Source organism: Gopherus flavomarginatus, chromosome 1 (assembly GCF_025201925.1).
Source record: "Gopherus flavomarginatus isolate rGopFla2 chromosome 1, rGopFla2.mat.asm, whole genome shotgun sequence".
Taxonomy (NCBI): Eukaryota; Metazoa; Chordata; order Testudines; family Testudinidae; genus Gopherus; species Gopherus flavomarginatus.
Genome location: NC_066617.1, coordinates 370,306,404 through 370,378,218, shown reverse-complemented (window position 1 = coordinate 370,378,218; position 71,815 = coordinate 370,306,404). Strand labels below are relative to the sequence as shown.

The 71,815-nt window shown below is 46.0% G+C and overlaps 2 protein-coding genes and 4 pseudogenes across 2 annotated transcripts; all 6 read right to left on the bottom strand.

Moving 5' to 3' along the window:
• Window positions 1-6,332: 6,332 nt before the first annotated feature.
• On the bottom strand, window positions 6,333-7,273 carry LOC127055750 (olfactory receptor 52P1-like; annotated as a pseudogene).
• A 16,669-nt stretch (window positions 7,274-23,942) lies between these two features.
• Window positions 23,943-24,908, bottom strand: LOC127037582 (olfactory receptor 51G2-like). Its single transcript, XM_050929532.1, has one exon. The coding sequence runs from the start codon at window positions 24,876-24,878 to the stop codon at window positions 23,943-23,945; it is 936 nt and encodes a 311-aa protein (XP_050785489.1). The 5' UTR covers window positions 24,879-24,908.
• Window positions 24,909-32,047: 7,139 nt separating this feature from the next.
• On the bottom strand, window positions 32,048-36,396 carry LOC127032802 (olfactory receptor 51G2-like). The gene is made up of 2 exons (XM_050920436.1): window positions 35,585-36,396; window positions 32,048-32,171 (listed from the first exon to the last, which is right to left on the bottom strand). The coding sequence occupies exons 1-2, from the start codon at window positions 36,394-36,396 to the stop codon at window positions 32,048-32,050; spliced, it is 936 nt and encodes a 311-aa protein (XP_050776393.1).
• A 21,095-nt stretch (window positions 36,397-57,491) lies between these two features.
• LOC127031091 (olfactory receptor 51G2-like) lies at window positions 57,492-58,419 on the bottom strand (annotated as a pseudogene).
• Window positions 58,420-62,386: 3,967 nt separating this feature from the next.
• Window positions 62,387-63,312, bottom strand: LOC127031262 (olfactory receptor 51G2-like; annotated as a pseudogene).
• A 3,966-nt stretch (window positions 63,313-67,278) lies between these two features.
• LOC127038575 (olfactory receptor 51G2-like) lies at window positions 67,279-68,235 on the bottom strand (annotated as a pseudogene).
• Window positions 68,236-71,815: the final 3,580 nt, after the last annotated feature.

The following is a 71,815-nucleotide window of genomic DNA, read 5'->3' as shown; positions in this document are numbered from 1 at the left end:
TGCTTTGTAGGTTGCTTAAAAAGTCCAGAATGTTAGTTCCTGGAGAAGGCGTAAACCCCTCCCATTGCTGCTTCACCAACTGTAATGGCCCCTCAACCTCGTGACCATACAGAAGTTCAAACGGTGAAAACCCTAAACTGGGATGTGGTACAGCCCTGTAGGCAAACAGCAACTGCTGCAACACTAGGTCCCAATTATTGGAGTATTCGTTGACGAATTTACATATAACGGCCCCCATAATTCCATTAAACCTTTCCACCAGGCCATTGGTTTGATGGTGGTACGGGGTGGCAACCAAGTGGTTCACCCCATGCGTTTCCCACAGGTTTTGCATGGTCCCTGCCAGGAAATTAGATCCTGAATCTGTAAGGATGTCGGAGGGCCAACCTACCCTGGCAAAAATGTCTGTTAGGGCCAGGCACACAGTGTTAGCCCTGGTGTTGCCTAGAGCTACAGCTTCCGGCCATCGGGTAGCAAAGTCCACGAAAGTCAGTACGTACTGCTTTCCTCTGGGCGTCTTTTTTCGGAAAGGACCCAGAATATCCACAGCTACTCACTGAAATGGGACCTCAATTATGGGGAGTGGCTGGAGAGGGGCCTTGACCTGGTCTTGGGATTTTCCCACTCTTTGGCATACTTCACAAGACCGAACATACTTGGCAACTTCCTTGCCCATCCCCTCCCAGTGGAAGGACTTCCCCAACCGGTCCTTGGTTCTGTTCACCCCAGCATGGCCACTGGGATGATCATGGGCTAAGCTTAAGAGCTTCCCCCAGTACTTAGTTGGAACCACCAACTGTTTTTGCGGCTGCCATTCTTCCCGGTGTCCACCAGAAAGAATCTCCTTGTATAAAAGTCCTTGGTCTATAACAAACCGGGATCGATTAGAAGAGCTGAGAGGTGATGGGGTGCTTCGTGCTGCTGCCCAAGCTTTCTGAAGGTTGTCATCTGCTTCCTGCTCAGTCTGGAACTGTTCCTTTGAGGCTGGGGTCACCAGTTCTTCCTCAGACTGTGGACTTGGGCTTGGTCCCTCTGGAAGCGATGTAGGTGATGGGGTTGTTTACGTTGCTGGTGAACCGCTCTCCGCTGGTGCACCTGAGGGTATTTCAGGCTCTGGCTGAGCCTTTTGGGTATGGCTGTCTGTTGCTTGTGCCAGTTTTGGCTCGCTGGCGCCCTCTGGCGTTGAGTTTGAAGATGTGGTTACACTTGCTGGTGCTGGTTGCTGTTCCAGTTCCGGGCCTGGGACTGGAGGTGCTGTGGCTGCTTCAGTGGTTGGCATGGAATTCGGGTCCACTACCTCTGTCTGGGTCTCTGGTAACACAGAGGGGGCGTCTGTGGATGGCTCAGGAACAGGAATGGGTCTGGAAGCTTGCCTGGTTTGGCTACGTGTAACCATTCCCACTCGCTTGGCCCGCTTCACCTGGTTGACCAAGTCTTCCCCCAGTAGCATGGGGATAGTATAATTGTCATAGACTGCAAAAGTCCACATTCCTGACCAGCCTTTGTACTGGAGAGGCAGTTGAGCTGTAGGCAAGTCTACAGCTTGTGACATGAAGGGGTAAATTGTCACTTGGGCCTTTGGTTTGATGAATTTGGGGTCTACGAAGGATTGGTGGATAGCTGACACTTGTGCCCCCGTGTCTCTCCACGCAGTAACCTTCTTTCCGCCCACTCTCAAATTTTCCCTTCGCTCCAAGGGTATTTGAGAGGCATCTGGGCCTGGGGATCTTTGGTGTGATGGTGGTGTAATGAACTGCACTCGGATGGCGTTCTTTGGACAGTTGGCCTTGATATGTCCCAGTTCATTACACTTAAAGCATCTTCCATCTGATGGGTCACTGGGTCGAGGTGAGTTACTGGAGACTGGTGAGGTGGAAGAATAGCGCATCTGTGGCTTTACTTGGGTTGTATGTGGGGTCTTTGGCTGTCCTCGGTTGTAGGGTTTATGGTCGGTGTGCCCCCTGGGGTATTCGTTCCCCTCGACCGTAGCTTTCTTGCTTTCTGCCACTTCCATCCATCTGGCTCTAATCTCCCCTGCCTCGGCGAGATTTTTGGGTTTTCCATCTTGTATGTACCATGTGATGTCCTCAGGAACACCATCCAAGAACTGCTCCATTTGTATGAGGAGGTGCAGTTCTTCCAAGGATTTAACATTGTGTCCCGATATCCAGGCCTCATAATTTTTCCCAACGTAGTAGGCGTGTTTGGGAAAGGACACATCTGGTTTCCACTTTTGGGTTCTGAAACGCCGATGGGCATGATCCGGGATTATCCCCATTCTGTATCTGGCCTTGGTTTGAAAAACTTTATAGTCGTTCATTTGCTGCTTAGGCATTTCAGCTGCCACCTCTGCTAAAGGTCCACTGAGCTGTGGCCTCAATTCTACCATGTACTGGTCTTCAGGGATGCTGTACCCAAGACAGGCTCTTTCAAAATTTTCCAAGAAGGCCTCGGTGTCATCACCTGCCTTGTAGGTGGGAAATTTTCTGTGATGTGGAACCATAATTGGTGAAGGGTTGTTAGGATTGGCTGGTGCATGCAGCCCAGCTTGCGCTAAGTCCAGTTCATGTTTTCTCTGTTTTTCCTTCTCTTCACTTTCTTTTTGTTGTTTTTCCATTTCTTTTTGTTGTTTTTCCATTTCTCGGCGGTAGGCTACCTCTTCTTCCGCTTGTTTCATTTTGTGAGCCACTTCTTCTTCTTGTAGTTTTCTGTGGTGGGCTGCATTTTTGGCTTCTTCTTGGTTTTGTAGCCTTTCCATCTCTTGTTTGTGAGTTACCTCATCTCTGGCCATCTGTGTTCTGAGCAGTTCTATCTGTTTTTCCATTGCTTCGAGCTGTATTGCATCTGGTTTTTGTGACATCCTGTTTTCTTGTGTTGGGGTGCCCTCCGGTGTTTGTTGTCTGAATTGCAGGTTCTCTGTTGCCTCCTGGGGTCTGCCTAGCAACAGTGCTTTTTTCCCTTTCTTCCTCTAGCTAATTTTTTCAATGTAAAGTAAACCAGAAAAACCACTTTATTTGCATGTGTATAGTGCTGGTATTTGCCTCCTAATGGGAGTGCTATTCATAGACTTATAGACTCTAGGACTGGAAGGGACCTCGAGAGGTCATCGAGTCCAGTCTCCTGCCCTCATGGCAGGACCAAATACTGTCTAGACCATCCCCAATAGACATTTATCTAACCTACTCTTAAATATCTCCAGAGATGGAGATTCCACAACTTCCCTAGGCAATCTATTCCACTGTTTAACTACCCTGACAGTTAGGAACTTTTTCCTAATGTCCAACCTAAATCTCCCTTGCTGCAGTTTAAGCCCATTGCTTCTTGTTCTATCATTGGAGGCTAAGGTGAACAAGTTTTCTCCCTCCTCCTGATGACACCCTTTTAGATACCTGAAAACTGCTATCATGTCCCCTCTCAGTCTTCTCTTTTCCAAACTAAACAAACCCAATTCCTTCAGCCTTCCTTCATAGGTCATGTTCTCAAGACCTTTAATCATTCTTGTTGCTCTTCTCTGGACCCTCTCCAATTTCTCCACATCTTTCTTGAAATGCGGTGCCCAGAACTGGACACAACACTCCAGTTGAGGCCTAACCAGCGCAGAGTAAAGCGGAAGAATGACTTCTCGTGTCTTGTTTACAACACACCTGTTAATGCATCCCAGAATCATGTTTGCTTTTTTTGCAACAGTATCACACTGTTGACTCATATTAAGCTTGTGGTCTACTATGACCCCTAGATCTCTTTCTGCCATACTCCTTCGTAGACAGTCTCTTCCCATTCTGTATGTGTGAAACGGATTGTTCCTTCCTAGGTGGAGCACTTTGCATTTATCTTTATTGAACTTCATCCTGTTTACCTCAGACCATTTCTCCAATTTGTCCAGATCATTTTGAATTTTGACCCTGTCCTCCAAAGCAGTTGCAATCCCTCCCAGTTTGGTATCGTCAGCAAACTTAATAAGCGTACTTTCTATGCCAACATCTAAATCGTTGATGAAGTTATTGAACAGAACCGGTCCCAAAACAGACCCCTGCGGAACCCCACTTGTTATACCTTTCCAGCAGGATTGGGAGCCATTAAAAACTACTCTCTGAGTACGGTTATCCAGCCAGTTATGCATCCACCATATAGTAGCCCCATCTAAATTGTACTTTCCTAGTTTATCTATAGGAATATCATGCGACAAAAGACCCTTAATAGTCTCTTAATGGTTCCTTGCTTAATATGCAAGCCAAAAACTGCCAGAGAGAGCAGAAAAAAATATCTCTGGTTCCTTTTAAAACCAAACTGTTCCTCTCTGCTAAAAAGCCCCTAGCAGAGAAAAGAAAAATATAATATTCCTACTGGCTTTTGGATTCTATCTTTCCCACAACACTGCACACCATATCATAAACCTAGTCCCAGATTTGGACCTTAGCGTCCAAAATATGGGGGTTAGCATGAAAACCTCCAAGCTTAATTACCAGCTTGGACCTGGTAAAGCTGCCACCACCCAAAAAATTAGAGTGTTTTGGGGCACTCTGGTCCCCCAAAAAACCTTCCCTGGGGACCTCAAGACCCAAATCCCTTGAGTCTCACAACAAAGGGAAATAAACCTTTTCCCTTCCCCCCTCCAGGTGTTCCTGGAGAGAAACACAGAAGTAAGCTCCGTGAATCTAAACAGAGGGACTCCACCCTCCCTGTTCCCAGTCCTGGAAAACAGAATTACTTCCCTCTTCACCCAGAGGGAATGCAAAGTCAGGCTAGTAAATCTAACACACACAGATTTCCCCCTGACTTCTTCCTCCCACCAATTCCCTGGTGAGCTGCAGACTCAATTCCCTGGAGTTCCTCACTAAAGAAAAACTCCAACAGGTCTTAAAAGAAAGCTTTATATAAAAAGAAAGAAAAAATACATAAAAATGGTCTCTCTGTATTAAGGTGACAAATACAAGGTCAATTGCTTAAAAGAATATTGAATAAACAGCCTTATTCAAAAAGAATACAATTCAAAGCACTCCAGCAACTATAGACATGTAAATACAAAACAACAAACCATCTTTGTAATCACAACTTGGAAACAGAAGATTAGAAAACAGGAAATAGAAAAATTCACTCCTCATAGCCGAGAGAGCACAGGCAGAAGACCCAAGAACAAAGGACTCACACACAAAAAACCCTCCACCCAGATTTGAAACAGTCTTGTTTCCTGATTGGTCCTCTGGTCAGGTGTTTCAGATTACTTCTTTCCAGGTGTAAGAGACATTAACCCTTAGCTATCTGTTTATGACAAACCCCTCACAAGAACAATGAACAAAAAAATGGGAAAGGTTCACGAAAATAAGAAACCCTGCTTTGTGGACACAGGGACATCACAAAGAGCCCTCTCTGGGACACAAGGAAAGTTCATAGTCTGTTCCACTCCAAAATCAACTGTGCAAAGCAGTAAGTTATTTTTACTCAAAAATGCCGTAGTAGTTAAATATCGCAGTCCAGTTATCAAAAACACACGGTTTCACAACTCTCACCAGTAAGCTCTAGTAGAATGTCTTCAATTCCTACAGCAGTTTTCCTGTATAAGGACTTTCCAGTAGAAACATTAGGTTTATCCTCCAGGTTTTGTGACAGATTCAACATAGAAAAATCAGGTACATTTTGCTCACCGAATCATTGTACATATGACAAAGAACTTCGGCGTTGCTGATTCTTTCTTTTTCTCTTTGGTTATCTGAAAGTGTAGCTTCTGTGTGTAAAATTGAAAACAACCATGACCACACAGGGACTAATGGAAAACTACTGTGCCTCAAAATGTTTCAGTTTCTAATGGTAGACTCTGGTCAGGTCTACACTCAGCTGGGATCGATGTTCTGAGATCGATCCACCGGTGGTCGATTTAGTGGGTCTAGTAAAGAGAAGAGTAAGATAAGTCAATGGGAGATTTTCTCCTGTCAACCCTCCCTCCCCCTCCCACAATGTAGACCCTGCAGTAACTTTACCCAAGGTACATCGACTCCAGCTACCTTATTCCTGTAGCTGGAATTGTTTAGAGTACGTTCACTTACCGTGTTAGTGTAGACATAGTCTAAGCGTCACGGAAAGGCTGAGTAACAGGGTGTGTGGGGATGGAGGCTGATGGGTGACAATGAAAGAGGCCAAGTGATGCTCAGAGAGAGGTAACTCAGCTATGGAAAAAGCTGTGCTGAGTGATAATACATTGTGTGGGAGGAACTTCTCAGACTGTGAACTTCCACAATGCGGAGCTCAACCAAATTGGGACAGGGCACTCTTGATTAACGAGGAGATATGCTTTCCCCCTCTTGTAATAGAGGTTTCAAGTGAGTTGCTCCAGGCAATCACCTTCTGCAGCAGGTGTATTTGCTAATTTTGTCACGAAACTCTTTGGTTCTGATTCCATAAATGATCGGGTTGAGCATGGGAAGGATGAGGAGTTAGAGGTCAGCCAAGATGATGTGAACATGGGGAGCAATGCCTTGACCAAGCCGGTATGTGAAAATGGAGAAAAGGCCAGGGGTATAATATGTCAGCATCACACAGATGTGGGTTGTGCAAGTGTTGAAAGCTTTCTGTTGGGTATTCTTAGAGGAGATTCTGAGGACGGCCCTGATGATCAGACCGTAGGACAGGGCAATGAGCGTCAGGTCAAACCCCATAACTACAAACATTAGCATCAAGCTATATATCCTTATGACTGTAATGTCCCCACATGCAATCTTGACCACAGCTATGTACTCGCATTGCGTGTGGAGGATAATGTGGTTGGTACAGAATGGCTGCCTGCTCAGGACCAGGGGCAGAGGCAGAATGAAGAAAACAGCTCTTATCAGACCTACAAGCCCGAGCTTAGCTATTCGTGCATTGCTGAGGATGGTGGCGTATCTCAGAGGGTTACATATGGCAACATAGCGATCAAAAGCCATTGTCACGAGGGTGGCTGAGTGCATAACAGAAACTGTGTGAAGGAAGAACATCTGAGTGAGGCAGCCAGCCATAGTAATGCCTTTCAGATTGAACCAGAATATGCTCATTGCCTTTGGCATGATGAAGGTAGGTGTGGCGATGTCTGTGAGCGCCAGCATGCAGAGCAGCAGGTACATTGGCTTGTGCAGAGTCTGCTCCTTACGTACAACACACAGAAGAGTGAAATTTCCCAACAGGCTTATAATGTAGAATGTAGAGAAAGGGATAGAAATCCAGATGTGGGCAGCTCCAGGCTGGAGATGCCCATTAGGATGAACGTTGAAGGGTCAGAGGGGGTGAAGTTGAAAGCTGCCATGAAGTGGTTGATGTGTTGATATGACTCAGAAATACTCAATATGCCTATCAAGGGAGAGAAGTACAGCGAGGGGTTTACACACTTTATAACAAATAGTACAGTAAATATTTTATAGCTATTAACATCTAGGAGTCTTCTTGAGTGGGGAGGGAAGAACCACCAATGATGTCACTCCCTGCTTCATATAACTTAAGCATCTGGTGGGAACCATGTGTTTCACAACTTGTTTTCCAGATTAGTTTGTGGGAAAATTACAGATGGAGCCCAGAGTTCTTTGGCCTGGTGACATGCCCTTGTAAAGTCATAGCATTCGTTATGTATAGGCTGTCTGAAGCATTCTCAGACAGCCTCATCTGGTGGGAGATAAGTTTCTCTTAATGCGTATTGTTTCTTCCAATGACTCATTGCTCTGAATAGGCCCTTTCCAACCGGTTATCTAGACTGAAATCATACTGCCTAGTGGTCCTTACCCAGTTGTAACTGCATTTGAAATACAGATAAGTAGTCAATATTCATAAGTGCAGACAAAAATCATACATGCATACGAATCAGATAATGACCCCTCTTGCATAAAATGTGTCATAATTATACTATAATTATGCTATAATCATGTAATCATATTATAATATCACTATGATCAATATGGGGTACATTGTCACAAAATATCAGTGGTTATTTCTAGCAATGAAATGCCTGAAGCTACATGACAACAACAATTGGGAACAAATCTGAGTAAAGGTTCTGTCACCCAGGCTGCAGTTTTGTGGCTTGCCAGAGCAAAGAGACTCTGAAGCTCCCCAAACACACTCTGTACCAGGAAAAGTCCCAAACCTGGCCTTGGATCAACAATCCTACAGAAAAAAAATTATTTCAGCAGCACTACCCACCTGTCCATCAACATGCCGCTCTGCAACCCTGTGACGTTCCCCTCTGGCGTCATCTGGACCGGTGATCTGCTAGGTCACTCCAAGCCTTGACTCTTGGAGCCAGACTGACCCTGCTCTGCAGCGAGAACCCCCCACTCCTGGGCTGTTCACGCACAGCCTGTGCCATGTAAACTGTCCCTTGGATCGTGCAAGTGAATGACATTAGCCAATATCTTCAGTCTCAGACACAGCCCTAGGAATCTTTGTCTTGCAGTGTCCAGTTATGCCCACAGGATACTGCAAGCTTATATGAGTTCATCAATTTAACAAAGAAATTGATATGCACCAGGCTTGTTATCCCCAGGGGAGTCTCTTACACACTTCAAACCAAACACACTGCTTCAGGTAGAATAAACAGCACATTTGTTAACTACAAAGACAGATGTTAAGTGATGTTAAGTGACAGGCAAAATGTCAGAGTGGTTACCGAAATTAAAAAAAAATATGCAGTCTAAACTCTCAACCCTATTAGACTGGGCAACATCGAGATGAAGCTGTTTTTCTCACCCCACTGGATATTGCAGTCCTTAATATACAGGTTGGTTTCTTAAACCTGGGCCAATCTCCCTGTTGGAGTCTTGTTTTCTTCTCAATGTCTTCAGTGCTAGCAGCGAAGTTTGGGGCAGGAGAAGGGCCCAGTATGTGTCCACTCTGTCTGTTTTATACCCTCAGTCCATGTGCTTCAGGAGCACACTTCGAGGCATGTCTGGGGGGCATTGCTGATTCTCTCCAAGCAAAGTTTAGCAATTCCCTTTGTGGTGCCTCAGGCAGGTGAGTCATTGCATTGGAGCTCCCTTGCTGGACAATGACTGTTGATGGGTTGTTTGACACCCTGCCTGGGTGTTGGTTCCTTTCCCTGCTGTTGCCTCAGGGTGGGGGCTAGTATCTAGCTGATTCCCCAACTTACAGCATGTTTTAGTGACCACCGTACAACAGAATTCTCATTGCCCCATATACATTAATGATACATATATGGATAAAGACATGACTTTCAGCAGATCATAACGTTTCCCTTGATACTGTACAAGGCATGCTTTATATGTAAGATCTTGATTATCTGAAAATAAGGAATATGGGGGTTACAGTACACTCCCCCAAGCTGTAGACTGTCACAGCACTCAAAAAGCCTCAGTGCTACTCAGCTGTCACTGCACATCCCCTGCCTGCCTCCACAACCCTCAGCAGTGCCTAATTTTCTGTGTAAACCCTCCACCTGCCCCCACAGCCTCCAGCACGGCCAGCCTGTCTCTGTACACCCCTCTTCTTTCCACACAACCCTTGGTGCTGGTCACCTGTCCATGTAGATCCCCCACCTCCAGAACTTCTATCCCAGTCACACAGTGATACTCCTCACCCAGGACCAAAAGCAGGTGCCACGCACCACAGCAACAGCTCACAGAACTATCTCCTCAGACGAGGTTAAATTCAGTGTCTGCCTGCACCAGGGAAAAGGGGGAGATGAGACTAAACTGCCTTTCTGGGGGGCAAAGGGAACCCTGGCTGCAGCTCAGCCTGTGCAGGGAAGGAGAGATGGACAGACCTAGCAGGAGTGGGAGAAGAGGTGGGATTAAAAGGACCCAGTCTGAGCAACTTTTCTTCAAAAAGACACAAAGCTTTAACGTACTGCGGCCAGTTAGAAACCCTGATACCCCTTCCTGAGGCTGCTTTTCTGTGTTGGCAATTGCTGATGTTGCCACAAAACTGTAGTGGGCTTTCTCATGGACGGTAGTATGGGCTGGATGGGAGATGGTGTCAGAGACCATCAGTTAGAGCAGGGGTTGGCAACCTTTCAGAAGTGCTGTGCCGTGTCTTCATTATTCACTCTGATTTAAGATTTTGCTTGCCAGTAATAATTTTAACATTTTTAGAGGTTCTCTTTCTATAAGTCTATAATATATAACTAAACTATTGCTGTATGTAAAGTAAATAGGTTTTTAAAATATTTGAGAAGCTTCATTTAAAATTAAATTAAAAGGCAGAGCCCCCGGACAGGTAGCCAGGACCTGGGCAGTGTAAGTGCCACTGAAAATCAGCTCGCGTGCTTCCTTCAGCACCCGTGCCATAGGTTGCCTACCCCTGTGCTAGAGTGTTGCCCACTTTTCATTGCATTTTCAGACACCCCCTAGACCCAGGAGGCCTCATGATGCCTCTTTGGAGGACGTCCGTTCCCCATGCTGCATAGTTTCATGACTCCGTGCCACTGTGATCTGAATACTGCATGTTCCGCAGTCCTGCCTGCACTCACCGCACACACTGTGTGTTCCTGGACCTCCCCAGGTAACATTTGCAACACAACCTTTAATGCTTCTCATCCTCTCCAGAAATGGAGATGAAGAGTTTCTCTCCCTCTACCCCTCCTTGAAAAAAATGGTTATCCTAATTGTTTTGAAGCTTTAAGTCTGTGAATTTGAGATTTAAGCAACTGTACTGTCAGTTCTTCTTGGGTCTGAACAAGCTCATCCGTCCTTAGAGGCCTCCGGGGTGACTCCAGATGAAGTCACTGGAGGCTCATGACCGATGTAAATCAGGGCATTGATTTAAGTCACTACATGTGGATTTAGAGCAAACTTCTGGCTCACTTAGGAATTTTTCCTTGGATCTCATGGGGATCAGATTCACCCTGAATGTTTAACTTTTGCCTCCTGGCTGTGAAATTCACGGCTTCGGGTCCTCCTGCAGAGAGCGCTGTTCTGTTAGGGTGCTGAGAGAGTCTGAGGGAACCCCCAGTTCATGTGACATTCTGAGACTGGGAATGAAAATTGGGAGTTTCAAAACACAGGGGCCTTGATTTTGCTCTCAGGGAGGTCAATCTGAAGTGACCCAGTGAAGGCAGAATCAGAGAGTAGAATCTACCCAGTGTGTGGCCTATTCTTGTTGTGAACCCTCTGGTAACACAGATACCCACTGCAGAAGCTTTAGCTGCACTTCCAAAAAGGGCACTGAGGTTGCTGAATTGGAAAACTTGAGCAAACCACAAGAAAAAACATACAGCTCAAAAAAAAAAAGTTACTGAGAAAGATAGAAGGACACAGTAGGAGAAAACAAATTAAACTTAAATGCAAATATTTGTCTAAACTATTTCCAATCTATTTGTAGTTCCAATTTTTCCAGGAAAATCCCTTGTTTTTTCTGACAGTACTAAACAATTCAAGTCACCGTGCTGGTGAATTCCTGCCCAGCTGGTTCTTGATTTGAACTCTGGAAAACTTCCTCAGCACTTATCACTCACTTTAATGCAGAAACAGGCAACTCACCAAAATCCCACGCAGCAGAGAGAGGAAATCTTTTTACTGCAACAGCAAGGTAGAGTCTTGAGAATCAGTGTATGAATGTCACATGTCTGACACTCGGCATGCTGCACAGCGACCTTTATGATTCCCCGGTACAATCCCTGTGGATTTTCAAATTGGCCAGGACTCCTGTACAATTCCCTGGACTCTGTGTGAGCAGCTGGAAGAGCAGAAAATGGACCCTGGAGAACTTCAGCCTGAGAATCACTCCCGGGAGAAAATAAATGATTTGCCGAGAACAGGGGCTTAGGTTTTCAGAGCAAACTGTGTGTTGCAGACTGTTCAGTGTAGCAAATGATGATGGCTGTTTGTTCTGTGTGTAATGTACTGCCATCTGCACAATGTGTGAGAATGCTCCCACAAAAGCAGGGACCAAAAACCATTTTCAGTTTTTCGTAGCAGTGTACTGTTTCATACTGCCTATGCAGTTGTAATATCCAGTCCATTAGCCTCTGAAAAATGAGTGTCACCCCGTAGAGGCCAAATTACCTGATTCTGCATTTATTCAAGACAAAGAGAGTGTAAAAGGCTTTCTTGTCCCAGGATTCTGGCATCAATTTTATTTGTCAGGGAGCCTTTGTGAGGTTTCAAGCTGAATATATGTCTGACAGCTACCACGTGTTCTAATAATAATCTACTCTGTGTGCTGATCTTTTGCAAATGGATGCAGAAACGCGTTATGATATCCTGGGTCAGAGCTAGAACAATGAGACTTCTCCACTCACTGTGCGATTCCTCCACCTCTCTCAGGGCTAAACTAACCTTGAGTTCATCTCACAAGACATCCCACAATTTACGAGGGAACAGTCATGCTATTTACCTGATCTGTTGCCCTGGGGCTATTGCAGGGTGCTGCTCAGGTGAGAAGATATTGGTAAATAAACCAAACCACTTCTACAACTGTATCTCCTATTTAGGCTACAGTCCCTACCCCCTTACTTGCATCATAGGTGCGTTGCAGACACATTTGGGCTCCAGAGGGTATGAGTCTGATGGGTTCTCACCCCTGGTGTGTGTCTGTTACAGCTATCCCCTATTCCATTTTGTTTCTTACAGCTGTCCCCAGACTCCATTTTGTTTTCTGTTCTCCTGTGGCCGCCCTTCCCTGGCTGTTAAGTTGTTTACCAGGGCCACTGCCCTTCTCAAAGGGAGGGCCCCTTAAGTTGTTTAACAAGAGCCATTGCCCTTCTCAAAGGGATGGCCACTTGTGCTGCGTGCTAAGTGGGACCACTGCCCTGTTCAAAGGGTTAGTCCTGTTATCACCTCGTTGAGCCTGGGCTTGGTGTAGGGCAGGCAATGTCCAGAGCTGCAAGACCTAATGTGTTTTTAAGATCCTGGGCATGAGTCATAGGCCTCATGTGCTCTTGAGTCACTTATCATATCTCCGGGCTTACCTTCAGTTTTTCCCTGTGCCCCCTCCCCTGTGACAGAGGGAGCCTATCAGGATTACTGGCGGGAAACTGCCCAAGTTTGCCTTTAAAACCAGACATTTTTGAAACACACCTCAGAAAAGTTCCTGCATTGCTGCCTGGTCTGATCAGCCAGGGGTTCTGGGGGGTCCTTTCTCCGCTCTCGTTTTATTTTTGAGCGTACTCTCGTTTTTTGAACACCCCTCCCACGAAGAACGAATTGCTACCTGAGAAATCTCCTGATTATTGAGACTGTACCGAGCCCTCCTTGCCTCTTCTGATGTTGATGCTGCTTCTGCCTTTGCTGCTGCCTTGGAGACTGGTAAGAATCCCTCTGTGAAACTTTCCATACTTTTATTTTATTATTTTAGCTGCTGGCTCTGTTTCCCCAGCACACAGACTCAAGCTAAACCTTGGTCTGTGTCTTAAAACCTCTCTTAAACTCCAGGGCACTTTGCTGCTAAAAATAAGTTTGTGCCGCTGCTAAGCGCTGCTCCTGTGGGCTTTGCCTTGGGGCTCCCTGCTTTCAGCTGTATCCCTTGGCTTCCGCCACCATCCCTTGTCTTGTTTTTTTTAGTTTAATAAGTCATAGTTTGTTAAGATTGTAGAGTTTGTAAGTTTCAACTGCCTTGTTATAGTTACTGTTTTGTCGCTCCATATAGTTGCCTGTTATAGCTTTGCTTAGAATTGTGATATTTGTCATTTTGCCTAGTCGTTGGTTAAGATAGATAAGGATTTTTGCTGCTTAAATTCGCCTTCCTGCTGTCCCGATCTCTCCCTGAACTTTTCCGTGTCTGTTTTTCCCCCGCTCCTATCTCCCCCTCTGTGTGCTCCTCCGTGTCTCCCTGTTATAACCCTTTGCTGCTTTTCCCCCGCATCTGCACTCTCCGAACTTCCCAACCCCTTGCCGCTTCCCCCCCCTGCGTCTGCATCACCCTCCGAACGTCCCAAACCCCTTGCTGCTTCTCCCCCTGTGAAACGTCCCAAACCCTTTGCAGCTTTTTTTTACCTTTGTTTTTGGTGTCCGCTTGTTGCTTAAACCTCTCTCCAGCTCTTCTTTACACTTCTCCGCTGCCCCTCCCCTACCGAAGATCACCATCACACTGCTCCGTTGTCCTCACCCTGCAGGGCTTCAGAGTCTCTCGCTGCTTCCAGCCGCTCGTCTGCATACCACTAATCAGTCACTCCCCCCCTCCTGTTTCTTGACCCAGCCTTTATATTGATATTGTATTGTTGTACTGTAACTCACATTTTACTTGTAATTATAACACCCCATTGGTTGCCTCCACTTTTCTGATATACTTTGTATTTACATTGATGCCACTGTGTTACATTGTGTATCTAGCTATTAACTCATATAGAAGCTACCAGTTTATTTTGCATTTCTTTTGGGTACGCTTTGCATTTCCACACTGTATCTAGAGTTGTTTATTGACTGTACTGTATCCCATTGTGCTGAACCCCACTTGCTGTAGCCCACTATTAGAACTCCCTACACTGTTCAATAAGAAGAACCCCCCCATCGTTGTCTATTGTAAACACCCTATACACCCCATCCCATCGTATTTCATTATTAAATTCCCACCACTTCCTTTTTTTTTCCTTTAATAAAGAAATTAATTGGAACCCCAGCTGTGTGGTAATTGCTCCCCAAGATCCCATATACCTGCAGGCAGGGACACTAATGACAGGCCTCATCACCAAGGGGTGTTGGGAAGAGTTCAGGTTCTGCACCCAGAGACCCAAATCGCCCTTATGAGGGATACAGAGCTGATATCTCCTTAAGGCACTTAGCTATGGCCTCAGTTACAGTAGCATCTCAGCGCCTCTCAATCTGTAACGTATTTGTCAGTACAACATCCTGTGAAATGAGGCACTGCTATTAACACCACTGAGTCAAAGACACCTGTCAGGGTTCCCTCCCCACTCTTAACTCTGGGGTACAGATATGGGGACCTGCATGAAATACCCTCTAAGCTTATTTCTATCAGCTTAGGTTAAAAACTTCCTCAAGGGACAAATTCCTTTCCTTGTCCTTGGACAGTATTGCTGCCACCACTAACTGATTTAGACAAAGATTAAGGAAAAGGGTCACTTGGAGTCCCTGTGTCCCCAAAATATTTCCCCAAGCCCCTTCACCCCCTTTCCTGGGGAGGATTGAGAATAATATCCTCACCAATTGGTACAATTTGAGCACAGATCAAACCCCCGGGTTTTTAGGACACTGAAAATCAATCAGGTTCTTAAAAGAATAATTTTATTTTTTTTAAAGAAAAGTAAAAGAGTCACACCTGCAAAATCAGGATGGAAGATAACTTTACAGGGTAAATAACATATTTAAAACATAGAGGATTCCTTTCTAGGCTTAGCTTCAAAGTCACAAAAACCACAAATAAACCTCCCTCTCAGCATAGGGAAAATTCATAAGCCAAAACGAAAGATAATCTAACACATTTCCTTGCCTTTACTTACAATTTTTATAATCTTAGATGGTCATTTCAGGTAGTTTTTTAAGAGATGTTTTTTCCCCACCTTGTCCCTTTCTCATCCAAGGAGAAAACAAAGAAAGAAAGCACATACAAAACCTCCCCCCACCACACAGATTTTAAAGTATCTTCTTTTCTTATTGTTTCTTTAGGTTTTTTAAGCTCGTTAACCCCTTACAGGTAAAGGAGGGATTTTATGCTACTCTTAGCTATATGTTTATGACATCTGCCACCTAGGTTTTATAACTGATCAATTACAAGTAAAAGTCACCAGGACCAGATGATATTCACCTAAGAGTTGTTAAGGAACTCAAATATCATATTGCAGAACTACTAACTGTTCTATGTTACCTATCACTTAAATCAGCCTCTGTACCAGATGACTGGCAGATAGCTAATATGATGCTGAATTTTTAATAAGATTCCAGAGGTCACATGCCATTGCATGCCCTGATGAATCACATGTTTCAGTGCATTTGGCTCTGGTGGCTGTCATTTTGAGTTTAACAGTGTTACCTCTGTTTGTTTTAGATCTAGAGTTCATAGGAACACATGAAACCACAGGCAAATAACATCTACAATTATAACAGCATCTATCTTTTTGTAGTTTTATTAAAGTTACCAACAAAGTATTAAATGTTACAGCATACACAATTTCTATAGATAAATATAATGAACACCTCCAGTTATACCTACAGACATACTTGCATCTTCCTAGATGGTGTTAGAATCTGCTGGCCCTCTCACGGTTTGTCACTTAGAGAAAATTAACAGAACAGGAATATGCATGAATTTTACTTGGTTGATTAATACCCCTGCCATAGGTGTGGCAGTGAGACCAATAACAGGGTCTTTCTGCAATTCTGGACATTCCACTGAGTTATGTAAATCATGGTTATTTTTCACTATCCTTGCCTATGCCTCTACTTTTAAATATTTATTAATAACTTTGACTTTATCTAAAACCTTAATTTGGATAAGGCCTTTATATTTTTCCTTATTCTTATGCTTTAGATTGTATTTGATTATTGTTTCAGTTCTTACTGACCTTTGACATTTAGTTCTGTTTTCCCAGGATCCATTTGGAATTTCATTACTGATTGGAAAAGTGTGAACTTCCCCTGGAATATATGTTTTACATCCTTCTCCCCCAGATTCGTCCAATAAGGGAGAGATTTTCCCCCCAATTTACATAAGACGTGCTCATTTTTTTACATATCATATACAAGAATAATATGTTTCCGTACTATTCCTTTAAAGTGTTGGTAAAAATTGTTATGAGTGACTGGGTGAAGTATTTAGCTGCCTGATTTCTTTGGAAAATAGTGTACATAACTTTCTTCATGTTTCTGAACCTTCAGTGGGAAATCCTTCCACAATAGCAATTTTTGCCTATCTTTCAATCCTAGTCTGTACAAACCTGGCATATGATTTTGAACCTTATGAATTGCTACAGTTGTACTATTAGTTCATGCAGTAAACAAAGCTTTATTCCAAGTCTTAGATATAAATTGTTTTTGGTTTGGTTGATAATTCCATTTAAAGAAGATTTTAGTTGACAGGCCTGGTATTCCAAATTGGTTTTGGTCTGGGTTCCTTCTTTCTTGGACCCAAGATACTATTATTTGCCAATTTTTAGCTTTAATAGGCAAATTTGAGTTCAGTTCCAACACAACTGTCAAGGCTGATTCCCCACTCTGGCATTTCGAGTGCAGAAGGTGGGGACCTGCAAGGACTCTGAAAACTAATACTGGCCACTCCAGACTTGTACTAAACTCTCAAGGTTACAGCTTCTCTCTGACCATAGATGGGTACATGCTGCCAACACCAAAGTGCAAACCTTTTGGATTCAGGAATACCAGATACCTCTAGATGATATGGTTTGCTGGGATCTGTTGCTTGGGTCTGGGCAGACCAGAATGTAAATGCATTCATCAAGTTAAAGCAAGCAGTAATGCAGGCAACTTCATTTTTCAAGAGATTGTAGCGTGGACGTCCAATGTGAGCAAAGTTAGGGACGAATTCCCAATGGTCTCCTGCTAAGCCTAAAAAAGAAAGTAAAGAATTTATGTTAGAGGACACAGACAATTCCCAAATTGCATTCATCTTCTGTTGGGCAGGTGTCAGACTTCCTTGAGACAATGTGATGCCTAAAAAATACACTTTGGGGTCTATTAGTTGCACCTTTGCTGGGTAACTCTTTAGTCCTGCTTCCTTAACGATTTGTAGAAGTTCATCCAGGCACTCCAGATGTTCCTCCTGAGTCTCTGCAAATAAAAAAATGTTATCTACATACTGAAAAAAGCAGATGGTCTGGAAAACTAGACAGAATTCATTTCATTTGTCCATTGAAGATAGCTGAACTGTGGGGGAAAATCTTCTCCTGAAATGTTAACAGTCGTATTCATCTTTCCAAATGTATGCTTACGTTTAGCAAAAGCATCAACATGCTTAGTTACCAATGCCTGCACATCCGTTTTCCCTTCTGCAATATTTTCTAGGGTATATATTTCCGGTTTTGTTACAGTTGAAACAATGTTACAAATGGAAATGACAACAGATTGATTGTTTAATGCCTGTACTATAGTTATGCAGAGCAAGTGACTGGTTAAATCTATAATGCCTCCATGTTTCCTCAGAAAATTTATTCCAATAAATTGCAGGGTTTGTTTAAATTTGCTGGTGCAAATACATTTTTGTTTCATGTTTCCTATTTTTATCACTACTGGGTTTGATAACACAGCTGTGATTTGGTTACTTGCAAATGCTGTTAACACTCTGGATTGTCCTGATGATAAAGGGGATGATTTTAAATTTTGATCATTAATTATTCAGATTGAGGTGCCAGAATTAATAATAAACAAAAAATGGAGGCTCCTCACCATTGAGGATATGGTGGGTCCCTTGCTTACATCTCTTCTTAAAGAGACAACAACTCTGCAGGGGACCTTTTGGCATTTCGCATTCTGTTCCTCTGAGTCTACATTTTTCCTCACTTCCTGATTCTCACACTCCATGTGTGGATTTGAAATCCAGGATTCCAGTTCCATTGCTACTGGAATGGGTTGAGTTGGTTGGTTGTTGATTGTTTAATATTATGGAATGAATTTGCTGCTGTATTTCTTGTATTTCCCACTTGTGAGAATCTAATGTTTCCCCCATGTGACGGAGTTCTTTAATAATCATCTCCATTACAGGACTAGGGGATCGACAGATCGGGCTTCTCTGGTGAGAGCGGTAACAGTTCATATCAGACATGAATTGTTTCCTGCTTGTAGTTGGTGAAGATGGTATAGAACATGTCGCTATCCCTTCATTCATGTTTCTAGGGTTATAGTATCTGGGATTTTCAATTTGGGGATGTGGTGGTATGGCCCCCCTTGGGTTTGAATTGATCTTAATATTATTATCCAACCCTTTTGGATCAAGTGATTGTTCTTGTCTAACAGTTTGTGGGCCTTATACTTTAATTACTGATTTACCTGAAGCTCCTTGAGCAACTGCTATAGGAGGGTGAGTTCTTTTGGTGTGAGTTTGAATATAGCTATAGGCTTTAGACAATAAGTCTAGCACTTTGCAAGAGTGCTCCCGGGGTTCACATGCACTATTCCTTTACCCCAAGCTGCTGGTAAAGAATGGTTAATGAGCAAATTAATATATTGTGATTCTGTTTCCTTTCCAGGCATTTTCTTAGATATCCGGGCTGCAGAAAGTCTGTTATGAAATTAATGTAGTGATTTGCCTTCCCGTTGCTTCATGTTAGCTACCAAAGTAAGTCCTGCCTGGCCTGGATGCATATTTTTTTCTAAAAGCAGCAGTGTCTCTGAATGACTTTTCTCCTTTTAAAAATACTGGTGGCAACATATTCCATAAGGCTTTGTTTACAGTTAATGGTAAAAGTTTAATTAAATTCTCTTTATCTATCTGGAAGAATTTCACTACCGTTTCCAAGTGTGCTCCACTGGAAGCCACTGGATCTCCCTTTTTCATTGGCCCTACAATTTTTGCAATTGCTTCTAAGGTTTTTACAGTTGTTACCATGGTTATTGGAGAGTCATGACTACTGGATTCTACTGGTTCCACATTAGACATTGATTCCCAAACCTGGGATGCCACTTGTGCAGGCAAAACCCCTGGTGGGTTGGGCCGGTTTGTTTACTTGCCCTGTCTGCAGGTCCGGCTGATCGTCGCTCCCGCTGGCCGCAGATCACTGCTTCAGGCCAATGGGAGCTGCTGAACTTACAAACGCAGAATTATGTACAAAAACCTGCATTCACAAATAGAACAAAATGCATGACTCAGTTTTTACAGGCAGAAGCCATTGTTTACATGCTACCCTGAACGTCTTCAGGTAGACTTCTTATGTGGATTGGAGCCTTCCAAGATTCATTGTCCTTTAAGTGTTTTCTTGATTGAACACTTAATTTACACATTCCATTCTCAGGAAGCTGAGCAAAATGCTTTACTAAGGTTACTTAGCAAGTACACAGGCAATATTCATAACTTCGAATACAACAATGACACATGCATACAAATAGGATGGAGAGATTCAGTAGATCATAACCTTTACAGAGATAGGATACATGGCATATGTAGCATAAAACATATTCCAGTTATGTCGTATATACATTCATAAGCATATTTCCATAGATCCTTATGGGGTGCACCATCACAGGACCTTTGGTCTAACAGTATTGCCATTCTTATGTTCTTATATTCTTAATTGTCCCATTGTTCCAACCGGGAACAACGCCCCATCTATGCTAAACGCTTATCACCGAGCAGGTCTGACTGGACACCTCCGTCTCTTCCCTTCGGGTGCTTGTGACCAGAACGATACAGTCACACGCAGCCTGCTTAAACGTAGTATCTTTATTAACAAACAGCACAAAGCATTAGAGAAAATGATTTTAAAATACCAGGCAGCTGTCATACATCTACACTCATCTATCTCACATGTCACTACAGGCTAAGTTACTTGGGCTTTGCTCTAGAGACAGAGGAACAGAACTGGCCCAACTTACATTCTTTTGGGAAGCCAAGGGTCTCCAGTGGTGCAGCTAAACAGGAAAACTAGCTGAGCCTAGCTTTCAGGTGGGCAGGCAATGACAGGGGGTGAGGGGGGGCTGCCTCCCCACACAGAGGCAGATTAGGATTTGTGGGGCCCTGACTGGGCCAGGTCAACTGAGGCTTCCTCCTCACCCCTACCGCAGTCCCTACTCCCACCAGACAGTGGGTTTGGGTTACGGGGGCTTGCCTCGCCCAGTGCTCCTGCAGGTTAGTGGGGTCCAGGCAGGGGGATTGCCCTGCTTCCCCTGCCCGGCACTCCTGCCTGTGAGTGGGCCAGGAGCTGGGTCTTGTCCTCTCCCCTTCTTCCTGTACCCTGACCCACACCCCAGCAGGAGTGCTGGGAGGGGGGGAAGGGCAAGCCCCCGTGCTCGGACCCTGTTTCTCTGCAGGAGCGCTGGGCAGGTGGAGCAGATTGGGGTGGCCCCGTAGGCCCAGACCCAGTGGTTAATCTGCTATTGGGCCAGACAGGCACCCACGAGGCACATCCCATTTGGGCAGGGCATCATCGCATGGGACTGGCAGGAGAGAGACACGGCTGGACATCTGGACACTGATCTGCGGTCAGGATTTGCAGCCACTGGATTGGGGGAGGCTCTGCTCGATTTGGGCCCACCCATGAATATGCCCTTCCTTTGGACACAGCCTCATTTCCCTGTGTCTCTGAGAGCATCTTCCCATCTGTTTGCTCATTTCCTGAGGAAGCAGCCTGTGCTGAAACCTGTGTGAGCCTGGGCCCAGTCACCATAGTGCTCAGCCGTGTCCATGTTACCGGGCCAAGGTGTGGAGCTGACCTTTGCCCTCAGACTGCTTTCTCCCAGCAAGACAGTCTAAGGTGAGGCCTCTGTGGATGTTGCTCCATTATTTGGAAGTTAGACCCATTCAGCCTCAATGGCTGCACACACCAGTCTGGTGACTGTGCTGAAAGGCTCGGTACCCTTGTGACACTCCAACACTCCCCTCAGAATTCTACTACCTACCCCTCACTGTACCTTGTATGTATTTATCCTATCGCCACTTCTGTGAGGCAGGGCAGGGCTATTATCCACCTGTGCAGAGGCTCAGAAACAGCCAATGGCTTGCCCATGGTCAAATCTGGCAATGGAATCAAACCCAGCTGTCCTGAATGACAGAGCAGTGCCCAGACGACAGGGCCAGACTTACAGCCATCTGAGTGGTGAGAAGTATGGGTGGATTCTCTGCTGCATCAGCAGAGATCCCTGCTACCATGTAGAGAGCAGGGATGGCTAAGAGCCAGTTACAGGGGTTTGATTCACTGGCCTGTTCTCCCCCTGTCTCAGTGGGGTCTAGAGCAGCCTGGGGGCTGAGCTAAACTCTGCCCAGTGGTAACAGTTTTCAAGTTCACAGCTCACTCTTGCTAACTCCCTGTGGATGGGGTCACCCCAGAGTGCCCCTTTGTGGACTGCGGTAGCCCTTCATGCACCCTGCCCTTCCCTCTAAGGACCATTCAAGACATACCCTCCGCCTGGGATATTTAATACAAGAGCCCAATTTGAGGGTTGACCTTGATTCAGTCTTCTCTAAAACACAAGGTCTCTTACTCTTTGTCCCCATCCTCCTCCTTTACTCAAGAGCCCCCCACCAAACTCCTTTTCGGGGTGAACATTGGAGCAGTCTTGCTACAACCCCTGTTCCTTTTCCAAGGAGTCCCCACCCCCTGTCCCATCTCTTCCCACTAAGCCCTTTCCCCTACTCCTCCACTTCCTCTGAGGCTCTTACCCCCAGCCAGGCCACCAGCCGGGCCGTGGAAAGAGTAACCCCAGGACCTCAGGCTGCTGTGGGGAGCCTCAGACTCTCCAACAACCCTGGGATGCACCCTGGGGGACAGGGACACAGGCAGGGGGCTTCTCTTGGGCCCCTCAGCCTCCTGTCCAGGGCAGCTGGAAGATCTTGTTCTCCTCAAAGTGACTCTAGCTCCCCAGACACATTTCACCATGGCCCACATAGAGCTTCTGGCCTGGAGAGGGGGTGGAGGCTTGGGGGAAGAAGGAGAGCAGAGGGTGGGGCCTCACGGGGGAAGAAGAGGGGTGAGGCAGTGTCACAGAGGGGGCAGGGCTCCTGCCTCTATCCCTCTTCTGATTTTGAAAGGGTGGTCACCCTGCAGTGAATGGGATGCGCTGGGATTGGAGCTGGTTGTGCCTCTGTTGGGGAGATGAGGACTATTTCCACCCCTTTTCATTGCTGGGGCAGCACAAATGGAGGGAGGGAGGAGGGAACCTGGGCCTGAGTCTCTTCCCAGGACTCCTGTGTGTCATATCCTCACTCACAAAAGCAGCTCTGCTCTGCCTCGGTGGGGAGTGGGATCAGAGGTGTGCTGTGTGCAGAGCCATGAATGGGGGTAGAGAGGTTGCCTTTTTTGTCTTCTGTCTGCCTGAATCTCTCTCAGCTATGAGAAGGATTTTTCTATTTCCTGCTTTCTAATCTTCTGTTTCCAAGTTGTGAGTACAAAGTTGGTTTTTTGTTTTGTATTTACATGTCTATAGTTGCTGGAGAGCTTTGAACTGTATTCTTTTTGAATAAGGCTGTTTATTTACTATTCTTTTAAGCAATTGACCCTGTATTTGTCATCTTAATACAGAGAGACCATTTTTATGTATTTTTCTTTCTTTTTATATAAGCTTTCTTTTTAAAGACCTGTTGGAGTTTTTCTTTACTGGGGAACTCCAGGGAACTGAGTCTGTACTCACCAGGGAATTGGTGGGAGGAAGAAGTCAGGGGGAAACCTGGGTGTGTTAGATGTACTAGCTTGACTTTGCATTCCCTCTGGGTGAGGGGGAAGAGAGATTGACTCTCGGTAATTCTGTTCTCCCAGGCTGGGAACGGGGAGGGTGGAATCCCTCTGTTTAGCTTCACATGGCTTCTTCTGGGGCTCCTGTGTTAATCATGTGTCTGACATGACTCAGTCAGAAACACCTGGCTGAGGGTGTGGGGGAAAGGTGGGTGTCCGTGTCCCTCGAATAGCCCCTATCCACAGCTGATGCAGCCCCCATGGATCACACAGCACCCAGAGAGCTCAGGAAGGGCCAGGATTGCACCAGAAGAACAGCTCTGCAGCTTTTTTCATAGCCTGTAAATGTTGAATCACAGACGGGACAGTGACAGGCCAGGTGTAATGGGAAACAACATCCACATGCCTTCTCTTTATTGTCTGTATCGAGAGGAATTCTGAGGTTGGGGCAGCCACTGATGTAGCTCTTTAGGTGCCAACATCCCACCTGTCCCCTGGCTCTCCACAAAGTCACTTTTTAAACTCTGCTGCCTGCCTTGGTCTCCTTCCCCGAGTGCATTGTCATCCCTCACCAGCTGCTCTCCAGTTGCTCCAGGCCTTAGACCCCGTCTGAACCTGTCTCTACATATTGGAGATCAGTAGCTCATGTCATTTTTGATTTAAGCGTCCATGATAGAATAGGTGGCTTGTATTTTTTGTCTCCCTTGTTGTCAGCTCTGGAGCTGGATGATGAATTGACCTTTCACTTGATGAACACCCTAATTATCCTCGCACGAAGGTGTTTGCTCTTCATGCTGTACACAATTGGATTCATCACGGGTGGGACGAGAACATAGATATAGCCCAGGGGAATCTGAAGCAAAGGAGAAGACCCCTCCCAAAATCTGTACATCACAGAGAGGCCGATCATTGGCGTGTAGAAGAGCAGGACAGCGCAGAGGTGAGAGACGCAGATGCTCAGAGCCCTAAGACACTCTGCATGGGACGCGATGCTCAGTACTGTCTTGAGGATCATCACATAAGAGAGAAAGATGAGCAGTGAGTCCACCCACACTGTAAAGATTGCAACTGACAAGCCATAGATGCTGTTCACTCTGATATCCGAACAAGCCATCTTCATGACCTCCTGGTTTAGGCAGCAGCAATGTGAGAGGACATTGGCTCGACAGTATTGAAACCGTTGAAGGAGAAAAGGGATTGGGAGTATTAGAGCCACCCCTCTTAGCACACACACCAGTCCCATCTTGGCTATTCTCGGCAGGGTTAAGATGGAAGCATATCTCAGTGGGTCATGGATCGCGATATAGCGGTCAAAGGCCATCAACAAGAGCACAGAGGATTCAGTGCCTTTAAGCACGTGGATGAAGAACAGCTGGGCAAAACAGGCATTGAGGCTGATCTCTCTAGAGTTAAACAAGAATATACCCAGTGTCGTCGGCATGCTGGATATCGATAAGCCAAGGTCTGTGACAGCCAACATGGAGAGGAAAATGTACATGGGCTCATGGAGGCTTGGATCTGTTTTTACAATGAACAGAATGACTGAATTTCCTACTATCGAAATAACATACATTAAGCAGAAGGGGACAGAGATCCAGAGATGGACATCTTCCTGCCCAGGTATCCCAGTGAGAAGGAACACTGCAGAGTTCAATTTGGTGTCATTTGCAGCTGACATTATGGACTGCGCATGTCTGAGGAGTTCTGAACTTTCCTTCCTAAAAGGAAAAAGAACAGGAGACTAGATGATATTTAATGAAACATCTCTTCTGTCTCAGTGCAGATACAGGGTCAATTCTTAGAAAGCAATTGAATAGTCAGCATGACTTCTTGGTGAACACTGATGTTAAATCACTCCCTCAACTTCAGAATGATTCCTTGAGGAAAAACCATGACTTTTTCCACAATTGAGGTGAGGATTAGAAAGCAGGAAATAGAAAAATCCTTCTCTAGCTGAGAGAGATGCAGGCAGAAGACAAAGAACTCAGACACAAACTTTCCTCCACCCAGAGTTGAAAAAATCTGGTTTCCTGATTGGTCCTCTGGTCAGGTGCTTCAGGTTACTTTTTTTTTCAGGTGAAAGAGACATTAACCCTTAGCTATCTGTTCATGACAGTCCCAGACCACTTCTTTCTCCACAGAGGGCTGGTCACCTCCTCCCCATACTCTGCTGCCCAATGCAGCAGTCTGGGAGCTGACCTCGTTTGCTAAGACAGAGGCAAAAAAATCATTGAATACTTTAGCTTTTTCCACATCCTTTGTCACTAGGTTGCCTCCCTCATTCTGTAAGGGGCTCACACTTTCCTTGACTTTCTTCTTGTTGCTAACATACCTGAAGAAACCCTTCTTGTTACTCTGAACATCTCTTGTTAGCTGCAACTCCAAGTGTGATTGGGCCTTCCTGATTTCACCCTGCAGCCTGAGCAATATTTTTATCTAGCCTAGTATCCAGTGACCTGTTCCTGGTGCTTCAGAGGAACTGGAAGACGCTCTGCAATAAGGAGCTTGGAAATAACCTGTACCCACTTATTAGACAAACGTTGTGGTGCAAATCAGGAAGGTTTGGTGCTCATCGAAGAGTTTTTGAAACTATCCCCTCTACTCTAACTGGATTTTATGGTTATCTATATAAACATCCAGTCCTTCTTTGAATCCTGCGAAACTCTTGTCCTCACTGATCTCTTGTGGCTGGGAGTCCCACAGTGTACTTGAGCACTGTGTGATTTTACAATTGTAACTTTCCCACAGACATTCTTTCTAGCCCTCCACTTCTGAGTGTGGTCCGTTATATCATGAGATGTTTGTAAACACATTGGAAGTCCACTGGGGAAAATTGTAATTCTATTTATCTGTCCTGCTGTGAAGCGATTGATAAAAGTGTTTCATTGGGTTAACTACTGGGATGGTTCTGTTATGCTATATTGGGTGAAAGCAGTATGGCTCTTTTTAATATCATAACAGGCTGCTGGAAAACACAAAGGATGGGAAGCAACAGCTGAAGAAAAAACAATCTCTCAGTAAACAACTCAAGGAGGTTGAGAGACAACACTGGAGCTACAAACTGGGAAGAACCTATTTACTGTTTCTAGCCACAATACCCAGCTTGTTATCCCAGTTCTGGGAGTCTGTACAGAGGTGGGGCAGCTGTTGTTGAGAAACTTTTCTGACTGACAGGCACAGACACCACTGGGGAAGTCTGAAGGCCCTCGGCCTGCCTGGGTCCCCGTTAAAGTAGTTGGGTTTGGAGTCAGACGCATTCAGACTGATTTTTGAAAACCCTCTTATTCTCCCATGTTACGCTTTATTCCTAAAGCTCACATTATACACCACTTTGGTTCAAGAAGGCTGGCTGGTCATTAATTTCACCACTGTTCACAGCCTCACAAAGGGAAGAAACACAGGTGCTGAAGTCATTCGGACCTGCAGGGTAAGCACAGTTGAACCACAATGTGCTGTACACCAGGGGCCACTCAGAGGGTAGGAGAATCGGGGATCCCATGAGAGAGAAGGGTACAAGGCCTGATATGTGGCATTCAGAGATCAGAGAGGGAGAAGAGATGCCGGTAGTCCAGGAACTCTAAGGGTTATCTACAGGAGAGAGATTCTAGAGAACCTCAGCCAGTCAGGAAATAGAAAAATGCCTCATCAGACCTTTGAAAATGTTTTTGCTGATTAAATTTCCAGCAGCAAATACACCTGAAGCGATCTGGGGACTAGTCACTGATATTGCATGCAGCCTCCTCGCGCTCAGCCCCTGGGACGATCGGATCCAATACCTCCCGTAACTCTAGAAATGGGACCCTGTGAGAAATCTTGACTCAGGGCTTTGGAGTTTTAACACATTTTGAATGTCAGATTTCTGTGTAGCTTCAACAACCCACTGAGGACTATGGACAGATGTAGGGGAGGGGTTTCCAAGCTACCTAGTGCTGCCCGCCCTCCAGCCAATGTCACTGAGACATTACGACAGCCAAACTGAATCCTTTGCTGCTGCACAGAACATCTGCCAAGATAAAGAGCTTGCAGTCTTTACCCTTAACTTCACACTTTAAAGATAGTGAAACCTGCCAACGTACCCAATTCCTGCAAGAAGGGGAGCCGCTGATACCAGAGGTCTTCACCGTAAAGGACAAGGAGTCATCGGAGAGGCTGCACAGGTAGCATGCAGCATCTGTTCAGACAGGGAGGGAACTGTCTTTATGAAGCAAGTTTGCACATTCCCTTGGGGCCATTTGTCCATCAGAGAATCTCTGCTGCTTAGCTTCTTGTGCTCCAGCTTTAACCCTCGTCATGCCAATGGTAAACTCCAGGAGGTCAAATCACAGGGGATGCCTGGTGATGCCACCTAACTGCTCTGCAGTGCCAGCCCTGCTACAGAATTTATTCCTGTAATACAGGCTTGTCATCACCGTTTGTACGGTTCCAATTTGTCACATGGCTCACTTGAGGGTGGCTGAGTGGTAACAATGATTCTATCACAGCTGTGATCTTGCTGAAATTAAAAAAAATAAAATATAATAAAATCATAATCCTAATAATATACAGCCAGATTTTTCCCCAGTAGCCCTTTTCCTGTATTACAAACCCAGAGTGCAGATTCCACAAGGCTTCTACATGGAAATAAACCTCAAATCATTTCAATAGAAAAGGTCCCTTCCCTTCTCCCTGAAGAATGAAAAGGGACCCAGGAATTCCCAAAGTTATGCACAGATCTCAGTGATCCACTGGTAGCTAGACCCACCCACAATCTCTGGGCCTCCACAACTGCTCTAGGAACCTCTCCAGGTCTCTTGTAGCACAGATTCATTACAGATGTTCTACAAGGGCTTGCAACAGTAATTACTGCCCACAGGATCTGCATAAAGGGTCATTATATAGGGTACAGGGGGCTGTACAGACATGAGAAGGCTGGTTAGAGTAGCTGATGGGCACAATAGTCCAGCCATGGACTGGTCGGGAGGTTTACATCATACCCAGAGGGCCGTCACAGACTCAGTCAGTGAAAACTTTGTTTATGTTACAAGGGAAAAGGACATGAGAAACTTCCAATTTCTCTTGGGGATCCAAAATGTCAGCTCTGTAAACAAAGGCTGTTGCGTATTTATCCTATGATGAGGGGAAAATGACCTATATTAACGGGTTTGCATTGTACACATCCACGCGCAGTGCAAGATGGCATAATTCTGCTTTTATTCTCCAGAAAGGGAGCAAAGCTGAGAAGCTGGGAAATTGGCTGTTGTCTCCTATTTGTCCTTGAGTGGCTTAGGCAGAGCACTCAGGTAGCTCAGCTGGGCTTGTGGCGCCACCTGCTGCCATGTTGGGTGATAACAGGGCCTGGAGAGCCTGGCTGTGTCACCAGCAGAGCAGTGTGAGAGAGGCCAGCCGAGCTGAAGTGTTAGGGGCTCAGCAGTTCCACCGGCTCCCAGAGTGTAGCCCAGGGGTGACAACCCATTCCAGAGAATTTAAAACAAATGAATACATTAAACAATATAAGTCACCAGGACCAGATGATATTCACTCAAGATTTCTGAAGGAACTCAAATACCAAATTGCAGAACTACTAAATGTGCTATATGACCTATGGATTAAATCAGCCTCTCTACCTGATGACTGGCAAATAGCTAATATGATGCTGAATTTTTAAGAAGGGTCCAGAGGTGATCCCAGAAATTGCAGGCAAGTAATTCTAACTTCAGTATCAGACAAATTGTTTGAAACCCGTGTGAGCCTGGGCCCAGTCACCACAGTGCTCAGCCGTGCCCATGTTACTGGGCCAAGCTGTGGAGCTGATCTTTGACCTCAGACTGCTTTCTCCCAACAAAGCTGTCTAAGATGAGGCCCCTGTGGCTGTTACTCCATTGTTTGGAAGTTACATCCATTCAGCCTCAATGGCTGCAAACACCGGTCTGGTGACTGTGCTGAAAGGCTCCAAATCATCATGACACCCCAACTCCACCCTCACACTTCAACTACATACCCTCACTATCACTCTTGGGGACCCCTAATTTGCCACAGACACCAAGGTGCTGTAGTCATGGGGCTTCCCAGAAGCAGCTGTCACAGGAGGCTGATGTAAGAAGACTTTTATAGACAAATGTCAGAGGTGTTGCTCTGTGGAACCCTGACACAGCCCTGATCTTAGGGTCCCAGAGTATCTGGTCACCTGGAATGTATTTATCCTCCTGACACCGCTGTGAGGCAGGGCAGGGCTATTATCCACCTGTGCAGGGGCTCAGAGACACCCAATAGCTCCCCCACGGTCACACATGGCAAAGGAATCAAACCCAGCTGTCTTGAGTCATAGAGAAATGCCCACAACACAGGGCCAGCCTTCCAGCCATCCGAGCAGTGAGAAGTATGGTCGGAATCTCTGCTGCACCAGCAGAGCTCCCCGCTTCACTGCAGACAGCAGGGATGGCAAAGAGCCAGTTGCAGGGGTTTGATTTGCTGGCCTGTTCTTCTCCTGCATCAGTGGGGTTCAGAGCAGTCCAGGGACTGAGCGAAACTCAGCCCACTGGTAACAGCTCTCAAGTGCACAGTTCATTCTTGCTAAGGCCGTGGGGATGGGGGCCACCCCAGAGTGCCCCCTAGTGGCCTGAGGTAGGCCTGCAGACATCTTTCCCTTACCTCCAAGGTAATAATAAGAACAATAATTTATTCTCAGACAGAAGTACTTAAAACAATAGCCTCCTTTGCAGGGTCACATTAATCCAGTCTTTTCTAAAACACAAGATTTCCTACCCTTTGGCCACATAGGCTCATAGACTCATAGACTCTAGGACTAGAAGGGACCTCGAGAGGTCATCGAGTCCAGTCCCCTGCCCTCATGGCAGGACCAAATACTGTCTAGACCATCCCTAATAGACATTTATCTAACCTACTCTTAAATATCTCCAGAGATGGAGATTCCACAACTTTCCTAGGCAATCTATTCCAGTGTTTAACTACCCTGACAGTTAGGAACTTTTTCCTAATGTCCAACCTAAATCTCCCTTGCTGCAGTTTAAGCCCATTGCTTCTTGTTCTAACATTGGAGGCTAAGGTGAACAAGTTTTCTCCCTCCTCCTGATGACACCCTTTTAGATACCTGAAAACTGCTATCATGTCCCCTCTCAGTCTTCTCTTTTCCAAACTAAACAAACCCAATTCCGTCAGCCTTCCTTCATAGGTCATGTTCTCAAGACCTTTAATCATTCTTGTTGCTCTTCTCTGGACCCTCTCCAATTTCTCCACATCTTTCTTGAAATGCGGTGCCCAGAACTGGACACAATACTCCAGTTGAGGCCTGACCAGCGCAGAGTAAAGTGGAAGAATGACTTCTCATGACTTCTCGTGTCTTGTCTGGGATGTTAATGCATCCCAGAATCACGTTTGCTTTTTTTGCAACAGTATCACACTGTTGACTCATATTAAGTTTGTGGTCCACTATGACCCCTAGATCATCCTTCTCCTTTCCTCAGGAACCCCCCCACCAAGCTATTTTTTGGGGTGGGAATCAGTTTAGGTTTGCTGCAACCCATGCTCCTTTTCTGCAGAGGCCCTGCCACGTGCCCCAACTCTTCCCACTAGGCTCCTCCCCCTACTCCTCCACTTCCCATGAGGCTCCGCCCTCCTGGCCAGGCCACCAGCTGGACCATGGTAAGAGCTATCCTGGGAGCCAAGGCTGGGGTGGGGAGCCCCAGATTCTCCATCTCCCCTAGGGTGCATCCTGTGAGGCAGGGACACAGGCTGGAGGCTTCTGTTGAGCTTTCCAGCCCTCTGTCCAGGGCAGGTGGAGGATCTGGTGGTCCTCACAGTGGCTCTAGTTCCCCAGAAACATTTCACCATGGCCCAGCTATAGCTTTTGGCCTGGAGAGGGGGTGGAGCCTTGCGGGAAGAAGGGGAGCAGAGGGTGGGGTCTCACGGGGGAAGAAGAGGGGTGGGACAGTGTCACAGAGGGGGCAGGGCTCCTGCCTCTGTCCCTCTTCTGATTTTAAAAAGGTGGTCACCCCACAGTGAATGGGAAGGGCAGGTAGGCGCTAGCTGTGACTCTGTGGGGGAGATGAGGACCATTTCCACCCCCTTTCATTGCTGGGGCAGCACAAATAGGGGGAGGAGGAAGGAACCTGGGCCTGAGTCTCTTGCCAGGACTCCTGTGTGTCATATCCTCACTCACACACGCCACTCTGCTCTGTCCTCAGATGTGTGTTGTGTGCAAAGCCATGAATGGGGGTAGGGGGTTGCCTGAATGGCTTCCTCTGGGGCTCCTGTGTTAATCATGTGTCTGAGATGACACTGTCACAAAGACCTGGCTGAGGGCATAGGGGAAGGGTGAGTGTCTGTGCCCCTTCAGTAGCCCCTGGCCACAGCTGCTGCAGTTCTCATAGATCACACAGCACCCAGAGTGCTTGGGAAGGGACAAGGGTGTGACTGCAGAACAGCTCTGCAGTTTTTTCATGGCCTGTGACTGTTTAACCACAGATGGGACAGTGACAGGCCAGGTGTAATGGGAAACAACATCCACATCTCTTCTCTTTATTGACTGTATCGAGAGGAATTATGAGGTTGAAGCAGCCACTGATGTGGCTCTTTATGGGCCAAGATCCCACTGGTCCCCTGGCTCTCCATGAACAAAGTCACTTTTAAAACGCTGCTGCCTGCCTTGGCTTCCTTCTTCCATTGCACTGTCCTCCCTCACCAGCCCCTCTCCCATTGCTCCAGGTCTTAGACTCTCTCTGAAGCTGTCTCTACATAGCACAGATCAGTAGCTCATGTTGTCTCAGATTTAAAAGTCCAGGATGGATTAGGTGGCCCATATTTTTCGTATCCTGTGTCATTAGTTTTGGATCTGGATGATGAACTGACTCTTCACTTGATGAACACCCTGATTATCCTCTCACGAAGGTGTTTGCTTTTCACACTATACACAATTGGGTTCATCAGGGGTGGGATGAGCAGGTAGACATAGCTCAGGAGAATCTGAAGTTGGGGGAGATGGTTGGGAGATCTCCATGCCGGAATATAACCTGGAGAGGGAAGTAAACAAAGTGAGCGGGGATACCCTTGCGGTCCCAAGAATTGATCCAAGGAGGAATAGTGGAGTAGAAACCAGAGTAACGGGTGATGCTGGTGGTAGAAGGTCTCTGTACGACAGGGGAAAGAATGTCACTGACGCCAAACGCCAAAAATTAAAATGTCTGTACACTAATGCGAGGAGCCTAGGTAACAAGATGGAGGAACTGGAGTTACTGGTGCAGGAAGTGAAACCGGATATTATAGGGATAACCGAAACCTGGTGGAATAGTACTCATGACTGGAGCACGGGTATTGAAGGCTATGTGCTGTTTAGAAAAGACAGGAAGAAAGGCAAAGGTGGTGGAGTAGCCTTGTACATCAATGATGACATTAACTGTAGCGAAATAAGAAGCGATCGAACGGATAAGACAGAGTCTGTCTGGGCAAAAATCACACTGGGTAAAAAAGCAACTAGAGCTTCCCCTGAGATAGTGCTTGGGTGTGCTATAGACCGCCGGGATCTGATTGGGATATGGATAGAGACCTCTTTAATGTCTTTAATGAAGTAAACACAAAGGGGAAATGTGTGATTATGGGGGACTTCAACTTCCCGGATATAGACTGGAGGACGAGTGCCTGCAAGAATAACAGTGGTCAGATTTTTCAGGATGTGATAGCGGATGGATTTCTTCATCAAGTTGTTGAAATACCTACAAGAGGGGATGCCATTTTAGATTTGGTGTTGGTGAGCAGTGAGGACCTCGTAGAAGAAATGGTAGTAGGGGACAACCTTGGTTCGAATGATCATGAGCTGATTCAGTTCAAACTAGATGGAAGGATAAACAAATGTAGATCTGGGATTAGGGTTTTCGACTTCTCGAGGGCTAATTTTAAAGAGTTAAGGAAATTAGTTAGGGAAGTGGATTGGACAGAGGAATTAGTGGATTTAAATGCGGAGGAGGCCTGGAATTACTTTAAGTCGCAGCTGCGGAGACTGTCGGAAGCCTGCATCCCAAGAAAGGGGAAAAAAACCATGGGCAGGAGTTGTAGGCCAAACTGGATGAGCAAGCAACTCAGAGAGGGGATTAGACAAAAGCAGAAAGCTTACAGGGAGTGGAAGAAAGGCAGGATCAGTAAGGAAAGCTACCTTGGTGAGGTCAGAACATGTAGGGATAAAGTGAGGAAGGTTAAAAGCCGCATTGAACTGGACCTTGCAAAGTGAATCAAAACCAATAGTAAAAGGTTCTACAGCCACATAAATAAGAAGAAAACAAAGAAAGAAGAAGTGGGGCTGCTATACACTGAGGATGGAATGGAGGTTAAGGATAACCTAGGCATGGCCCAACATCTAAACAAGTACTTTGCCTCAGTTTTTAATAAGACTAGTGAGGAGTCTAGCGATGATGGAGGGATGATAAACGGGAATGTGGATATGGAAGTGGATATTACCACAACTGAGGTAGAGGCCGTACTTGAACAGCTCAATGGGACGAAGTCAGAGGGCCCGGACAATCTCCATCGGAGGATATTAAAGGAACAGGCGCGTGAAATTGCGAGCCCGTTAGCGAGAATTTTTAAGCAATCGATAAACTCAGGGATTGTGCCGTATGACTGGAGGATTGCTAATGTAGTTCCTATTTTTAAGAAAGGGAATAAAAGTTATCCGGGTAATTATAGGCCTGTTAGCTTGACGTCTGTAGTATGTAAGGTCTTGGAAAAAATTTTAAGAGAGAAAGTAGTTAAGGACATAGAGGTCAATGGTAATTGGGACAAATTGCAACACGGATTTACTAAAGGTAGATCGTGTCAAACCAATCTGATCTCCTTCTTTGAGAAGGTGACGGATTACTTAGATAAAGGAAATGCGGTAGATATAATTTACCTAGATTTCAGTAAGGTGTTTAACACGGTTCCGCATGGGGAACTGTTAGTTAAATTAGAAAAGATGGGGATGAATATGAAAGTTGTAAGGTGGATAAGGAACTGGTTAAAGGGGAGACTCCAGCGGGTCGTACTGAAAGGTGAACTGTCAGGCTGGAAGGAGGTCACTAGTGGAGTACCTCAAGGATCGGTTTTGGGACTGATCTTATTTAACCTTTTTATTACTGACCTTGGCACAAAGAGCGGGAATGTGCTAATAAAGTTTGCGGATGACACAAAGCTGGGGTGTATTGCTAACACGGAGAAGGACAGGGATACTATTCAGGAAGATCTGAACCACCTTGTAAACTGGAGTAATAGAAATAGGATGAAATACAATAGTGAAAAGTGCAAGGTCATACACTTAGGAATTAATAATAAGAATTTTAGATATACGTTGGGGGCGCATCAGTTGGAAGCGACGGAGGAGGAGAAGGACCTTGGGGTATTGGTTGATAGCAGGATGACTATGAGTCGCCAATGTGATACGGCTGTTAAAAAAGCAAATGCAATTTTGGGATGCATCAGGCGGGGTATTTCCAGCAAGGATAAGGAGGTGTTAGTACCGTTATATAAGGCGTTGGTGAGACCCCACCTGGAATACTGTGTGCAGTTCTGGTGTCCCATGTTCAAGAAGGATGAATTCAAACTGGAACAGGTTCAGATATGGGCTACTAGGATGATCCGAGGAATGGAAAAACTGCCTTATGAAAGGAGACTCAAAGAGCTTGGCTTGTTTAGCCTGGCCAAAAGAAGGCTGCGGGAGGTATGCTTGCTCTATATAAATATATCAGGGGGGTTAATGTTAGGGAGGGAGAGGAATTATTTAAGTTTAGTACTAATGTAGGCACGAGGACGAATGGGTATAAACTGGATATTAGGAAGTTTAGACTTGAAATTAGACGAAGGTTTCTAACCATTAGGGGAATGAAGTTCTGGAACAGCCTTCCGAGGGAAGTAGTGGGGGCAAAAGACTTTTCTGGCTTTAAGACAAAGCTTGATAAGTATATGGAGGGGATGTTATGATAGGATCGTTAATTTGGGCAATTGATCTTGGATTACCACCAGATGGGCCTGCTCAATGGTCTGCAGGAAGATGTTGGATGGGATGGGAACTGAGTTACTGCAGAGAATTCCTTCTTGGGTGCTGGCTGGTGAGTCTTGCCCACATGCTCAGGGTTTAGCTGATCGCCATATTTGGGGTCAGGAAGGAATTTTCCTCCAGGGCAGATTGGCTGGGGCCCTAGAGGTTTTTCACCTTCCCCTGCAGCGTGGGACACAGGTCGCTTGCTGGTGGATTCTCTGCAGCTTGATGTCTTCAAACCAATTTTGAGGATTTCAATAACTCGGTCCTGGGTTAGGGGTTGTTATAAAATTGGATGGGTGGGGTTCTGTGGCCTGCCTTGTGCAGGAGGTCAGACTAGATGATCATATTGGTCCCTTCTGACCTATGAGTCTATGAGTCTATGAGAAGAGCCCTCCCAGAATCTGTGTATCATGGAAAGGCCGATCATTGGTATGTAGAAGAGCAGGACGGCACAGAGGTGGGAGATGCAGGTGTTCAGGGCCCTAAGACACTCCACTTGGGTCGTGATGCTCAGCACTGTTTTAAGGATCATCACATAAGAGAGGAAGATGAGCAGCGAGTTCAACCCCACCGTCAAGAGTGCAACCAACAAGCCATAGATACTGTTTACTCTGATATCCGAACAAGCCATCTTCATGACGTCCTGGTTTATGCAGTAGCAATGCGAGAGGACATTGGATCGACAATATTGGAACTGTTGAAGAAGAAAAGGGAGCAGGAGATTTACAGCCACTCCTCTTAGCACACACACCAGTCCCATCTTGCCTATTCTCGGCAGAGTTAAGATGGAGGCATATCTCAGTGGGTTACAGATCGCGATGAAGAGATCAAAGGACATCAACAAGAGCACAGAGGATTCAATGCATTGAAGCAAGTGGATGACGAACAGCTGGGCAAAACAGGCATTGAGGCTGATCTCTCTAGAGATAAACAAGAATATACCCATTGTCGTCGGCATGGTGGCTATAGATAAGACTAGGTCTGTGATGGCCAACATGGAAAGGAAAATGTACATGGGCTCATGGAGGCTTGCATTTGTTTTTATAATGAACAGAATGACTGAATTTCCTACTATCGAAATAACATACATTAAGCAGAAGGGGATAGAAATCCAGAGATGCACGTCTTCCTCACCTGGGAACCCAGTGAGAAAGAACACTGCAGAGTTGAATTTGGTGTTATTGACAGCTGACATAATGTACTGGGCAGTTCTGAACTTTCCTTCCTAAAATGAAAAAGGACAGGAGATTGGATGACATTTGGCGAGACATCTTTCTGTTCTCAGTGCAAGTCTAGAGACTCCCAGGAGCTCAAGGAAGATCAGCAAAAACATAGTCTTGGATTTACACCATAAATAGGCAGATGGACATTGCCAGAGTGGATCAGACCCATAGTCTATCTAATCTAGTATTCAGCGGCCAGTTCTAGATGCTTCAGAGGAAGTGGAAGACACCCCGCAATAGACAGCTTTCAAATAACCTGCACCCACTAATTATACAATTTTTGCAGTGCATATCAGGAATGTTTAGAGCCCATTGAAATGTTTTTGAAACAATCCTCACTACTCTAATTGGATATTCTGTTTATCTATATAAACATCCAGTCCCTCTTTGAATCCTGCTAAACTCTCCAAATTAAGCCACTGCCTCTTTGCAGTACATGAGATACATTCTTAGGCACAAGTTCTTAATTTAATATTATTGACTTGAATGGCATCACTCCAGATTTACAAGTATAAATTCACTCGGAACTGGACTCTGTTAACTTTCCCTTATCAAATTTTCCTGGTGATATGCTCTGATCACCAAAAATCCATTCAAGAGGAGCTGAAGTGTTTTGCCTGGCCAATGTTGACTGAATCCAGAGAGTTCAATCATTCTACAGCCTTCTCTTCATCCTCACTTGACCTGCATCGTCTTCTCATGCAATGGTCTGTAGATATTTAGCAAGTTACAAGCTAACATAGGCCTGGTCTACGCTACGTGTTTAAACCAATTTTAGTAGCGTTAAACCGATTTAACCCTGTACCCGTCCACACTACGAGGCCCTTTATATCGATATAAAGGGCTCTTAAAATTGGTTTCTGTACTCCTCCCCGATGAGAGGAGTAGCGCTAAAATCGGTATTACCATATCGGATTAGGGTTAGTGTGGCCGCAAATCGACGGTATTGGCCTCCGGGCGGTATCCCACAGTGCACCACTGTGACTGCTCTGGACAGCAACCTCAACTCGGATGCAGTGGCCAGGTAAACAGGAAAAGCCCTGTGAAATTTTGATTTTCATTTCCTGTTTGCCCAGCATGGAGCTCTGATCAGCACGGGTGGCAATGCAGTCCCAAATCCAAAAAGAGCGCCAGCATGGACCGTACGGGAGATACTGGATCTGATCGCTGTATGGGGTGACAAATCTGTTCTATCAAAGCTCCGTTACAGAAGACGAAATGCCAAAGCGTTTGAAAAAAAATCTACAGGCTACACAGTGCTGTGTGACAAGCGTAATGGGAAGCCAGAGACTCATATGGACACTCATGGAGGGAGAGAGGGGGTACTGAGGACTCCAGCTATCTCACAGTCCCCAGCAGTCTCCGAAAAGTATTTGCATTCTTGGCTGAGCTCCCAATGCCTGTAGGTTCAAACACATTGTCCAGCGTGGTTCAGGGTATAGCTCATCAATTTACTCCCTCCCCCCACCACGTGAAAGAAAAAGGAAAGAAATCGTTTCTTGACTTTTTTCAGTGTCACCCTATGTCTACTGAATGCTGGTTGTAGACGCGATGCTGCAGCAGTGAAGAGAAGTATCCGCTCTTCTCCGCTCTCTGGTGGCAGATGGTACAATATGACTGCTATCTGTTTTCACCATCAGCCCGTGCTTGATAACTGCTGAATACCCTTGGCTGGCCTCAGGGGCACCTGGGTAAAAACAGGAATGATTCCTGGTCATTCCCAGTAGATGGGACCGAATGGCTGGTAACCGTCCTCATCATAGCAACTGGGGGCTGAGCTCCATCAGCCCACTCCCTTTCCTGTGTAAAGAAAAGATTCTGTACTACCTGGACTATCATAGCAGCAGCATGCTGGGCTCCTCTCCTCCGCAACGCTTAATGTCCTGCCTGGACTGTCATAGCACCGGGAGGCTGCCTCCCCCTCATTTTATCTCACTAACAAGTCGCTGTTTGTTATTCCTGCATTCTTTATAACTTCATGACACAAATGGGGGAGACACTGCCATGGTAGCCCAGGAAGGTTGGGGGACAAGGGAAGCAACAGGTGGGGTTGTTACAGGGGCACGCCCCGTGAATGGCATGTAGCTCATCATTTCTGTGGGATCTGACATGGAGCAGCTGTGCTCTCTGATACACTGCTTCTCCAGTACACTTGCCCCATATTCTAGGCAGGACTGACTCTATTTTTAGAAACCATAAAGGAGGGATTGACTTGAGGAGTCATTCCTAGTTTTGCTTTTGCGCCTCCCACTGATCTCAGCCAGGGGCACCCATGATAGCAGCAGACAGCACAGAAGGACAGATAACTGTCATCTCATTGCCAAATTACACTGGGAGCAGATGGTACAGAATGACTGGCAACCATCTCTGCTATCATGCAAAAGCAAATGAATGCTGCTGTGTAGCACTGGAATATCGCCTCTGTCCACGGCATCCAGTACACATACGGTGACTGTAAAAAAGAAAGCTGAGCGGGCTCCATGGTTGCCGTGCTATGGCATCTGCCAGGGCAATCCAGGGAAAAAGGGCGTGAAATGATTGTCTGCCGTTGCTTTCCTGGAGGAAGGAATGACTGATGACATTTACCGAGAACCACCCGTGACAATGATTTTTGCCCCATCAGCCACTGGGCTCTCAACCCAGAATTCTAAGGGGCGGGGGAGACTGTGGGAACTATTGGATAGCTATGGAATAGCTACCCACAGTGCAATGCTCCAGAAATAGACACTAGCCTCGGACCATGGACGCACACCGCCGAATTAATGTGCTTAGTGTGGCCGCGTGCACTCGATTTTATACTATCTGTTTTATAAAACCGGTTTATGTAAAATCAGAATAATCCCGTAGTGTAGACGTACCTATAGACAGTTACTTCAGTTGGGCAGGTGTGGAGTTAGTGTCACATATGGGTGAATAGTGAAAACACTAGGTTTGCACTAATATCCAATTGAGTGTGCACTTTACTTTACCGTTCTTGTGTAGGCAGTGATGGGTGTAAATTACATACAGCCACCATTACACTCCCCTTTCCTGCACCTCAGCTCTTCTCTGCTGAAACACAGACCAGCGGTTCTGTTGTCTCATGACTCTTTGGAAAGTCCTGCACAAGTATCGCGGAGGGATTGTTTTCTTGACCCTGAATGTAAGTGTATTGAACAGCTACTGGTCAGTTACCAGGTGACAGCATTATACAGTTGTTCCACTGAAAAAAGGGTTAATAGCACAAACCCATTGCAAATAGTATGTAGACTATTGTAGCTTCTCTGACCCTTAGTTAATGGCTGACTGGTTCTCCTCAGGTTCTGTTCTGTGAGGCTGTAGCCTGTATCTGGAGTGGTAACAGGCATTGAGGTCAGTATAATTATTTTTTATTCCCTGAGCTCTCACGCTGTGGTAGATAGTACTACCAGCAGCTGTTATTCAAGCACAATGGGAATCTGCAGGAAGTGGATTTCAAAGTCAAATGCATGGAGTATACATGGAAATTGAATGGCATTTCACACATAAAAGTAGTCTGTCGCTCTCTCTCTCTCTCTCTTTCTCTCTCTCTCTGAGTGTCTCTGTCCTGTATTCCTAAAATAGGTAGCACCCAAAACTAGTACTGGGAGAGATATGGAGCTGATATGCCATAATGAATGTGTAAGTTAAACCGAGTTCTAGGGATATTTGCTTATAGCTATATTGGGTTAACTATTGGGATGTTTGTCTTATGGCTACATTGGGTGAAACCAATATGGCTCTTCTGAATTTAAAAACAGGCTGCTGGAAATCATGAAGGAAGGAAAGCAGCAGCTGAAGAAGAACTATCTCTCAGTGAGCACTTCATGGAGGTAGAGAGACAACAGCGGAGCTACAGGCTGGGAAGAGCCTATTTCCATGCTCTAGCTACATTACAGTTTGTTTTCTTAGTTCTGGGAGTCTGTAGAGAGGTGGAGCAGCTGTTGCTGAGACACTTTTCAGACTGACAGGCACAGACACCACTGGGGAAGTCTGAAGGCCTCAGCCTGCCTGGTTCCCCATTAGAGTGGTGGAGTTTCCATCCACTTCTAACAGCCCCCTAACCTGTGTCTGAGTTATTGAAGTCCTCAAATCGTGGTTTGAAGACCTCAAGCTGCAGAGAATCCTCCAGCAAGTGATCCTTGCCCCACGCTGCAGAGAAAGGTGAAACCCCCCCAGGGCCTCTGCCAATCTGCCCTGGAGGAAAATTCCTTCCCAACCCCAAATATGGCGATCAGCTAAACCCTGAGCATGTGGCCAAGACTCACCAGCCAGCAACCAGGAAAGAATTCTCTATAGTAACTCAGATCCCATCCCATCTAACATCCCATCACAGACCACTGGGCATACTTACCTGCTGATAATCAAAGATCAATTGCCAAATTAATTGCCATCCCCTCCATAAACTTACCAAGCTTAGTCTTGAAGCCAGACATGTCTTTTTCCCCCACTACTCCCATTGGAAGGCTGTTCCAGAACTTCACTCCTCTAATGGTTAGAAACCTTCATCTAATTTCAAGTCTAAACTTCCTAATGTCCAGTTTATATCCATTTGTTCTTGTGTCCACATTGGCACTAAGATTAAATAATTCCTCTCCCTCCCTAATATTAATCCCTCTGATATATTTATAAAGAGAAATCATATCCCCCTCTCAAACTTCTTTTGGTTAGGCTAAACAAGCCAAGCTCTTTGAGTCTCCTTTCATAAGACAGGCTTTCCATTCCTCGGATCATCCTAGAAGCCTGTCTCTGAACCTGTTCTAGTTTGAATTCATCCTTCTTAAACATGGGAGACCAGAACTGCACACAGCATTCCAGGTGAGGTCTCACCAGGGCCTTGTATAACGGTACTAACACCTCCTTATCTTTCCTGGCAATACTTCGCCTGATGCATCCTAAAACTTCATTAGCCTTTTTAACAGACATATCAGACTGGCGGCTCATAGTCATCCTATGATCAACCAATACTCCGAGGTCCATCTCCTCCTCTGTTACTTCCAACTGATGTGTGCCCAATTTATAACTAAAATTCTTGTTATTAATCCCGAAATGCATGACCTTGCACTTTTCACTCTTAAATTTCATCCTATTACTATTACTCCAGTTTACAAGGTCATCCAGATCTTCCTGTATGATATCCTGGTCCTTCTCTGTGTTAGCAATACCTCCCAGCTTTGTGTCATCTGCAAACTTTATTAGCACATTCCCACTTTATGTGCCAAGGTCAGTAATTAAAAGGTTAAATAAGATTGGCCCCAAAACTGATAACTGAGGAACTCCACTAGTAACCTCCTTCCAGCCTGACAGTTCACTTTTCAGTACTACCCGTTGTAGTCTCCCCTTTAACCAGTTCCTTATCCACCTTTCAATTTTCATATTGATCCCCATCTTTTCCAATTTAACTAATAATTCCCCATGTGGAACCGTGTCAAACGTCTTACTGAAATCGAGGTAAATTAGATCCACTGTGTTTCCTTTGTCTAAGAAATGTGTTACCTTCTCAAAGAAGATCAGGTTGGTTTGGCATGATCTACCTTTTGTAAAACCATGTTGTATTATGCCCCAATTACCATTGACCTCAATCTCCTTAAATACTTTCTCCTTCAAAAATTTTTCCAAGACCTTACACACCAGAAGATGTCAAACTAACAGGCCTATAGTTAGTTGGATCACTTTTTTTCCCTTTCTTGTAAATAGGAGCTATGTTAGCAATTCTCTAGTCATACGGTACAACCACTCAGTTTACTGATAAATTAAAAATTCTTGCTAATCGGCGTGCAATTTCATGTGCCAGTTCCTTTAATATTCTTGGATGAAAAATATCTGGGCCCTCCGATTTTGTCCCATTAAGCTGTTCGAGTTTGGCTTCTACCTTGGATGTGGTAATAGCTACCTCCATATCCTCATTCCCATTTGTCATCCTACCATTATCCCTAAGTGCCTCATTAGCCTCATTAAAGACTGAGGCCAAGTATTTGTTTAGATATTGGGCCCTGCCTAGATTATCCTTAACCTCCATTCCATCTTCAGTGTTTAGCGGTCCCACTTCTTCTTTCTTTGTTTTCTTCTTATTTATATGGCTATAGAACCTTTTACTATTGGTTTTAATTCCCTTTGCAAGGTCCAACTCTACAAGGCTTTTAGCCTTTCTCACTTCATCCCTACATGTTCTGACCTCACTAAGGTAGCTTTCCTTGCTAATCCCATCCATCTTCTACTCTTTGTAGACTTTCTGATTTTTCTTAATCACCTCTCTGAGATGCTTGCTCATCCAGCTTGGTCTGCAACTCCTGCCTATGGGTTTTTTCCCCTTTCTTGGGATGCAGGCTTCTGATAGTGTCTTCAACCAGGGCCGGCTCTAGCAATTTCGCCGCCCCAAGCATGGCGGCACGCCGCGGGAGGTGCTCTGCCGCTCGCCGGTCCCGTGGCTCCGGTGGACCTCCCACAAGCGTCCCTGCAGAGGGTCCGCTGGTCCCGCGGCTCCAGTGGACCTCCCGCAGGCATGCCTGTGGATGCTCCACCGGGCCGCGGGACCAGCGGACACTCCACAGGTTGGCCTGAGGGAGGTCCACCGGAGCTGCCTGCCGCCCTCCCAGCAACTGGCAGAGCGCCCTCTGCGGCATGCCACCCCATGGCGCGCTGTGGCCTGGAGCCGGCCCTGTCTGCAATTTTGACTTGAAGTAATTCCAGGCCTCCTCTGCCTTTAGATCCACAAGATCAGTCCAATCCACTTCCCTAACTCGTTTCCTTAATTCTTTAAATTTAGCCCTTTTGAAATCAACAACCCTACTCCCAGATTTATTTTTGTTTATCCTTCCATCTAGTTTGAACTGAATTACCTCATGATCACTTCAACCAAGGTTGTCACCCTACAACCATTTCTTCTATGAGGTCCTCATTACTCACCAAAACCAAATCTAAAATGGCATCCCCTCTTGTTGGTTCTTCAACTAATTCGTGAAGAAATCCATAAGCTATCACATCCAGAAAAATCTGAGCCCTATTATTATTACTAGCACTTGTCCTCCAGTCTATATCTGGGAAGTTAAAGTCTCCCATGGTCACACAATTCCCATTAGTGTTTACCTCATTAAAAACATTAAAGAGGTCTCTATCCCTATCCAAATCAGATCCTGGCGGTCTGTAGCACACCACAAGCACTGTCTCAGGGGAGGCTCTAGTAGCTTTCTTTCCCAATGTGAGTTTTGCCCAGACAGACTCTGTCTTATCCATTCCATCACTTCTTATTTTTTTACAGTTAACCTCATCGTTGATGTACAATGATACTCCACCACATTTGCTTTTATTTCTGTCTTTCCTAAACAGCACATAACCTTCAATACCTGTACTCCAGTCATGACTACTATTCCACCATGTTTCTGTTATCCCTATAATATCCGGATTCACTTCCTGCACCAGAAGCTCTAGTTCCTCCATTTTGTTACCTAGGCTTCTCACATTATTGTACAGACATCTTAATTTTTGCCATTTGGCTTCACTGACATTCTTTACCCAATTAGGCACAGACATTCTACCACCAGTATCACCTATTAGACTGGTATCTACACTACCCTTCCTACTTATGCCCATTCTTCTGCCCGTGGCTTTATCCTCTCTTACCTTGTTTTCTTCCCTCTCAATGTTAAATTCCGGTGTGGAGATTACCTGGACATCTCCCACCCATCTCCCCCAAATTCCTAGTTTAAAATTCTTTTAATCAGTTGGGCGAGCCTCCATCCTAGAAGTCTATTCCCTCCTTACTCAGATGAAGTCCATCCCAAAGAACAGTCCTCTGTCCATGAATGCTTCCTAGTGGCCGTACATCCCAAAGCCCTCCTTATAGCACCACTGCCTGAGCCATAATCTTGTCACACCTTTGTTGCCCTTCTCTAGGAACAGGCAAAATCCCACTGAAGATCACCTGAGCCTCGATTTCCTTAAGCATCTTCCCCAGTCTGGAATAGTCTCCCTTGATACATTCCAGCGAGAATCTAGCCGTATCATTCGTTCCCACATGAAGGGCAACCAACAGATTCTTTCCCGCTCCCATTAGAATCCTTTTCAGCCTCAGGTCCACATCCCGTGTCTTAGCACCCGGCAGACAGCACACCCTTCTGTTCTCCGGATCAGCTCTAGTTACAGGCCTGTCTATTCTTCTCAGGAAGGAGTCCCCAATCACGTAGACGTACCTTTTCCTGGTAACAGTGTGATTCTCCAGTCTATCCCCTGCTCCCACTGGCTGCAAGTCCTCTTGTTTCCTATTCACGCTTGCAATCCTCCGCAACCCATCCCATATCCTCCTGGGGCCCATATTTGGTGTTGTCTCCATTAACTCTTCCCCTCTTCCTGTAGGACTAGCTGCTCTTCTCTTTTTCCTTGCCCTCTCATTTTCAGCGACCACCTGCTGTGCCCCTTCTTCATTTTCCAACTCTGCAAATCTGTTCCTGAGATCTATTTCTCCTTCACTGGCCCCTCGTTTCCTCTGCCTGGTTCTCTTAGTCACATCCTTCCATCGTCCACTTTCCGCACCCAGCAGTCTCCCCTCAGAATTCTTTGGTCCTGCTTCCATCTGCAAGTCTGAGCTTATTCCCTCAGCCTCCTCATGTCTTTGTTCCATCATCTGCTCGAACCCCCTTCTAAACTCAACCAGAGTTTCCACCTGTATCTCCAGTCCTTGGATCATTTCTTCCATCAGCTCTATCAGGCGGCACTTCATGCAGATGAAATTCTTTTCAGGTACCGCCTCCGGGATCATGTACATGCAGCAGCTTCCACATCCAGTCATCCTCATTGTGTCTTTCACTGCTGTCTCTCTATCGGTCACAGCCTTCCCACCTAAAACCTGTTAGTCCAAGAAACACAAACCAAAACAGACTCCCAACAGGCACCAGAACACGGGCAGACCACAACTCACTCCTCTCACTAGCCTGTCAGTTCCTCTGCCTAGGTCTCTAAGTCTCCCCCACGAACTCCCCCTGTAAACTCCCACTGAAACTCCCCTGATTACAGCTCTGTTTGCTGGCTGCTGTGCCGCTGACTCAGGGGCTTTGGGTTTTTACACTCCGAGTTCATTTTGAATCTCAGATTTCTGCATAGCTTGAACAACCCACCGAGGACAATGGCCAGATGAAGCGGTGGGATTCCCAAGCTACCCAGCACTGCCTGCTCTCCAGCCCCAACACTCAGTCACCCCGACAGCCCAGCTTATTTTTCTGTCTCACTACAGAACATCTGCAAATGGAAACAGCTTGCAGCCTTTCCCCTTCACTTTTCATTTAAAGATACTGAAACCTTCCAACGTACCCAATTGCTGCTAGAAGGGGAGCCACTGACATAAGAGGTCTTCACCCTAAAGGACAAAGAGTCATCAGAGAGGTAGCACAGGCAGCAGGCAGTATCTGTTCAGACAGGGAGTCAGGTGTCTTTATGATCATGTCTGCACATTCCCTTGGGGGCCACTTGGCCATTAGGGAAACTCAGCGGCTTGGCTTAGTGTCCACCAGCTTTAACCACCATCACGGCCAACGGCAAATTGCAGGAGGCCAAATCATAAGGGATGCATTGTCATGCTACCCGTGCTGAGTCATAACATCCATTACTGACAGGCTGGCTGAAAGGTTCACAGGAAGGCTAAACTCCTCCATGGTCCATTGTCTTTGTTTATGAGCCATCAGTAAGGCTATATTTTAGTCATAGGTATTTTTTTGAAAAAGTTACGTACAGCTCTTGCACAATAAACAAAAACTCATGAATTTTAATAAGTACTCCTACCTAAAACTTAGGCGGAGGTCTGTGGGTGCCTGGGGAGGGGGTCATCCGGGGGCACCGGAGGTGCTGGGGGAGATGGCATGGGACCACTGCTGGTGCTGGGGGGTGCAGGCTGTGACACATGGCCCGGAAACCCCACTGATGCTGGAGCTTGGGGGGGAAGGCATCGCCGTGCTGGTGGTGGAGTTCAGGGGTGGATAGGGCTGGCAGGCTACCTACCCACCTACATGTGTCCCTGCAGCTCCTGTGCATATGGGAACTGCAACCAATAGGGGCTGCGGGGGTAGGGTCTGTGGGCATGGACAGTGCATGGAGCCCCTGGCCCCTCCATGACAGTGGGAGACAGGGTTCCCGCCACCCCGACATAAGAGCCACCCTACACTATAACCCCCTGCCCCTAGCCCTGAGCCCATTCCCACATACTCAAACTAAAACTGCTGTTGCTGACCCAGATGCTTTCTCTCTCTTTCCTTCCCCTCCATTTTTTTGCCTGGCAGTTACATGGCTAGTTTCTTTTACTCAATTTCTGCCTGTTTGAGCTCCAAAATTCTCTGGTGTGCAGCTCCTTCCGCTTGCTTCTGAGCTTCCATTTCTTTTATCTGGAATTCTTTTAACTCCAAAAGTCTTTTATGTTCATCTTCTTTTTCTTCTGCCTGCAATCTGCATGGCTCCAATTTCACAACAGTTTCTCTCTCACTCATTTTCCTGCTTTTCTGTCCCTTCTTACATTTTCCAAAATAAGCAAAGAGATAATAACAAAGTGGAAACCTATTCGACAGATCTCGAGCCACCTCACATAAATCTCACTTAAAACTCCACCACAGTATGAAGTGCAAATCTCACTCTGAACACCAAGCTATGAATTTCACACGGCTTGCTATGCTACTGTGATCGGTCGCCAACCCTGGGGTGCAGTCTGGGAGCCACTGGAACCACTGAGCTCCTAACCATTCAGCTGGGCTGGCTTCTTTCACACTGCTCTGCTGGTGACACAGCCAGTCTCTCCAGGCCCTGTTATCACCCAACACAACAGCAGGTGGCGATGCACACCAACTGATTTACCTGAGTGCTTTTCTTATGCCACACAAGGACAAACAGGAGAGAAGAGCTAATTTCCCAGCTTCCCGGACTTGCATCTTTCCTGGAATATAAAGCCAGAATTACACCATCTTGCACTGCACTGTGATCTCTAAAATGCAAACTCATTAATATAGGTCGTTTTCCACTCAATGTGGGAGAGATATGCAACAGACTTTGTTTACAGCGCTGCAATTTTTCCAAACACATAATTCAAAACAAACTGTTTATGAAAAAACATAAACCAAGTTTATTAATTACATAAAGATATTTTAAGTGATTATAAGTGATAGCAAACCGATCAAAGCAGATTACCTAGCAAATAGACAGAGCTGCAGACTGAGCCTAATTAGATAGATAGATAGATAGATGGATAGGATAGGATATGAATTGTCAGTTTGTCACCCTGATTGATGATGCAAGCAGTTCACAAAGTTTTCATACACAGGCTGAAATCCCTTTATCCTGGGACCAACACTTCCCCCAGTTTAGTTTTTGTTCTTCAGATGTTTCCAGGTGTTTTTATGTGTGGGGATTGACAGCAAGAGAGGATGTCACTCCCTGCCATATATAATTTTTCAATACAGCAGGAACCCTTTGTTTCAAGACAAGTTCCCATCTCAGTTTGTAGAAAAATACAGTTACCAAAATGGTAACTGTGTCACATACTCTGGTCCTAATATATATAACTTCAGGTACAAAAATAATACATTCACACATATAGGATAATCATATTCAGCAAATCATAACTTTTCAAATGACACCTCACGAGACATATACTGTACCAGATGCTTCATAATTATGTCATAGTTATACCACTATGATGAATATGGTGCAGCCTCACAACCTCCTATATTAACACCTCAATGTGGAACAGTTAGACTCATAGACTAATAGACTTTAAGGTCAGAAGGGACCATTATGATCATCTAGTCTGACCTTCTGCACAATGCAGGCCACATAATCTCACCCACACACTCCTGTAACAAACCCCTAACCTATGTCTGAGTTATTGAAGTCCTCAAATTGTGGTTTGAAGACCTCAAGCTGCAGAGAATCCACCAGCAAGTAACCCATGCCCCACGCTGCAGAGGAAGGCTAAAAATCTCCAGGGCCTCTGCAAATCTGCCCTGGAGGAAAATTCCTTCCCGACCCCAAATATGGTGATCAGTTAAACCCTGAGCATGTGGGCAAGACTCACCAGCCAGCACCCAGGAAAGAATTCTCTGTAGTAACTCAGATCCCATCCCATCTAACATCCCATCACAGACCACTGGACATACGTAACTGCTGATAATCAAATATCAATTGCCAAATTAATTGCCAAAATTAGGCTATTCCATCATACTATCCCCTCCATAAACTTATCAAGCTTAGTCTTAAAGCCAGATATGTCTTTTGCCTCCACTACTCCCCTTGGGAGGCTTTTCCAGAACTTCACTCCTCTAATGGTTAGAAACCTTGGTCCAATTTCAAGTCTAAACTTCCTAGTGTCCAGTTTATATCCATTTGTTCTTGTGTCCACATTGGTACTAAGCTTAAATAACTCCTTTCCATCCCTAATATTTATCCCTCTGAAATTTTTATAAAGAGCAATCATATCCCCACTCAGCCTTCTTTTGGTTAGGCTAAACAAGCCAAGCTCTTTGAATCTCCTTTCATAAGATAGATTTTCCATTCCTTGTATCATTCTAGTAGCCCTTCTCTGTACCTGTTCTAGTTTGAATTCATTCTTCTTAAACATGGGATACCAGAACTGCACACAGCATTCCAGATGAGGCCTCACCAGTGCCTTGTATAACGGTACTAACACCTCCCTATCTTTGCTCAAAACACCTCGCCTGATGCATCCTAAAACTGCATTAGCTTTTTTAACAGATATATCACATTGACGGCTCATAGTCATCCTATGATCAACTAATATTCCGAGGTCCATCTTCTCCTCTGCTACTTCCAACTGATGTGTCCCCAAATTATAACTAAAATTCTTGTTATTAATCCCGAAATGCATGACCTTGCACTTTTCACTCTTAAATTTCATTGTATTACTATTACTCCAGTTTACATGGTCATCCAGATCTTCCTGTAGGATATCCTGGTCCTTCTCTGTGTTAGCAATACCTCCCAGCTTTGTGTCATCTGCAAACTTTATTAGCACATTCCCACTTTTTGTGCCAAGGTCAGTAATAAAAAGGTTAAATAAGATTGGTCCCAAAACTGATCCCTCAGGAACTCCACTAGTAACCTCCTTCCAGCCTGACAGTTCACCTTTCAGTACCACCCATTGTAGTTTCCCTTTTAACCAGTTCCTTATCCACCTTTCAATTTTCATATTGATCCTCATCTTTTCCAATTTAACTAATAATTCCCCATGTGGAACCGCATAAAATGCCTTACTGAAATCAAGGTAAATTAGATCCACTCTGTTTCCTTTGCCTAAAAAATCTGTTACTTTCTCAAAGAAGGCAATCAGGTTGGTTTGGCACAATCTATCTTTTGTAAAACTATGCTGTATTTTGCCCCTGTCAAGGTTTTTTCCCCATTTTGAACTTTAGCGTCCAAAAAGTGGGGACCTGCATGGACCCTTCTAAGCTTAATTCCTAGCTTAGATTTGATAATGCTGCCACCAGCCAAAAATATAGTGTTTGGCACACTTCCTGTTGCCCCAAAATCTTCCCCGGGGAACCCAAGACCCAAACCCCTTGGGTCTTAAAATTAGGAGAAATAAACCATCCCCTCTCCTTTCCCACCCCAGACTTTCTCCTCCCTGGGTTGCCTTGGGAAGCTATAAAAAGATCCAAACTCCTTGAATCTTGAAACAAAGAGGAATTAACCATTCCCTTCCTCCTTTTCCCCTCACCAATCCCTGGTGAGTTCAGACCCAATCCCCTTGCGTCTTAAAACAAGGAAAAAAAGTACTCAGGTTCTTAAAAAAGAAGATTTTTAATAAAAGAAAGACAAAGTAAAAATTATCTCTCTAAAATCAGGATGTAAAATGCTTTACAGGGTATTCAGATTCATATAGCCTAGAGGGACTCCCCCCACCTTAGCCTAAGATTTAAAGTTACAGCAAACAGAGGTAAAAATCCTTCCAGCAAAAGACATTTACAAGTTAAGAAAACAAACATAAGACTAATCTGCCTTTCCTGGTTATTACTTACTATTTTGAAACATGAAAGACTGATTCAGAAAGATTGGAGATAACTTGGGTGTATGTCTGGTCCCTCTTAGCCCCAAGAGCGAACGAGAAACAAAACAAATAGCACAAACAAAGACTTCCCTCCACCAAGATTTGAAAATATCTTGTCCCCACATTGGTCCTCTGGTCAGATGTCAGCCAGGTTCACTGAGCTTCTTAATTCTTTACAGGTAAAACAGACATTAACCCTTAACCATCTGTTTATGACAGTCCCAGTTGCCATTGACCTCAATGTTATGAACTACTTTTTCCTTCAAAATTTTTTCCAAGACCTTACATACTAGAAGATGTAAAACTAACAGGCCTATAGTTACTTGGATTGCTTTTTTTCCCTTTCTCAAAAATAGGAACTATGTTAGCAATTCTTCAGTGGTACAGTACAACCCCTGAGTCTACTGATAAATTAAAAATTCTTGCTAATGGGCTTGCAATTTCATGCGCCAGTTCCTTTAATATTCTTGGATGAAGATTATCTGGGCCCTCCGATTTTGTCCCATTAAGCTGTTTGAGTTTGGCTTCTACTCGGATGTGGTAATAGCTACCTCCATATCCTCATTCCCATTTGTCATCCTACCATTATCCCTAAGTGCCTCATTAGCCTCATTAAAGACTGAGGCCAAGTATTTGTTTAGATATTGGGCCCTGCCTAGATTATTCCATCCTCAGTGTTTAGCGGTCCCACTTCTTCTTTCTTTGTTATCTTCTTATTTATATGGCTATAGAACCTTTTACTATTGGTTTTAATTCCCTTTTCAAGGTCCAACTCTTCATGGTTTTTAGCCTTTCTCACTTCATCCCTACATGTTCTGACCTCAATAAGGTAGCTTTCCTTGCTAATCCTGCCCATCTTTCACTCCTTGTAGGCTTTCTCCTTTTTCTTAATCACTTCTCTGAGATGCTTGCTCATCCAGCTTGGTCTACAACTCCTGCCTATGATTTTTTCCCCTTTCTTGGAATGCAGGCTTCTGATAGTTTCTGCAACTTTGATTTGAAGTAATTTCAGGCCTCCTCTGCCTTTAGATCCATAAGTTCTTCAGTCCAATCCACTTCCCTAACTAATTTCCTTAATTCTTTAAAGTTAGCCCTTTTGAAATCAAAAACCTTAGTCCCAGATCTATTTTTGTTTATCCTTCCATCTAGTTTGAACTGAATTAGCTCATGATCACTTGAACCAAGGTTGTCCCCTACAACCGTTTCTTCTATGAGGTCCTCACTACTCACCAAGACCAAATCTAAAATGGCACCCGCTCTTGTTGGTTCAACTAATTGGTGAAGAAATCCATCAGTTATCACACCCAGAAAAATCTGAGCCCTATTATTGTTACTAGCGCTTGTCCTCCAGTCTATATATGGGAAGTTAAAGTCTCCCATGGTCACACAATTCCCATTAGTGTTTACTTCATTAAAAACATTAAAGAGGTCTCTATCCATATCCAGATCAGATCCCGGCAGTCTGTAGCACACCCCAAGCACTATCTCAGGGGAAGTTCTAATAGCTTTCTTTCCCAATGTGATTTTTGCCCAGACAGACTCTGTCTTATCCATTCCATCACTTCTTATTTCTTTACAGTTAATCTCATTGTTGATGTACAATGCTACTCCACCACCTTTGCCTTTATTTCTGTCTTTCCTAAACAGCACATAGCCTTCAATACCTGTACTCCAGTCATGACTACTATTCCACCATGTTTCTGTTATCCCTATAATATCTGGTTTCACTTCCTGCACCAGTAGCTCTAGTTCCTCCTTTTTGTTACCTAGGCTCCCGCATTAGTGTACAGACATCTTAATTTTTGCCATTTGGTTTCACTGACATTCTTTACCTTATTAGGCATAGACATTCTACCACCAGTATCACCTATTAGACTGGTATCTACACTACTCTTCCTCCTTATGTCCATTCTTCTGCCCATGGTCGTATCCTCTCTTACTTTGTTTTCTTTAAATTCCAGCATGGAGATTACCTGGACATCTCCCAACCGTCTCCCCCAAATGCCTAATTTAAAGCTCTTTTAATCAGTTCCTCATATGTGTCACCTAAAAAGAATGGCTCAGGTTTGGGAATCTCCCTCACATCCTCTGCAGCGAAGACCAATCAAACAGTTTCATTTAACCTCTCTGCAACAGCCTCATCTTCCGTGACTGCACCTCAATCATCCAGTAGCCCCATTGATTGGTTTACAGTCTTACTGCTTCTCGTGTACTTTGAAAAAAAAATTGCTGTCACTTTTTGTTTCATTTGCTAGTTGCTTTTCAGATCTTTTGAACTCGTTACGCAGTATCACAAAGTCCCATTCAACAAGTATAAGTCACTACCCCCAAAATCATGAGATTAGTTTAAAAATAATGAGATGCATTAATGTGGGGTTCATTTTCATTTGCCTTTGGTGTACCAGCCTTTGGGATCAGCTGCTTTAGGTTTTCTAAAGGGATGTCAAGTGATAAAAAAAAAGTAATCATGATTTAATCATGTAATTAAAAATAATTGTGATTAATTGCACAATTAATTGCACTGTTAAACAGTAATAGACTATCATTTATTTAGATATTTTGCATGTTTTCTACATTTTCAAATATCCCTTCCAGTCCTGGAGTCTATGAGTCTATGAGTCTATGAATTACAACACAGAATACACAGTGAACAGTGGTCACTTTATGTGCATTTTTTATTATGTAACCCTTCTGCCCCTCTGAGTTGGCACCAGCAAGGGCCGGGTTCAGTGTCCAGGGGTTCCATTTCAATAACACAATGCAAAATTGGATCGAGCCCCCACCCAGTGACCTGGGACACTTACCTACCACACTCCCCTGGGTGTCTCTAGGAGGCAATACTTCCCCTCTTACAAGCACGGAGTCTGAGTGTAGCAAAATCTTTTTAATAAAAGAAGGAAACAATATGGCATCCCATTGGAGAAACACCACAAACAGAATTATAACACAAACCATAAGCAAAAACCCACCTCCAAGTACGTTTGGCAATGTCCTTTCCCCCTTAGGGTCTTAAGCCCAAATCAAAAGTCCAACAACCCGAAAGTCTCTAGTCAGTGCTACCCCAGAATTCAAAAGTTTATCTGCAGAGTTTTACCAGCCCCAGCCTGGGTGGAAATGGGAGGAGGGGGAAGTCCACACAAGGTGTTAAGGGGCACCTTACGTGGGCCAGGGCCAACTGCTCCACCTCTCCATGGAGTTCTGCTGCAGCCTTCACCACGACCAGATCCACTACACCAACTATGCTGCTCCTCCAGCCATCCCTGCAAACCACTTCATTCCACTCACTGTTCCATGGGCTGTTCCAACATGCTGCAAACTGCTCTACTCTGGCAGCCACTTAACAAGAGGTTTTCAGGTTCACTAGTTAACACAACACTCAGCAATCTCAGCTCTCAGTAGGGGAGTCCTGGTGCACCACTGGCCCAACATGAACTCAGCTCAACAACCTCTAGATGGACTCCTAACAGAATCAAAATTAGCTCTACTCTTTCACAGTGGAGAAAGAATGCACAATTGGTGTTCCAGACCCTTAAAAGGAGGCCCCCACTATCAGATGCACACTCACCAACCTCTCTCAACTCACTGGCTATTGGAACCCATTTCCCTTGTTTCGCAAGTGTTACTTAAGTTATATTGAGACATCTCTGTCATAAAGTAGTCTCAAAGTTCCTCATTCACATAATCAGGTGTCAACACTTTATTTATCCTGCTCCAATAACAAAGAAATTGGGGAGCCCAGAGCTGTCAAAATAACCATCCTAAGCTGCATTGGGCTATGTTGGGCGTGCCCATGCAAATATATGAGAATTCACACGTTCTGAAATTCTTTCATGCTTCCCATAATTCACCACCAGATGTCAGGGTAGACCTCATCCTGACTGCTTACAATTACAAGTGCTGCACCATAAAAGAAAAAAAGAAATAATATTTTTAAATTCACCGAATACTGGAACTGTAGTGCAATCTCTTTATCATGAAAGTTAAACTTACAAATGTAGAATTATAAGTAAAGACCTGCATAAAAAAGAGAACAAAGTAACATTTTACAGACTGCAAGTCCACTCAATCCTACTTCTTATTCAGCCATTTGCTCAGACAAACAAGTTTGTTTACATTTGCAAGGGATAAAATTGCCTGCTGCTTGTTTACAATGTCACCTGCAAGTGAGAGGAGGCTTTCACATACCACTGTTGTAGACGGCGTCACAACATATTTACATGCCAGATGTGCTAAAGATTCATATATTTTCATGTTTCTACAACCATTCCAGGGGACATGCATCCCCTTTGCAACCTCATGACTGTCCAACATTCCCCTCAGAAATCCAGTACCTACCTCTCACTGTCACCCCCGAGCACCCCTCACATCTGCCACAGAAACCCAGGTGCTGGAGTCATGGGGCTTCCCAGAAGCAGCTGTCACAGAAGGCTTTGATAAGAGGCCTTTAATAGACAGATGTCAGAGGTGGTGCTCTGTGGAACCCTGACAGCCCTGATCTTAGGGTCCCAGAGTATCTAAGCACCTGGAATGTATTTATCCTACTGTCACCGCTAAACACTTATCACCATTCATGTCAGACTAGACACTTCAGTCTCTTCCCTTCAGGTGCCATTGACCAGAAGCATACAGTCACCCCCAGCCTCCTTAAAACAAATAGGTTTATTAGCAAACAGCACAAAGCGTTGGAGAACATGGTTTTAAAATGACAAGGAGCTCCACAAATCTACACTCATCTATCACTACGAGCTAAGCTGGACAAGTTTTGCTCTGGTGATAGAGAATTGGAACTGGTCCCAATTTATATTCTCTTGGGAATCCAAGGACACAGCCTAGTTTGCCTGAGCATCTTCCCATCTGTTTCCCCTTTTCTAGGGGGAACAGCCTCTGCTGAAACCCATGTGAGCTTGGACCCCATCACCATAGCGCTCAGCCGTGCCCGTGTTAGAAGGCCTAAGTGTGAAGCTGACTTTTGTGCTCAGACTGCTTTCTCCCAGCCAGACAATCTAAGATGAAGGTCCTCAAGAATATTGTATTTATTTTTCTGCCACTTCTGTGAGGCACAGGAGGGCTGTTATCCACCTGTGCAGAGGCTCAGAGACAATTAATGGCTTGCCCATAGTCACACACAGCAAAGGAATCAAACCCAGATCTCTTGAGTTACAGAGAAATACCTAAACCAGAAGACCAGCCTTCCAAGCAATGGTGGGGCTGGATGGATTCTCTGCTGCACCAGCAGAGCTCCCTTCCGTGCTGTAGCAAGTGGGGATGTCGATGTCAAGGAATCGGTGACAGTGGTTGGATTCACTGGCCTGTTCTCCCCCTGCCTCAGCAGATTTTGAAGTGGCCTCTCTGCAGAGCTGAACTCTGACTGTTCCTAACAGCTTCCCAGAGCACTGCACACTCTGTCCAAATCCCTGCACATGGGTGTCACCCCAGAGTGCCCCCTTGTGACATAAGGTAGCCCTGGAGGTGCCCTGCCAGTCCCTCAAAGGTCCTTGCAATGGCTTACTCTCAGCCTGCAATACTTAAAACAGGAGTCCTCTTTTGTGGGGTCGCATTTATTCAGTCTTCTCTAAAACACAGGCTCTCCTACCTTCCTGTCCCACCCTCCTCCTTTACTCAGGCACCCCCCCCCGCCACCCTGCTTGCTGTGGTAAGCGCTGGTTCAGGCTTGCCACACCCTCTGCCCCATTTCTGCCTCTTAAGCCCCAGCAGCTGCTCCTCCACTTTCCCTGAGGCTCTGCCGCAGGTCCAGGCCAGAGCCGGGCTGTGGTAAGAGCTACCCAGGGAGCCCAGACTGCCTTGGGGAGCCCTGGGCTCTCCACCTTCCCTGTGTGATGCAGCCTGGGGGATGGGGACATTGGCTGTGGCTACTCTCAGGATGACCAGTCTCCCGTGCAGGGCAGGTGGAGGCTTTGGGGCTCCTCCCCTCCTATTGACTCTAGCTCCTTGGACAGCTCTTCAAATGGTCCAGCTGTGGCTTCCAGTCTGGCCAGGGGCCAAGGCCTCAGGAAAAGGAAGAGCAGCGTGTGGGGCCTCAAGGCGGAAGAGGATTAGTAGAATGTGAGGCCTACAGGGGGAAGAAGAGGGACATGGGCGGGGCCGCAGAAGGGGCAAGGCTCCTGCCTGTGTCTTGCTTTTGAAAAGGTGGACACTCTGCAGTGAATGGACGTCACTGGAACAGGTGCTAGCTGTGCCTCTGTTGGGGAACTGAGGACTATTTCCATCTTTTTCATTGCTGTGGCAACACAAATGGTGGGGCAGAGGAGGGAACCTGGGCCTGAGTCTCTTGCGAGAACTCCTGTCTGTCAGGCCCTTATTCACTCATGCCACTCTGCTCAATCTCGGTGGGGAGTGGGCTCCGAGGCGTGTTGTGTGCAAAGCCATGAATGGGGGTACGGAACTGCCTGAATGGCTTCTCCAGAGGCTCCTGTGTAAATCGTTTGTCTCACATGACTCAGTCACAAACGCCTGGCAGAGGGTGTGGGGGAAGGATGAGTGTCTGTGTCACTTGAATAGCCCCTGTCCACAGCTGGATCAGCCCCCATGGATCACGCAGCAGCCTGAGCGCTCGGGAAGGGCCAGGACTGTGACTGCAGAACAGCTCTGAAGCTTTTTCATGGCTTTTGAATGTTTAACCAGAGACGAGTCAGTGACAGGCCAGGTGTAATGGGAACCAACATCCACATCCCTTCTTTTTATTTACTATATCGAGAGAAATTATGAGATTGGAGCAGCCACTGATGTGGCTGGCTCTTTATGAGCCAAAATCCCACTCATCCCCTGGCTATGCATGAACAAAGTCCCTTTTAAAAGGCTGCTGCCTGCCTTGGCTTCCTTCTCTCAGCGCACTGTCCTCCCTCACCAGCTGCTCTCCCATTGCTCCAGGCCTTAGACCCTCTCTGAACCTGTCCCTACATTGCACAGATCAGTAGCTCCTGTCATCTTGGATATAATTGTCCTGGATAGAATCGGTGGCCCATATATTTCATTTCCCGTTTCACCACCACTGGAGCCAGATGATGAACTGACTCTTCACTTGACGAACACTCTGATTATCCTCGCACTAAGGTGTTTGCTTTTTACACTGTACACAATTGGGTTCATTAGGGGTTGGACAAACAGGGAGATGTAGCCCAGAAGAATCTTAAGCAAGAGAGAAAAGCTCTCCCCCCATCTGTGTATCACAGACAGGCTGATCATGGGCACATAGAAGAGCAGGAGAGCGCAGAGGTGGGAGACACAGGTGTTCAGGGCCCTAAGACACTCCACGTGGGAGGTGATGTTCAGAAATGTTTTGAGGATCATCACATAAGACAGAAAGATGAGCAGTGGGTCCAGCCCTTCCATCAAGTGTGTAACAGACAAGCCATAGATGCTGTTCACTCTGACATCCGAACAAGCAATCTTCATGACATCCTGGTTTATGCAGTAGCAATGAGAGAGGACATTGAATCGACAATATTGGAACAATTGAAGGGAGTGGGATGATTATAACCACCCCTCTTAGCACACACACCAGTCCCATCTTGTCTATTCTTGGCAGGGTTAAGATGGAAGCATATCTCAGTGGGTTACGGATCGTGATGAATCGGTCAAAGGCCATCAGCAAGAGCACAGAGGATTCAATGTATTCAAGCACGTAGATGAAGAACAGCTGGGCAAAACAGGCATCGAGGCTGATCTCTCTAGACTTAAACAAGAATATACCCAGTGTTGTCGGCATGGTTGATATAGATAAAGCAAAGTTTGTGACAGCCAACATGGAAAGGAAAATGTGCATGGGCTCATAGAGGCTTGGATCTGTTTTTATAATGAACAGAATGAGTGAATTCCCTATTATGAAAAAAACATACACTAAGCAGAAAGGGATAGAGATCCAGAGATGGACGTCTTCCTGACCAGGTATCCCAGTGAGAAGGAACACTGCAGAGTTGAATTTGGTGTCATTGACAGCAGACATAATACACTGGGGAGGTCCAAGGAGTTCTGAACTTTCTTTCCTAAAAGGAAAAAGGACAGGAGACTGGATTACATTTAGCGAGACATCTTTCTGCTCCAAGTGCAAATCTAGAGACTCCCAGGAGCTCAAGGAAGATCAGCAAAAACATAGTCTTAGATTTACACAATGAATAGGCAGATACACACTGCCAGAGTGGGTCAGATCCATAGTCTATCTAGCCTAGTACCCAGTGATCAGTTCCAGATGCTTCAAAGGAAGTGGAAGAGGCCCTGCAATAGGCAGCTTAGAAATAACCTGCACCCACTAAATAGACAAACTTTGTGGTGCAAATCAATAAGGTTTAGAGCCCATTGAAGAGTTTTTGAAATGATCCTCACTGCTCTAATTCTATTTTCTGGTTATCTATATTAACATTCAGTCCCTCTTTGAATCCTTCTAAACTCTTGGCCACATTGATATCTTTTAGATGGGATATCCACAGCGCTGTGTGATTTTACAATTGTGACTTTCCCACAGGCACTCTTTCTGGTCCTCTGCTTCTGAGTGTGGTACATTGAATCATGAGATGTGTGTGAACACATGGCAAGTGTGCTGGGAAAACCGTCGTATTTATCTGTCCTGCACTGAAGCTATTTATAAAAGCCTTTCATTACCTCATTATACACACTTTTTTATTTTCTCCACTTCTGAGGGTCCAAATAAAGACACTGCCTCTTTGCAGTACATGAGATACATTCTTAGGCACAAGTTCTTAATTCAATAACATTGACTTGAATGACATTGTTCCGGATTTACATGTATAAATTCAATCAGAACCAGGTTCTGTTAACTTTCCCTTTTCAACTGCTCCTGGTGATATGCTCTGATCCCCAAAAATCCATCCAAGAGGAACTGAAGTGCTTTGGCTGGCCTATGTTGACTGAATCCAGAGAGTTCAATCATCCTACAGACTTCTCTTCATCCTCACAGGACCTGCACCCTCTCCACATGCAATGGTCTGTAGATCTTTGGAGAGTTACAAGCTAACACAGACAGTTACTTCAGTTGGGCAAGTGTGGGGTTAGTGTCACATATGGGTGAACAGTGAAAACACTAAGTTTGCACTAATATCCGGTTGAGTTTGCAAGTTACTTCAGCCATGCTGGTGTAAACAGTTATGGGCATAAATTTCATACAACCGCTATTCCACTCCCCTTTCCTGCACCTCAGCTCTACTCTGCTGAAACACAGACCAGCGGTTCTGTTCTCTCAGAAATCCAGTACCTACCTCTCACTGTCACCCCCGAGTACCCCTCACATCTGCCACAGAAACCCAGGTGCTGGAGTCATGGGGCTTCCCAGAAGCAGCTGTCACAGAAGGCTTTGATAAGAGGCCTTTAATAGACAGATGTCAGAGGTGGTGCTCTGTGGAACCCTGACAGCCCTGATCTTAGGGTCCCAGAGTATCTAAGCACCTGGAATGTATTTATCCTACTGTCACCGCTAAACACTTATCACCATTCATGTCAGACTAGACACTTCAGTCTCTTCCCTTCAGGTGCCATTGACCAGAAGCATACAGTCACCCCCAGCCTCCTTAAAACAAATAGGTTTATTAGCAAACAGCACAAAGCGTTGGAGAACATGGTTTTAAAATGACAAGGAGCTCCACAAATCTACACTCATCTATCACTACGAGCTAAGCTGGACAAGTTTTGCTCTGGTGATAGAGAATTGGAACTGGTCCCAATTTATATTCTCTTGGGAATCCAAGGACACAGCCTAGTTTGCCTGAGCATCTTCCCATCTGTTTCCCCTTTTCTAGGGGGAACAGCCTCTGCTGAAACCCATGTGAGCTTGGACCCCATCACCATAGCGCTCAGCCGTGCCCGTGTTAGAAGGCCTAAGTGTGAAGCTGACTTTTGTGCTCAGACTGCTTTCTCCCAGCCAGACAATCTAAGATGAAGGTCCTCAAGAATATTGTATTTATTTTTCTGCCACTTCTGTGAGGCACAGGAGGGCTGTTATCCACCTGTGCAGAGGCTCAGAGACAATTAATGGCTTGCCCATAGTCACACACAGCAAAGGAATCAAACCCAGATCTCTTGAGTTACAGAGAAATACCTAAACCAGAAGACCAGCCTTCCAAGCAATGGTGGGGCTGGATGGATTCTCTGCTGCACCAGCAGAGCTCCCTTCCGTGCTGTAGCAAGTGGGGATGTCGATGTCAAGGAATCGGTGACAGTGGTTGGATTCACTGGCCTGTTCTCCCCCTGCCTCAGCAGATTTTGAAGTGGCCTCTCTGCAGAGCTGAACTCTGACTGTTCCTAACAGCTTCCCAGAGCACTGCACACTCTGTCCAAATCCCTGCACATGGGTGTCACCCCAGAGTGCCCCCTTGTGACATAAGGTAGCCCTGGAGGTGCCCTGCCAGTCCCTCAAAGGTCCTTGCAATGGCTTACTCTCAGCCTGCAATACTTAAAACAGGAGTCCTCTTTTGTGGGGTCGCATTTATTCAGTCTTCTCTAAAACACAGGCTCTCCTACCTTCCTGTCCCACCCTCCTCCTTTACTCAGGCACCCCCCCCCGCCACCCTGCTTGCTGTGGTAAGCGCTGGTTCAGGCTTGCCACACCCTCTGCCCCATTTCTGCCTCTTAAGCCCCAGCAGCTGCTCCTCCACTTTCCCTGAGGCTCTGCCGCAGGTCCAGGCCAGAGCCGGGCTGTGGTAAGAGCTACCCAGGGAGCCCAGACTGCCTTGGGGAGCCCTGGGCTCTCCACCTTCCCTGTGTGATGCAGCCTGGGGGATGGGGACATTGGCTGTGGCTACTCTCAGGATGACCAGTCTCCCGTGCAGGGCAGGTGGAGGCTTTGGGGCTCCTCCCCTCCTATTGACTCTAGCTCCTTGGACAGCTCTTCAAATGGTCCAGCTGTGGCTTCCAGTCTGGCCAGGGGCCAAGGCCTCAGGAAAAGGAAGAGCAGCGTGTGGGGCCTCAAGGCGGAAGAGGATTAGTAGAATGTGAGGCCTACAGGGGGAAGAAGAGGGACATGGGCGGGGCCGCAGAAGGGGCAAGGCTCCTGCCTGTGTCTTGCTTTTGAAAAGGTGGACACTCTGCAGTGAATGGACGTCACTGGAACAGGTGCTAGCTGTGCCTCTGTTGGGGAACTGAGGACTATTTCCATCTTTTTCATTGCTGTGGCAACACAAATGGTGGGGCAGAGGAGGGAACCTGGGCCTGAGTCTCTTGCGAGAACTCCTGTCTGTCAGGCCCTTATTCACTCATGCCACTCTGCTCAATCTCGGTGGGGAGTGGGCTCCGAGGCGTGTTGTGTGCAAAGCCATGAATGGGGGTACGGAACTGCCTGAATGGCTTCTCCAGAGGCTCCTGTGTAAATCGTTTGTCTCACATGACTCAGTCACAAACGCCTGGCAGAGGGTGTGGGGGAAGGATGAGTGTCTGTGTCACTTGAATAGCCCCTGTCCACAGCTGGATCAGCCCCCATGGATCACGCAGCAGCCTGAGCGCTCGGGAAGGGCCAGGACTGTGACTGCAGAACAGCTCTGAAGCTTTTTCATGGCTTTTGAATGTTTAACCAGAGACGAGTCAGTGACAGGCCAGGTGTAATGGGAACCAACATCCACATCCCTTCTTTTTATTTACTATATCGAGAGAAATTATGAGATTGGAGCAGCCACTGATGTGGCTGGCTCTTTATGAGCCAAAATCCCACTCATCCCCTGGCTATGCATGAACAAAGTCCCTTTTAAAAGGCTGCTGCCTGCCTTGGCTTCCTTCTCTCAGCGCACTGTCCTCCCTCACCAGCTGCTCTCCCATTGCTCCAGGCCTTAGACCCTCTCTGAACCTGTCCCTACATTGCACAGATCAGTAGCTCCTGTCATCTTGGATATAATTGTCCTGGATAGAATTGGTGGCCCATATTTTTCATTTCTCATTTCACCACCACTGGAGCCAGATGATGAACTCACTCTTCACTTGACGAACACTCTGATTATCCTCGCACGAAGGTGTTTGCTTTTTACACTGTACACAGTTGGGTTCATTAGGGGTTGGACAACAGGGAGATGTAGCCCAGAAGAATCTTAAGCAAGAGAGAAAAGCTCTCCCCCATCTGTGTATCACAGACAGGCTGATCATGGGCACATAGAAGAGCAGGAGAGCGCAGAGGTGGGAGACACAGGTGTTCAGGGCCCTAAGACAGTCCACGTGGGAGGTGATGTTCAGCAATGTTTTGAGGATCATCACATAAGACAGAAAGATAAGCAGTGAGTCCAGCCCCTCCATCAAGTGTGTAGCAGACAAGCCATAGATGCTGTTTACTCTGACATCCGAACAAGCAATCTTCATGACATCCTGGTTTATGCGGTAGCAATGAGAGAGGACATTGAATCGACAATATTGGAACTATTGAAGGGAGTGGGATCATTATAGCCACCCCTCTTAGCACACACACCAGTCCCATCTTGTCTATTCTTGGCAGGGTTAAGATGGAAGCATATCTCAGTGGGTTACGGATCGTGATGAATTGGTCAAAGGCCATCAGCAAGAGCACAGAGGATTCAATATATTCAAGCATGTAGATGAAGAACAGCTGGGCAAAACAGGCATCGAGGCTGATCTCTCTAGACTTAAACAAGAATATACCCAGTGTTGTCGGCATGGTTGATATAGATAAAGCAAGGTTTGTGACGGCCAACATGGAAAGGAAAATGTGCATGGGCTCATAGAGGCTTGGATCTGTTTTTATAATGAACAGAATGAGTGAATTCCCTATTATGAAAAAAACATACACTAAGCAGAAAGGGATAGAGATCCAGAGATGGACGTCTTCCTGACCAGGTATCCCAGTGAGAAGGAACACTGCAGAGTTGAATTTGGTGTCATTGACAGCAGACATAATACACTGGGGAGGTCCAAGGAGTTCTGAACTTTCTTTCCTAAAAGGAAAAAGGACAGGAGACTGGATTACATTTAGCGAGACATCTTTCTGCTCCAAGTGCAAATCTAGAGACTCCCAGGAGCTCAAGGAAGATCAGCAAAAACATAGTCTTAGATTTACACAATGAATAGGCAGATACACACTGCCAGAGTGGGTCAGATCCATAGTCTATCTAGCCTAGTACCCAGTGATCAGTTCCAGATGCTTCAAAGGAAGTGGAAGAGGCCCTGCAATAGGCAGCTTAGAAATAACCTGCACCCACTAAATAGACAAACTTTGTGGTGCAAATCAATAAGGTTTAGAGCCCATTGAAGAGTTTTTGAAATGATCCTCACTGCTCTAATTCTATTTTCTGGTTATCTATATTAACATTCAGTCCCTCTTTGAATCCTTCTAAACTCTTGGCCACATTGATATCTTTTAGATGGGATATCCACAGCGCTGTGTGATTTTACAATTGTGACTTTCCCACAGGCACTCTTTCTGGTCCTCTGCTTCTGAGTGTGGTACATTGAATCATGAGATGTGTGTGAACACATGGCAAGTGTGCTGGGAAAACCGTCGTATTTATCTGTCCTGCACTGAAGCTATTTATAAAAGCCTTTCATTACCTCATTATACACACTTTTTTATTTTCTCCACTTCTGAGGGTCCAAATAAAGACACTGCCTCTTTGCAGTACATGAGATACATTCTTAGGCACAAGTTCTTAATTCAATAACATTGACTTGAATGACATTGTTCCGGATTTACATGTATAAATTCAATCAGAACCAGGTTCTGTTAACTTTCCCTTTTCAACTGCTCCTGGTGATATGCTCTGATCCCCAAAAATCCATCCAAGAGGAACTGAAGTGCTTTGGCTGGCCTATGTTGACTGAATCCAGAGAGTTCAATCATCCTACAGACTTCTCTTCATCCTCACAGGACCTGCACCCTCTCCACATGCAATGGTCTGTAGATCTTTGGAGAGTTACAAGCTAACACAGACAGTTACTTCAGTTGGGCAAGTGTGGGGTTAGTGTCACATATGGGTGAACAGTGAAAACACTAAGTTTGCACTAATATCCGGTTGAGTTTGCAAGTTACTTCAGCCATGCTGGTGTAAACAGTTATGGGCATAAATTTCATACAACCGCTATTCCACTCCCCTTTCCTGCACCTCAGCTCTACTCTGCTGAAACACAGACCAGCGGTTCTGTTCTCTCAGAAATCCAGTACCTACCTCTCACTGTCACCCCCGAGCACCCCTCACATCTGCCACAGAAACCCAGGTGCTGGAGTCATGGGGCTTCCCAGAAGCAGCTGTCACAGAAGGCTTTGATAAGAGGCCTTTAATAGACAGATGTCAGAGGTGGTGCTCTGTGGAACCCTGACAGCCCTGATCTTAGGGTCCCAGAGTATCTAAGCACCTGGAATGTATTTATCCTACTGTCACCGCTAAACACTTATCACCATTCATGTCAGACTAGACACTTCAGTCTCTTCCCTTCAGGTGCCATTGACCAGAAGCATACAGTCACCCCCAGCCTCCTTAAAACAAATAGGTTTATTAGCAAACAGCACAAAGCGTTGGAGAACATGGTTTTAAAATGACAAGGAGCTCCACAAATCTACACTCATCTATCACTACGAGCTAAGCTGGACAAGTTTTGCTCTGGTGATAGAGAATTGGAACTGGTCCCAATTTATATTCTCTTGGGAATCCAAGGACACAGCCTAGTTTGCCTGAGCATCTTCCCATCTGTTTCCCCTTTTCTAGGGGGAACAGCCTCTGCTGAAACCCATGTGAGCTTGGACCCCATCACCATAGCGCTCAGCCGTGCCCGTGTTAGAAGGCCTAAGTGTGAAGCTGACTTTTGTGCTCAGACTGCTTTCTCCCAGCCAGACAATCTAAGATGAAGGTCCTCAAGAATATTGTATTTATTTTTCTGCCACTTCTGTGAGGCACAGGAGGGCTGTTATCCACCTGTGCAGAGGCTCAGAGACAATTAATGGCTTGCCCATAGTCACACACAGCAAAGGAATCAAACCCAGATCTCTTGAGTTACAGAGAAATACCTAAACCAGAAGACCAGCCTTCCAAGCAATGGTGGGGCTGGATGGATTCTCTGCTGCACCAGCAGAGCTCCCTTCCGTGCTGTAGCAAGTGGGGATGTCGATGTCAAGGAATCGGTGACAGTGGTTGGATTCACTGGCCTGTTCTCCCCCTGCCTCAGCAGATTTTGAAGTGGCCTCTCTGCAGAGCTGAACTCTGACTGTTCCTAACAGCTTCCCAGAGCACTGCACACTCTGTCCAAATCCCTGCACATGGGTGTCACCCCAGAGTGCCCCCTTGTGACATAAGGTAGCCCTGGAGGTGCCCTGCCAGTCCCTCAAAGGTCCTTGCAATGGCTTACTCTCAGCCTGCAATACTTAAAACAGGAGTCCTCTTTTGTGGGGTCGCATTTATTCAGTCTTCTCTAAAACACAGGCTCTCCTACCTTCCTGTCCCACCCTCCTCCTTTACTCAGGCACCCCCCCCGCCACCCTGCTTGCTGTGGTAAGCGCTGGTTCAGGCTTGCCACACCCTCTGCCCCATTTCTGCCTCTTAAGCCCCAGCAGCTGCACCTCCACTTTCCCTGAGGCTCTGCCGCAGGTCCAGGCCAGAGCCGGGCTGTGGTAAGAGCTACCCAGGGAGCCCAGACTGCCTTGGGGAGCCCTGGGCTCTCCACCTTCCCTGTGTGATGCAGCCTGGGGGATGGGGACATTGGCTGTGGCTACTCTCAGGATGACCAGTCTCCCGTGCAGGGCAGGTGGAGGCTTTGGGGCTCCTCCCCTCCTATTGACTCTAGCTCCTTGGACAGCTCTTCAAATGGTCCAGCTGTGGCTTCCAGTCTGGCCAGGGGCCAAGGCCTCAGGAAAAGGAAGAGCAGCGTGTGGGGCCTCAAGGCGGAAGAGGATTAGTAGAATGTGAGGCCTACAGGGGGAAGAAGAGGGACATGGGCGGGGCCGCAGAAGGGGCAAGGCTCCTGCCTGTGTCTTGCTTTTGAAAAGGTGGACACTCTGCAGTGAATGGACGTCACTGGAACAGGTGCTAGCTGTGCCTCTGTTGGGGAACTGAGGACTATTTCCATCTTTTTCATTGCTGTGGCAACACAAATGGTGGGGCAGAGGAGGGAACCTGGGCCTGAGTCTCTTGCGAGAACTCCTGTCTGTCAGGCCCTTATTCACTCATGCCACTCTGCTCAATCTCGGTGGGGAGTGGGCTCCGAGGCGTGTTGTGTGCAAAGCCATGAATGGGGGTACGGAACTGCCTGAATGGCTTCTCCAGAGGCTCCTGTGTAAATCGTTTGTCTCACATGACTCAGTCACAAACGCCTGGCAGAGGGTGTGGGGGAAGGATGAGTGTCTGTGTCACTTGAATAGCCCCTGTCCACAGCTGGATCAGCCCCCATGGATCACGCAGCAGCCTGAGCGCTCGGGAAGGGCCAGGACTGTGACTGCAGAACAGCTCTGAAGCTTTTTCATGGCTTTTGAATGTTTAACCAGAGACGAGTCAGTGACAGGCCAGGTGTAATGGGAACCAACATCCACATCCCTTCTTTTTATTTACTATATCGAGAGAAATTATGAGATTGGAGCAGCCACTGATGTGGCTGGCTCTTTATGAGCCAAAATCCCACTCATCCCCTGGCTATGCATGAACAAAGTCCCTTTTAAAAGGCTGCTGCCTGCCTTGGCTTCCTTCTCTCAGCGCACTGTCCTCCCTCACCAGCTGCTCTCCCATTGCTCCAGGCCTTAGACCCTCTCTGAACCTGTCCCTACATTGCACAGATCAGTAGCTCCTGTCATCTTGGATATAATTGTCCTGGATAGAATTGGTGGCCCATATTTTTCATTTCTCATTTCACCACCACTGGAGCCAGATGATGAACTCACTCTTCACTTGACGAACACTCTGATTATCCTCGCACGAAGGTGTTTGCTTTTTACACTGTACACAGTTGGGTTCATTAGGGGTTGGACAAACAGGGAGATGTAGCCCAGAAGAATCTTAAGCAAGAGAGAAAAGCTCTCCCCCATCTGTGTATCACAGACAGGCTGATCATGGGCACATAGAAGAGCAGGAGAGCGCAGAGGTGGGAGACACAGGTGTTCAGGGCCCTAAGACAGTCCACGTGGGAGGTGATGTTCAGCAATGTTTTGAGGATCATCACATAAGACAGAAAGATGAGCAGTGAGTCCAGCCCCTCCATCAAGTGTGTAGCAGACAAGCCATAGATGCTGTTCACTCTGACATCCGAACAAGCAATCTTCATGACATCCTGGTTTATGCGGGTAGCAATGAGAGAGGACATTGAATCGACAATATTGGAACTATTGAAGGGAGTGGGATCATTATAGCCACCCCTCTTAGCACACACACCAGTCCCATCTTGTCTATTCTTGGCAGGGTTAAGATGGAAGCATATCTCAGTGGGTTACGGATCGTGATGAATTGGTCAAAGGCCATCAGCAAGAGCACAGAGGATTCAATATATTCAAGCATGTAGATGAAGAACAGCTGGGCAAAACAGGCATCGAGGCTGATCTCTCTAGACTTAAACAAGAATATACCCAGTGTTGTCGGCATGGTTGATATAGATAAAGCAAGGTTTGTGACGGCCAACATGGAAAGGAAAATGTGCATGGGCTCATAGAGGCTTGGATCTGTTTTTATAATGAACAGAATGAGTGAATTCCCTATTATGAAAAAAACATACACTAAGCAGAAAGGGATAGAGATCCAGAGATGGACGTCTTCCTGACCAGGTATCCAGTGAGAAGGAACACTGCAGAGTTGAATTTGGTGTCATTGACAGCAGACATAATACACTGGGGAGGTCCAAGGAGTTCTGAACTTTCTTTCCTAAAAGGAAAAAGGACAGGAGACTGGATTACATTTAGCGAGACATCTTTCTGCTCCAAGTGCAAATCTAGAGACTCCCAGGAGCTCAAGGAAGATCAGCAAAAACATAGTCTTAGATTTACACAATGAATAGGCAGATACACACTGCCAGAGTGGGTCAGATCCATAGTCTATCTAGCCTAGTACCCAGTGATCAGTTCCAGATGCTTCAAAGGAAGTGGAAGAGGCCCTGCAATAGGCAGCTTAGAAATAACCTGCACCCACTAAATAGACAAACTTTGTGGTGCAAATCAATAAGGTTTAGAGCCCATTGAAGAGTTTTTGAAATGATCCTCACTGCTCTAATTCTATTTTCTGGTTATCTATATTAACATTCAGTCCCTCTTTGAATCCTTCTAAACTCTTGGCCACATTGATATCTTTTAGATGGGATATCCACAGCGCTGTGTGATTTTACAATTGTGACTTTCCCACAGGCACTCTTTCTGGTCCTCTGCTTCTGAGTGTGGTACATTGAATCATGAGATGTGTGTGAACACATGGCAAGTGTGCTGGGAAAACCGTCGTATTTATCTGTCCTGCACTGAAGCTATTTATAAACACCTTTCATTACCTCATTATATACACTTTTTTATTTTCTCCACTTCTGAGGGTCCAAATAAAGCCACTGCCTCTTTGCAGTACATGAGATACATTCTTAGGCACAAGTTCTTAATTCAACAACATTGACTTGAATGACATTGTTCCAGATTTACATGTATAAATTCAATCAGAACCAGGATCTGTTAACTTTCCCTTTTCAACTGCTCCTGGTGATATGCTCTGATCCCCAAAAATCCTTCCAAGAGGAGCTGAAGTGCTTTGGCTGGCCTATGTTGACTGAATCCAGAGAGTTCAATCATCCTACAGACTTCTCTTCATCCTCACAGGACCTGCACCCTCTCCACATGCAATGGTCTGTAGATCTTTGGAGAGTTACAAGCTAACACAGACAGTTACTTCAGTTGGGCAAGTGTGGGGTTAGTGTCACATATGGGTGAACAGTGAAAACACTAAGTTTGCACTAATATCCGGTTGAGTTTGCAAGTTACTTCAGCCATGCTGGTGTAAACAGTTATGGGCATAAATTTCATACAACCGCTATTCCACTCCCCTTTCCTGCACCTCAGCTCTACTCTGCTGAAACACAGACCAGCGGTTCTGTTCTCTCAGAAATCCAGTACCTACCTCTCACTGTCACCCCCGAGTACCCCTCACATCTGCCACAGAAACCCAGGTGCTGGAGTCATGGGGCTTCCCAGAAGCAGCTGTCACAGAAGGCTTTGATAAGAGGCCTTTAATAGACAGATGTCAGAGGTGGTGCTCTGTGGAACCCTGACAGCCCTGATCTTAGGGTCCCAGAGTATCTAAGCACCTGGAATGTATTTATCCTACTGTCACCGCTAAACACTTATCACCATTCATGTCAGACTAGACACTTCAGTCTCTTCCCTTCAGGTGCCATTGACCAGAAGCATACAGTCACCCCCAGCCTCCTTAAAACAAATAGGTTTATTAGCAAACAGCACAAAGCGTTGGAGAACATGGTTTTAAAATGACAAGGAGCTCCACAAATCTACACTCATCTATCACTACGAGCTAAGCTGGACAAGTTTTGCTCTGGTGATAGAGAATTGGAACTGGTCCCAATTTATATTCTCTTGGGAATCCAAGGACACAGCCTAGTTTGCCTGAGCATCTTCCCATCTGTTTCCCCTTTTCTAGGGGGAACAGCCTCTGCTGAAACCCATGTGAGCTTGGACCCCATCACCATAGCGCTCAGCCGTGCCCGTGTTAGAAGGCCTAAGTGTGAAGCTGACTTTTGTGCTCAGACTGCTTTCTCCCAGCCAGACAATCTAAGATGAAGGTCCTCAAGAATATTGTATTTATTTTTCTGCCACTTCTGTGAGGCACAGGAGGGCTGTTATCCACCTGTGCAGAGGCTCAGAGACAATTAATGGCTTGCCCATAGTCACACACAGCAAAGGAATCAAACCCAGATCTCTTGAGTTACAGAGAAATACCTAAACCAGAAGACCAGCCTTCCAAGCAATGGTGGGGCTGGATGGATTCTCTGCTGCACCAGCAGAGCTCCCTTCCGTGCTGTAGCAAGTGGGGATGTCGATGTCAAGGAACCAGTGACAGTGGTTGGATTCACTGGCCTGTTTCTCCCCCTGCCTCAGCAGATTTTGAAGTGGCCTCTCTGCAGAGCTGAACTCTGACTGTTCCTAACAGCTTCCCAGAGCACTGCACACTCTGTCCAAATCCCTGCACATGGGTGTCACCCCAGAGTGCCCCCTTGTGACATAAGGTAGCCCTGGAGGTGCCCTGCCAGTCCCTCAAAGGTCCTTGCAATGGCTTACTCTCAGCCTGCAATACTTAAAACAGGAGTCCTCTTTTGTGGGGTCGCATTTATTCAGTCTTCTCTAAAACACAGGCTCTCCTACCTTCCTGTCCCACCCTCCTCCTTTACTCAGGCACCCCCCCCCGCCACCCTGCTTGCTGTGGTAAGCGCTGGTTCAGGCTTGCCACACCCTCTGCCCCATTTCTGCCTCTTAAGCCCCAGCAGCTGCTCCTCCACTTTCCCTGAGGCTCTGCCGCAGGTCCAGGCCAGAGCCGGGCTGTGGTAAGAGCTACCCAGGGAGCCCAGACTGCCTTGGGGAGCCCTGGGCTCTCCACCTTCCCTGTGTGATGCAGCCTGGGGGATGGGGACATTGGCTGTGGCTACTCTCAGGATGACCAGTCTCCCGTGCAGGGCAGGTGGAGGCTTTGGGGCTCCTCCCCTCCTATTGACTCTAGCTCCTTGGACAGCTCTTCAAATGGTCCAGCTGTGGCTTCCAGTCTGGCCAGGGGCCAAGGGCCTCAGGAAAAGGAAGAGCAGCGTGTGGGGCCTCAAGGCGGAAGAGGATTAGTAGAATGTGAGGCCTACAGGGGGAAGAAGAGGGACATGGGCGGGGCCGCAGAAGGGGCAAGGCTCCTGCCTGTGTCTTGCTTTTGAAAAGGTGGACACTCTGCAGTGAATGGACGTCACTGGAACAGGTGCTAGCTGTGCCTCTGTTGGGGAACTGAGGACTATTTCCATCTTTTTCATTGCTGTGGCAACACAAATGGTGGGGCAGAGGAGGGAACCTGGGCCTGAGTCTCTTGCGAGAACTCCTGTCTGTCAGGCCCTTATTCACTCATGCCACTCTGCTCAATCTCGGTGGGGAGTGGGCTCCGAGGCGTGTTGTGTGCAAAGCCATGAATGGGGGTACGGAACTGCCTGAATGGCTTCTCCAGAGGCTCCTGTGTAAATCGTTTGTCTCACATGACTCAGTCACAAAACGCCTGGCAGAGGGTGTGGGGGAAGGATGAGTGTCTGTGTCACTTGAATAGCCCCTGTCCACAGCTGGATCAGCCCCCATGGATCACGCAGCAGCCTGAGCGCTCGGGAAGGGCCAGGACTGTGACTGCAGAACAGCTCTGAAGCTTTTTCATGGCTTTTGAATGTTTAACCAGAGACGAGTCAGTGACAGGCCAGGTGTAATGGGA

Bases quoted from the DNA above. Each gene is read 5' to 3' on its own strand.
- LOC127037582 (XM_050929532.1), bottom strand. From the start codon at position 24,878: ATGTCAGCTGCAAATGACACCAAATTGAACTCTGCAGTGTTCCTTCTC.
- LOC127032802 (XM_050920436.1), bottom strand. From the start codon at position 36,396: ATGTCAGCTGTCAATAACACCAAATTCAACTCTGCAGTGTTCTTTCTC. The intron at 32,172-35,584 runs TCATAGACTCAT...TCCCAACCATCT, and splicing joins AGATTCTGGGAGGGCTCTTC to CCCCCAACTTCAGATTCTCC.